Source organism: Miscanthus floridulus, chromosome 6 (genome assembly GCF_019320115.1).
Source record: "Miscanthus floridulus cultivar M001 chromosome 6, ASM1932011v1, whole genome shotgun sequence".
Classification (NCBI taxonomy): Eukaryota; Viridiplantae; Streptophyta; class Magnoliopsida; order Poales; family Poaceae; genus Miscanthus; species Miscanthus floridulus.
Genome location: NC_089585.1, coordinates 71,078,968 through 71,150,785, shown reverse-complemented (window position 1 = coordinate 71,150,785; position 71,818 = coordinate 71,078,968). Strand labels below are relative to the sequence as shown.

At 45.3% G+C, this 71,818-nt stretch overlaps 4 protein-coding genes and 1 pseudogene across 5 annotated transcripts; 3 read left to right on the top strand and 2 right to left on the bottom strand.

Annotated features, from left to right (window-relative positions):
• Positions 1-3,364: 3,364 nt before the first annotated feature.
• LOC136456118 (phenylalanine--tRNA ligase, chloroplastic/mitochondrial-like) lies at positions 3,365-13,890 on the top strand. Its single transcript, XM_066455903.1, has 10 exons — positions 3,365-3,826; positions 4,329-4,522; positions 4,823-5,029; positions 5,102-5,219; positions 5,311-5,387; positions 5,496-5,675; positions 12,382-12,426; positions 12,536-12,640; positions 13,156-13,269; positions 13,356-13,890. The coding sequence occupies exons 1-10, from the start codon at positions 3,574-3,576 to the stop codon at positions 13,404-13,406; spliced, it is 1,344 nt and encodes a 447-aa protein (XP_066312000.1). The 5' UTR covers positions 3,365-3,573; the 3' UTR covers positions 13,407-13,890.
• Positions 5,688-11,766, bottom strand: LOC136457282 (uncharacterized). The gene is made up of 2 exons (XM_066457342.1): positions 11,634-11,766; positions 5,688-10,772 (listed from the first exon to the last, which is right to left on the bottom strand). Exons 1-2 carry the CDS (start codon positions 11,764-11,766, stop codon positions 10,018-10,020), a joined length of 888 nt encoding a protein of 295 aa, XP_066313439.1. The 3' UTR covers positions 5,688-10,017.
• Positions 13,891-33,224: 19,334 nt separating the features above from the next.
• LOC136460677 (uncharacterized) lies at positions 33,225-36,216 on the top strand (annotated as a pseudogene).
• Positions 36,217-41,998: 5,782 nt separating this feature from the next.
• LOC136456117 (phenylalanine--tRNA ligase, chloroplastic/mitochondrial-like) lies at positions 41,999-52,417 on the top strand. 2 transcript variants are annotated; one of them, XM_066455902.1, is made up of 10 exons: positions 41,999-42,351; positions 42,854-43,047; positions 43,348-43,554; positions 43,627-43,744; positions 43,836-43,912; positions 44,021-44,200; positions 50,915-50,959; positions 51,069-51,173; positions 51,689-51,802; positions 51,887-52,417. In XM_066455902.1, exons 1-10 carry the CDS (start codon positions 42,099-42,101, stop codon positions 51,935-51,937), a joined length of 1,344 nt encoding a protein of 447 aa, XP_066311999.1. In that variant the 5' UTR covers positions 41,999-42,098; the 3' UTR covers positions 51,938-52,417. The 2 variants fall into 2 exon arrangements, with proteins under 2 accessions (XP_066311999.1, XP_066311998.1); XM_066455901.1 differs by having other exon boundaries at positions 42,000-42,351; positions 42,851-43,047; positions 51,887-52,416.
• Positions 48,551-49,867, bottom strand: LOC136457281 (uncharacterized). The gene is made up of 2 exons (XM_066457341.1): positions 49,783-49,867; positions 48,551-49,305 (listed from the first exon to the last, which is right to left on the bottom strand). Exons 1-2 carry the CDS (start codon positions 49,865-49,867, stop codon positions 48,551-48,553), a joined length of 840 nt encoding a protein of 279 aa, XP_066313438.1.
• Positions 52,418-71,818: the final 19,401 nt, after the last annotated feature.

The following is a 71,818-nucleotide window of genomic DNA, read 5'->3' as shown; positions in this document are numbered from 1 at the left end:
TAAATAAGTTTCCCAGCTTCTGGAGTACAATTGCACGCTGAGTCTTGACTTATGTTTGTTCTGCACAACATGCTGAGTTTTGACTCGCGTTGATTTCAGTCGCAGATGTTGACCGAAGAATGGGTTCGGCATCTCCAGAAGCAAATTTTGCAGGTCATTTTAGCTTTTGTCCTTCTTGCTAGTTGAATGCCTCCTAATAAAACTGTCCTGATAGTTCGATTTGAATGCTAAACATTAAAGCATATCTTGAAGCTGAACTACAAAAAAACATTGCTACCATTACATGATCTGAAGATGGCTTCTTGTGATCATTTTGTTGTACTTTTTCTTTCTTATTAATTTTTGTTGGCTGAGACTTGTCGTGCCAAATGAATTTGTTTTTGGATCTACTAATTACCTACCTTGTGCTCCTAAGTAGCCAATTTAGCTGAGCAGGCAAAAACTGTTGCCTACTTTTACACAGGTGATTGATTTTTTCTAAAGCAATTGATACTTCTTTCTGATGACCACCTGAGCAGGCAAAAACTGTTGCCTTGCTCGCATGGTACCAACTTGGGCAGTTGGGCCTGTGGCGCCCCTATTTATTCTGAGGTTTTATTTGTTGCTAGTGCATGTCTACTGGCCTACTGACCTTAGCTCGATATTTGGTAAATATGTCTAGTAGCACTGTTTAGATACTTTTCACATTTCCCTCTTTATATCATAGTAACATCTTTGATACATCATCTTGACTGATATATATAATACTCAAATCAAGGTTCCACTGAGGAGGGAGAAAGCCAAGTCTCTTTGTCAAATGGTTGTGGCTCTGAAGGTATCAGAAAACTGTTAATTTGCTCGTTGAAATTTTGAAGTACCTGTTTTGTTTAACACTACTCATTCTAATATATTAGTCCATAGGAGACTTGTTCAACACAAGAGGGCCCAACATAGTACATAGTCTTCCTCACATCATCAATATCATTCAATCAGATATTGAACAGCTCATACTACCATTGAAGGTTCATTTTCCAACTTCCTGAACTTTATTCTATTTCCCCTTTCTTCATAGATCCTGATGTTATGTTACTTTGTCCTTAAGCAGAATAAACTGCAAACTGAAATTGCCAAGGTAGATCAAGTGAGCAAAACATGTTTTCTTAGCTTGTTGAGACGTGGTACGTGACACTATTCATGTATTCTTTTTCCCAAGAAAATGATCATTTTTGTTATGCTAGGATTCATATAATTGAAACATAGCATAAGGCACAATTGTTTCTCTTTTGTGCACTCCTGTCCGTTGAAAGATGTTGTTTGCTAGATGTACTAGTGCCTAGTGTGGATCTATCAATTGTTTTGGTTTGGACATTGGGTCTATTTCTTCCTACTATCTATTGTCGCCTGTTGAGATGTAGTAGCCTGTGGTTTTTGGTTTGGACATTGGGTGACGATGCTTGTTGTGACTTTGTAGCCAGATGGATGTTGCCGGGAGCAGGAAGGCTGTTGTGATCCATGTCTCGTATCGCCTGCACAAGGCCTTCAGGAAGATCCACGTCAGGTTCGCCTGTTTTCCCTGGCAGTGCAAATATTGCGAAGCTCAGCCATGCGATATCCTTCAAAGCCGACCTGCACTTGCTGCATCTCCAGGCTTATTTCAATGTTTGAATTATTAGTTCCGGATAAAATGAGAAAAAAACTTATGACCCTCTTTGTCAATTTATTACATGTTAGTACTACACATACTACCTCTATTTTTTATTTTGTTAGCACTTGAGTGCTTGCTTGGCCTTTTTGTGATATAGATATATGTTTTATTGTCATAATATGAGTCTGTTTGTTATTATTGTGATTCTTGTACTATAGAAGATGTTTAGAAATTTTTGGCTAAACAATCTCGTTTTGGCCACAATATTACAGTCAAGTTTGTCAGGATATTTGATCATGTATTTTACTTGTCACGGGATGATTTGGGGAGCACGTTGGTAATTTGATTTTTTTTTGCGAAAAAAATACTGTAGGGGTGGTTCTAGACTGAACCGCCCCTACAAATAGGTATTATAGAGGCGGCTGGTACTGTAACCGTCTCTACAAATTGATTTTGTAGGGGCGGCTATAGTACCAGCCGCCCCTACAAATCGATTTATAGGGGCGACTGATAACACCAGCCGCCCCTGCAAATCGATTTGTAAAGACGGTCTAGGAACCACCCCTACAAATACATGATTTTGTAGAGACGGTATGGTAGGAGTGACTGGCTGAGCCGCCTCTACAAACCATCGCCAGCCGCCCCTACAAATGCTTTTTGTAGTAGTGAATCATGAACTAAGATATTGAGCATTTTGTGTTGCGATGATCTCAACAAGGGTGATGTGGCCGAGTCCTAAGGGGGCAACCCACGTACGTGACCTGACTGGGGTCGCAAAACTAAACCCTAGTTGTGACTTCCGTTACATAGTGCTTATAAAAAAAGGTTCCCTAACCATCTCAACAGATGATGCGAATGAGAAAGGTTAGCCAGAACAAACCTTAAGCATCCGATCTAACCAAAAGCGCAGGAGTGAAGGGAAGGCCGTCGCCCCATGTCTTCTTCTCCGATCTCATTGATGAGGTCATCGCCATCACTAGCAGATTGACCAAGGAGGGAGTCGCCGCTGCCAAGAGGACGCCGACGACAACCGTATAACTACGGGATATACCTTCCCTGACACTCTGCGTCAGGTCCTGCTCCAAGTAGACACAGGTCCCGCACCTAAAGCATAATGACTTCCTCCTCTACTAATGAAGGTAAACTCAGGATCTACTAATCTAAGTCTAAGATTATGTATCCTAATCCTATTTAAGTTTTAACCCTAAGTAATTTCTAGCAGTTAGTTATCAAAATCGATATAAATAAATATACTCTTAAGTTATATGCATGTACTGGTGCAATCCCCATTGAAGGGCGCAACATGGGAAGTCAAGATAGAACTCTCATCATAATCATCTATGGACAAACTAATCCCGGTGTGACATGCCGGCAACAAACTCTTGGATGACTTGTATGAAAGATCAAAATTACAATGTAGGAGGAAGTTGTCACTAACTTTGTTTCTTCCATAATATTTGCTAGTAGTATTAAAGAGGCGAAATTTCTCTAACCCATTGTTTTTTCACCTTCTCCTAACTACCTGAAGAACGTTTTTTCACCTTCTCCTAACTACCTGAAGAATTTGTTTCGTCTCACCTTTTTTTTTTTTTACTTTCCAAACTGCATTTACGTCCTCCGTATGTGAACCAACATTTACTTTCCAAACTGCATTTACTTTCCAAACTGCATTTATCCATCCCTCCCCAAGGGCCAAGGCTATACAGCCGTTCGAAGAAGCCTGCAGGGGAGGGGCAGGGGCAGTCGAAGGGGCAGCACAGAGCCGCACAGGCATAGCGGAAGCCCGCGCGCGAGGGCGGCATGAGCTCCGACGCGGCGCAACTGGGCCAGGTGACCGTCGTCGGTTTCGAGCTCTACTCCACGGCCTCCTCCGTTTTCCCCCACAAACCAATCGCTGGTTCGCTTTCACTCTTCCTCTGCAGCCCACAAGAATCCGCCGCGCCGCAGACATGCGCCCGCTTATCCGAACCGCTCGCTGCTGGCTCCTCCGCGCGCGTGTTCGTGCCATGGCTACACTTCCCATGGCGCCCCCCGCCACCGCCATCTCCTTCACCACCCGCCCCCTCTACACCCCTTCGTCGCGTTCTCACCGCCGCCTCCTCGCCCGCTTCTTCTCCGTCGCGCCGGCGTCGGCCGGGGCGAGAGGGCTCCGAGCGGCGGCCTCCGCCGTTGAGGTGGGCGGCGTCAAGATCGCGCGCGAGGGTGAGTAGGGACCCTCGGGGCCCCAAGCTGTGATGATGTAAAGGCGGGATCTAGAATGGCCGGGCTTTTGAGCAGGGTTTTCTTTGGTTGGATTGCTTCCACTTTTCCTGGGATAGTATTTTGATGAGAGTTCAAATGCGCTATGCTTAGGATACTACTAGTAGGGTTTTGGGAGGTTCCATTCATTCATGATGCATTGGAGATATCATAATGACTAATATGTTGATGTGCTATGAACTGGTACTTGGTAGTTCAAATTCCTGAATCACTGGTTGCATAATTGCATTCTTCATTCGATCCTTGGCAGTGGAATTGCTCTGACAGTCATTGCATTGCATTTTAGTGGTGCACTTTGAGACCAAAATGTTTCTACAGTGGGATGTGTGTTTATACTCCAGTCGAATTAATGCAAATTGACTTGAAATGTACCATGCTTTTTGTGCAATTAGTATGTTCTGATTTTTACTGTCATGAATTGGTCCATTTTGGATGTCCTCGGTAGATGTTGTGAAGGAGGATGACCCGACAAACAACGTGCCAGACACTATCTTCTCGAAGATCGGCCTGCAGCTGCACAGGAGGGATAACCATCCCCTTGGGATTCTGAAGAACACAATTTATAATTACTTTGACAAGAACTTCACTGGACAGTTTGACAAGTTTGATGACCTTTGCCCCCTTGTTTCTGTCAAGCAGGTATGTGGTACAAATTGCATGTAGTAATATTAAATCGAAATATGCTATTCTGCTTCTTCTAATAATCAACTGCAGTAGTAGTATACCCTTAACAAGGTACCAATAGCTAGTCAGGACACAATGCTATGCAAATTTTGGTATAAGCTCAATACTTTGATTGCTCATTCCTTCCCTCTCGTGGCTTCTTCCCTGATATTAGTGAATGTGCTGTGTGTTTGTTCTTTGGATTCGTACCTTCAGGGAAAATGGTATGTGGTAGTTTTTGGCCTCTGGCTGACCTATAAATGTTCTTTGCTGCAGAATTTTGATGATGTCTTGGTCCCTTCTGACCATGTAAGCCGGAGTTACAATGACACATATTATGTTGATGGTCAAACAGTCTTAAGGTGTCATACCAGTGCTCATCAAGCTGAGCTGCTAAGGGATGGACATACACACTTTCTTGTAACTGGAGATGTTTACCGTAGGGATTCCATTGATTCAACTCACTATCCTGTCTTACATCAGGTAACTTTATTTTCCATATTCACTTAAATGTTTCTCGATGAGGTTTGTTTTGATAACCTTTGACACATGCAGATGGAAGGGTTCCATGTCTTCTCTCCTGATGAATGGTCAGGTTCTGGCATGGATGGGACAGCATATGCAGCTGCAGAACTCAAGAAAATACTGGAAGGCTTGGCAAGACATCTATTTGGTAAATCACTTGTAGCTTGTTCCTTGTCAATTCGGGGGATGATGAAATAGATCCTTGTTTCAGTTAAACTATAGAAAAATGTCATCTGCAGGTGCTGTAGAGATGCGATGGGTTGACACTTACTTCCCATTTACCAACCCATCCTTTGAGCTCGAAATATATTTTCAGGTATATTGGATGTCTTCAACTATTTTTGATAGTAACAAGCCCAAGTAAAACATGTTGCACAAGTCACATTGGCATGAATGAGTCTGAATAAATTTCTCGTCTTCTAAGGATGACTGGTTGGAGGTTTTGGGGTGTGGAGTCACTGAGCAGGAAATTTTGAAAAGAAATGGCAGGAGAGACCATGTGGCATGGGCCTTTGGATTGGGCTTGGAGCGCCTTGCAATGGTCCTTTTCGACATTCCAGATATTCGACTCTTCTGGTCGAATGATAAACGGTTCACGTCCCAGGTACTGCTACTACAAGTTGGCTATCTAACTACTTGGGTAGGTCAATTTGTGTTAGCTTTATAGTGACCCATTTACCATGTTCGAGAAGGCTACAACATCTGCTCAATCATATTTACTTTTCTGCAAAACTCACTCCTTTTTTTATCTCAAATATTTTGAGGGTTATAATTTTTTGAAATTTAATGATTGAGAGCTTAAATTGCCAAGTTAAATGAAATATCCCTAACATTAATTTTCAGTGCTAGTAACAACTGTTGTTGGTTAATGTTTAGGAATCATTTGTTCCCTGAGGTAGTTAAAAATATTACAACTGATAAACTTGGTTTTGGCGGCACTCAAAGATTGACAATACTAACTTCATTTAATTGTTTAGTTCATACTAATGGACATGCACGTGCGGCACGCACGTGTCATTGAAAAAAAAATCGTACACAACGGAGGAATAATAATAATGGAAACTTTAACACATCACTTCCTATATATATTGTATTAAAAATGTAACTATTCATACAACAATACGTGATGATACAGTACAACCTTAATTGAATTAATAATTAAATTTGTATTAACTTTTCAGAATCCCAAATCCAATTACTAAAAGAACATAGAACAACACTGAAGACAAGAACCTACATACACTTTAAAGAAGAATTTAGTCCTGGATATTGGAGATTATGAGAACCGACAATTATCATACAAGCTCCAACTGGATCATTACCTTCAATGATAATGTGATTTGACTCAAGAAAGGGAAAGTATCATATAATAAGTACCGAACTGATCAGTGAAGTTTGTACTTAGTTATGAATTGCAAGAAAATTGTACCTCATCAATGGTCCAAGCAACAACAACAACAACAAAGCCTTTAAGTCCCAAACAAGTTCGGGTAGGCTAGAGTTGAAACCCAGCAGAAACAATCAAGGTTCAGGCACGTGAATAGCTGTCTTCCAAGCACTCCTATCTAAGGTTAAGTCTTTGGGTATATTCCATCCTTTCAAGTCTCCTTTTATTGCCTCTACCCAAGTCAACTTCGGTCTTCCTCTGCCTCTCTTTACGTTACTATCCTGGCTTATGATTCCACTACGCACCGGTGCCTCTAGAGGTCTCCGCTGTACATGTCCAAACCATTTCAACCGGTGTTGGACAAGCTTGTCTTCAATTGGTGCTACCCCTAATCTATCACGTATATCATCGTTCCGAACTCGATCCCTTCTTGTATGACCGCAAATCCAACGCAACATACGCATTTCCGTGACACTTATCTGTTGAACATGTTATCTTTTCGTAGGTCAACATTCTGCACCATACAACATAGCAGGTCTAATCGCCGTCCTATAAAATTTGCCTTTTAGCTTCTGTGGTACCCTTTTGTCACATAGGACACCAGATGCTTGCCGCCACTTCATCCACCCTGCTTTGATTCTATAGCTAACATCTTCATCAATATCCCCGTCTCTCTGTAACATTGATCCTAAATATCGAAAAGTATCCTTCCTAAGCACTACTTGACCTTCCAAACTAATATCTTTCTCGTCCCGAATAGTAGTGCCGAAGTCACATATTATATACTCAGTTTTAGTTCTACTGAGTCTAAAACCTTTGGACTCCAAAGTCTCCCGCCATAACTCCAGTTTCTGATTCACTCCTGTTCGGCTTTCATCAACTAGCACTACATCGTCTGCGAAAAGCATACACCAAGGGATGTCCCCTTGTATGTCCCTTGTAACCTCATCCATCACTAAGGCAAACAAATAAGGGCTTAAAGCTGACCCTTGATGTAGTCCTATCCTAATCGGGAAGTCATCCGTGTCTCCATCAATTGTTCGAACTCTAGTCACAACATTGTTATACATGTCCTTAATGAGCCCAACGTACTTCGTTGGGACTTTATGTTTATCTAAAGCCCACCACATAACATTCCTTGGTTATCATAAGCCTTCTCCAAGTCAATGAAAACCATGTGTAGGTCCTTCTTCTTCTCCATATACCGCTCCATAACTTGTCTTATTAAGAAAATGGCTTTCATGGTTGACCTTCTGGGCATGAAACCAAATTGGTTCATAGAGACCCGCGTTATTGCTCTCAAGCGATGCTCAATAACTCTTTCCCATAGCTTCATAGTATGGCTCATCAACTTAATTCCCCGGTAATTAGTACAACTTTGAATATCCCCTTTATTCTTGTAGATCGGTACCAATATACTTCTCCACTCATCAGGCATCTTGTTCGATCGAAAAATATGGTTGAACAGCTTGGTTAGCCATATTATAGCTATGTCCCAGAGGCATCTCCACACCTCGATTGGGATACCATCCGGTCCCATCGCCTTACCTCCTTTCATCCTTTTCAACGCCTCTCTAACCTCAGATTCTTGGATTCTCCGCACAAAGCGCCTATTGGTGTTATCAAAAGAGTCATCCAACTGAAAGGTTGTGTCTGTATTCTCACCATTGAACAATTTGTCAAAATACTCTTGCCATCGATGTCAGATCTCATCCTCCTTCATCAAGAGATGCTCACTCTCATCCTTAATGCACTTAGCTTGGTTGAAGTCTCTTGTCTTTCTCTCATAAATCCTAGCCATCCTATAAATGTCCTTCTCTCTTTCCTTCGTACTCAAACGTTGGTAAAGATCCTCGTACGCTCTACCCTTTCCACACTTACAGCTTGCTTTGCAGTCTTCTTTGCCACCGTGTACTTCTCTATGTTGTCCACAATCCTGTCATGGTACAAGTGTCTATAGCACTCTTTCTTCTCCTTAATAGCCCTTTGGACTTCCTTGTTCCACCACCAGGTATCTTTAGCCTCGCCTCCACTTCCTTTGGTTACTCCACACACCTCTGAGGCCACCTTCCGAATGTTGGTTGTCATCTTCTCCCATATGTTGCTTATGTCCTCTTCTTCCTTCCAAGAGCCCTCTTTGATAAATCTTTCCTTAATACCTCTGACGTCTCGCCTTTCAGTTTCCACCACTTTGTTCTTTCAATCTTAGCTTGTTTATCCCTACGGGCACGCACCTGAAAACGAAAGTCTGCCACCAAAAGCTTATGTTGAGAAACAACACACTCCCCTGGTATCACCTTGCAACCCAAGCATGCTCATTTGTCCTTTCTTCTTGTGAGGACAAAGTTAATCTGGCTAGAGTGTTGTCCGCTACTGAAGGTCACTGGATGAGATTCTCTCTTTCTAAAGAAAGTGTTGGCTATCATCAGGTCAAAAGCTACCACGAAGTCCAGAACGTCCTCCCCCTCCTGATTCCTACTACCATATCCAAAACCTCCATGAACTGCTTCGAAACCTGCACTTGTAGTACCTACATGCCCATTAAGATCTCCTCCTATAAAAAACTTCTCACTACTGGGTACAGCTCTAATCAGGCCATCTAAGTCTTCCCAAAACTGTCTCTTAGCACTCTCATCGAGGCCTACTTGGGGGGCATACGCACTAATTACGTTCAAGACCATATCACCAATGACAAGCTTGACTAAGATAATCCTATCTCCGTGCCTTCTCACTCCCACCACACTATTCTTGAGGCTCTTATCAATCAAAACTCCTACTCCATTTCTATTCGCAACTGTCCCTGTGTACCAAAGCTTGAAACCTGTATTATCCACCTCCTTCGCCTTCTGACCCTTCCATTTAGTCTCTTGAACGCATAATATATTTACACGCCTCCTAGTCGCGGTATCAACTAATTCTCTTAACTTACCTGTAAGCGACCCTACATTCCAACTGCCTAAACGGATCCTAGTTGGTTCGACTAGCTTCCTTACCCTTCGCACCCGTCGAATCAGATGTGAAGACCCTTGCTCTTTTTTCACTACACCCGGGCGCCGATGTAGCGCGCCACTAAGGATGCGACGACCCAATCCTTGATCACTTGACACCGTGCCCAGATCGCGGCACGGCGCGTCACGGGGGTGACGACCCGGCCCTTGCTCATTTAACACCATACCCGGGTTCCGATATGGCGCGTCGCTAAGAGGGTTACGCCCCAACGATTTTCTTTCGGGTTTCATCTCCATTAGAATGGCTAGATTTAACGTTGGCTCGCCACGCCTATCACAACCCTCCTCCTTTACCAGGGCTTGGGACCTGCTACGTTGAGACAACATAGGCGGAGTTTCGATGGTCCAAGCATCAATGAATATTGTATCATACAGATCTTAATTCTGATTATATTTGTTTCATCAGAACGATGAATAGATTACAGACTATCAAAAGAATCAAACTAAAACACAGAATTTAGATATGTAGGTAATAAGCACAGGGTTAGCTGCATACCTACAGCAGAAATTGAGAAAAACAGTGTGGTCGTGCAGTTGTAATAATAAGTTAATCAACCAATTGACAGCTCATACCTATTTTCAAAGGTGCTGTCCAAACTATTCGTTCCCAGTTCACAGCTCTTTTCAATAGCGCCTTCCAAATTCACACCAAATGGTTCTGATCTCTTTGCATTGTTGACTAAAACTAAGTTAGTCATGGGTGCCTTGTTCTGATCTTGCTTCTTCCTCTGTTCCTCTGGTTTAAGACCTGAAGTACAGTTCTCAGAAAGGAATGTCATCAAACCAGAATTATCAGCAGCAGTTGGTGCTGGAGAATCCTGTGAAGTAGCTTTTTTACAACGATTATGCCTTTTCCTGCCTCTTTTTTTCCTTCTCTTTTTTCCCTCCTGTAAACTGCCGGAGTTGAGAGAAGATACATTTTCATTTTCCCTATATTTTTGGTATACTTCCTCCAAGTTCCCTGGCAAATCGGCACTCTTCATCTTGTGATTATTCATATCAGTTCCTTGTGCAGTGCAACTATCAATCGGGAATCTTACATCGGATCTCTCAAATATCTTGCTCCTTGAGGGTTCATTTTCTCTGATAGAATGCTCACGGCTGGCAAGAGAAGAGCAGGCAGCACCATCAGCCGCAGAATCTTTTAGCGCCTTATTTCCAGCCTGAAAATTCCTCTTTCTTGTTTTAGCTGAGTTCATTATCTTCACAGTTGTAATTTGCAGCACATTATCGCTTAGATGTGCTGCCATTGCTTCCAAATTGCAACTTGCTTGCGGAGCAGAACCTTCTTGAGTTGAAATGGCATCTGCCAGACAATTCGCAGTGTCATGACAATCTCCTTAACCATAAGTGTATAATTTTTTCAGTGCAAGCTAAGTTGAACTTCCCACACCAAAATTAAACTTAAAGAAATATAACGAAGGAAATGATATGTTTGTCTATCTTTTTTATTTTTCTGAAAAATGTTTGAAAGGTGGAACTTGTACCCTTTCAAAATACTGGCTAGATATCTAGAACTCATCAAAGTGATCACCTATTCAGTGTGCAGAAACAATTTCCAAACATTTTGGAGCAGAAAAAACAACCAAGCATCAATACCACAGGCACACAAGTTTGCATCTTAAAGACTACCAACAGACGAGTATACAGTAGTAAAACTTGCCTTAAGTGCAGATTTTATTTTCTGACAGAGCGCCCTAAAACGTATTTCGCTCGGATTCTGTCATCAAGTCGCAATGGAATTACTACAGGTAATTAAAACTATTGCCGCGGCATGACAAACGAGTCGTGATGTTATTTTTCCCAGCAATACACAACAAAATCTTTGGATGCGGATGGCGGATGGCGCAACCATGAAACCTATCCATGGCGGATGGCGCAGAGCGGCACGTGAAGCAAAGTCAGTAGTGGCAGACCTGAAACGTGGGATGCAGCCGGTGCTTCGTCCGCTGGCCCAGCCACGCCGGCGCTCCGATCATGCCGTCTCTGAGACCTCCTCCGGTTCCTGCCCCTCGTTGCCGGCGTGACAGCGCTGTCCGTAGTCACCAGGGCTGTGGCCGCTGCGCTATCCAGCTCAACGGCCAGCAAGTCTGCACCGACGCCCGTTGCCGTGGCCACAGTGGGGGCTGCCTGGTGCCGCTGGTCTGCCAGCTGCCGCTGACGCTACCTCCGTCGGCGGTCCCGCTGCTTGGACGCCGCGCGCCTCGCCAGCGGCGGGTCCATCTCCGCGGGGATCTTTTCTTGGTTGCAGCGGTGTCCCCGGACGGCGCCGCCACCGCCTGGTGCTGGATCGTCGCCATCGGTCGGATCCTGCCCTCGCTCTCTCACGCGCGGCCGTGTTGGGTTGCTCATCGGAGATGGCGTCGGTGGGTGGGTGGGTGCGTGGATCTGGAGCGGGGCGAGTGGGGATTGGTGGGAGGATTTGTATGCGGGCGGGAGCGGAGGGGGGAGAGAGCCGCAGAGGACGTTGAAACCGTCGCTGAGAGGGAGTTTTCGATGTGTGTGGGTACAGCGGGCGGGTAGGAAAATTAGCGGTGAAAAAAAAACGTGAGGGGGCACAGCGCGCAATGTGAAACACGCATGTTTCATACGTTCCTGTAGTCCTCTTGTGGGTCCACATGTCAATTAATTGTAAGCCTTAGATACAGAATCTAAGGGATAAAATCTAAGTGGGTAGGATGTTTTTTTTGGTGAGGATTAATTTTCAATTCCTTCGCTCCTTTATAGTATAAATTTTTAATCTTATTGGCTTATTGCATTAATATGTATGTACCACAGGATTTAATCTGTGTAACTGCACAAAAGTCATGTCATATGTTGATCTAACATAGTATTAACAAGAGATGCCATGTTCATCTTCGTTTGTAGTACTCTCATCAACATTAGTTTCTAAGGCATTCATTCATGTTACCCAGTTCTCACAAGGCAAGCTTGGTGTCAAGTTCAAGCCATTTTCAAAGGTATAATCTCTACGTTTCTGTTTCTTATTTAATCTGCACTTTATTTTTTGAGAAAATAATCTTCATCTTGGTGTCAATTATGCTGACTGACAGTTTATTGTTTGTTTAGTTTCCTCCTTGTTACAAGGATATGAGTTTCTGGATCAATGATGCATTTACAGAGAACAACTTATGTGAGGTTGTCAGAGGAATTGCTGGTGATCTTGTTGAGGAGGTATGACAACAGCGCATTCGATGCATATTGGCTTAGCTTAGTCATTTCAAGTTTATATGATCCTTCAGCTTTCCTGTTGTCATTTCGTATAATAACTGAATTCAAACAATAGCATAAGTGATAAGGATTAAATGGATCATTTTAGACTGACGGCTATGAATAATAAGAAAGCCTCATATTAGGTGAAAGTATAACTACTGAAATAGACAAGCTTATTGCCAGTGTCCTGTACTCCTGTTGGTAATGATTCATCTTTTCTTGGGTTATTTATAGTTTGATTAAATGATTAGCCTGACTCCTTCCAGTGCCCACATACATGCATGCATATAGGGTAACTCTTTTTCAGGCATGGTAAGGAGTTTTGATCTCATTACCTTCAAACACCAGTATCCATTTGGTTAATATGAGGAACCTAATTTGTTATCTGTGCATCCAATCTACAATTTGTAGTTTGGTCATATAATGGAATTTTAATGCTCTTAAAATTATTTTGAAACTAACTTTTTTGTTTGCAGGTAAAACTTATTGATAATTTCACCAACAAGAAAGGCATGACAAGTCATTGCTATAGAATAGCCTATAGGTCAATGGAACGTTCGCTCACGGATGAGGAGATTAACAATCTTCAGGTACTTGCAACAAATCTCATGGAGTGTTTTTTTTTTTTTGTTCCATCTTAATTCAGAATCTGATCATCTGTGCAATTCAAATGCAGTTGAATGTCAGGGAAGCTGTGAAAGATAAATTGAAAGTAGAGTTGAGATAGAAGCAGCTAATTTTGCAGTTATACCATGAACTAAATTTTTCCTGTCTTTATATGTAAATCTATTTAAAAAGATTTTTTTTTGTATCTATCGATAAAATGTGCCATTTGTTTCTGTATAGATCACGTTTTCCATTCTGTTTAGGGGAGAGAGAAGTTTCCGTTTCCAATTAGTAATCATATCTTGTAATTCCTAAAGATGATGAGCTGTATGCTGCTCACTAAGGCAGCGTTCGGTTATGGGGAAACAGTGCCACGGAACCGTTCCTACCAGGAATGGTAGTCAAATTTATATAACCGTGAATGAGTGGAACGATTCCTGGCCAGGAATCTCCCTAACCGAACGGGCCCTAATAATTTTTTTTTCTGGTAGTGTAGAATAAGATTGACTCTATGTTTGCAGTAGTCAGAGTTGTGCCATTGTTCGCACTGTCCATGTACATATTTCATCAAATCATCCGAGCATTATAGTGTACTATGTGGTGTTTGTGTTTTGGTACAATCAGATGATATTTTTTTTGAGGGGAATACAATCAGATGATATGATCCTCTAAGGCTAGGCTGATGTCCTAATTCTGTTCTCAATACTCCCAAGAACCAGAAAAGGTACATCTGAGAATTGAGCTAGCCTCAGGGGTTTGGGTTGTTCATACCACTAAAATTCTGAACCCATTTGATATTCTATGAAGCAAGATATTTTGATGCTCCTTGCACAGGTTTACATGATGTCCATATCTCGGTACTGTGTGCTCCAAATGATTTCATATTAGATCAGTTTCAGGTTATCGTGCAATCCTCGATATGGAGAAAAGGATACTGAATGTCTGTATGCTCATAGAACACAGTAAGGAAAAAACATGTCCCAGTGCGAATCCACACTGAACGTTCATGTTACTATCAGTGACAATGTCACACGGTAACGGTACGCAGTGATCTCATGATCTGAATGCAAAATGTTGGTCTCTGAAGAATAATGCAAGAATATTACGATCTAAATGCACACAAGGTAACATATATCGAGAACTGCTTGTAGACGCCACACCAGATGAGTATAGAAAAAACTCTCCGTTCATATGCTATGTTTGTGAGAAGTTTTTTCTTTTGAGAGAGGTGGCAAGTATAAATCACAACGATCACACCATTTCAAAATTTAGACTGAGGTTATGACAAATCTGTAGGAGCTTAGGCTTCCCGATCCTTCCGAGTGGGTGCTATGTTCTCCCTTCTCATCATGAATGATGAATGAAAAACGCTGTGAAAACTCAGCTAGAGTATGCCGCCCAACTGTTGGACACCTAAACATTATGCAACTTGGGGCCTGTTTGATCCATTATCTGATAGTAGTTATCTAGCTAATAGCACATAGCTAATATTAGCTGGATAATAACTCACCATCAACCTATTAGATGAAAGGGTGTTTGGATATAGCTAATGATGAATGCATGCGTGTGCCCATGCGGTGAGCTCTCCTGAGGCCGTCCGTGCGTGCGGTACTCCGCCTTCTCCCCCATGGGCGCCCGTGCCGTCGCCACGCACCTTGCACGGTGCTGCTGCCGGCACGGCGCTTCTTCGCACGCTTGTCAGCGCCCTCCGGCAAAGACCCAGCACGGAAGCAAGCAGCGAGGCTGCAATCCATCTCCATCTCCATCTCCATCTCCATCTCTGTGTCCATCCATGATCCATGATGGCAGCAACTGGCCGGGCAGATATGAAGCCGACCAGAAACGACGCGAACTGGGGGCTGCTGTGCCGCGCGCTCCTCCGGTCACAGGCGGCCTGCCGGCCTTCACGCCCGTCTTCGCGGCGCTCGCGGCCGTCGCCAATGCCAGGTTCCCCTGCGTCGTCTGCCTCCTCCTCGCGCGCCTCGCGCTCCGCGCCAGGCGCGTCCACGCGGCGGGGGACGCGCGCGTGATGGCCGCCGCGGCCACGTTCGTCGCGCACCTCGCTCCCATCGCCGTCGCCCGGACCGGTGAGGGCTGCGCCACCACGCAGGCCGCGCTCGTCAGCCTACTCGGGTCCGCGCGGCGGCTCTGCGCGCCCCGGCAGCGTGCACGGCCTCACCGCGGCGCGTGGATGTGCAGGCCCTCTAGCGGCAGGTCTCCGCGGAGCGCCGGAGCGACGCGGCCCGCCGGTACCTCGCCGTGGCCTGGGACGCGCCGACTGAGGAGCAGCTGGACCGCCTCCTCGGAGACCGCAGCGAGGCTGCAGGGCGCGGCGCGTCGGAGGCGGGTTTGCCTGGTCGGCGGAATCGCGGCGCTGCTGCTCGCCGGCGATGACGAAGAACGCGCCGGGCGAGGAGCCACCGTCCGCCATGCTGGACCTGGAGCCCGTCGATGCCGTTCTGGAAGAGCAGGGTGAGGAAGCCGTGGTCAGAGTGCGAGGGCAGCCCCAGCCGCCCCTCGCTCCCGTCGCCGTCGCCCGGACCGGCCGCGGCGTAGGGACGGGTAGCTGTTAGCAACGGTGATCTGGAAGCAGGACTCGAGGCCCATGGCCTCGGAGACGCGGCCTCCGGCGAGGACCATGCTCTCGGAGATCGCCGTCGCCAGCGACAGCAACAGGGCTCGCGTCCTCGCGTACTCCGTCGCTAACTCCCTTAGCTTCGCTGGCTTCGCGGGGCAGTGGAGCTCTGGATGCGCCGCGGCGGTGCAGCCGGAGGAGGCGAGCGCAGGCGGAGGGGCGCGGCGGCGCTGGCGGAGAAGACGAAGACGAACGCGCCGCGGGCTGCGAGGCTAAAAGGTTGCCAGGTTGGGGAGGTGGGTCCCACTGTTAGCTGTTAGTAGCTGCTTTTATTCGGCTTGTGGGATAGTTACTATGTAAGCATTTAGCTAACAATTACCTAACATACTGTCTATAGCTGTTTGGATTCAAAACAGATAATTGTTAAGCAGATAGTTACTATCCATATGAAACCAAATAGGGCATTGAGTGGTGCTAGATAGTAGTCATTTCTGCGAGTTCACGCAGTTTCTTGCGCATGACGAAGGTGATCGTCGTCTGAGGGCCTAATATCACAAATGTGGCAAATCCACTAAGTTGGTGTTTAGATACAGGGATATAGACGGTGGGATAGGGAAAGAGAAATGGATGAAGAATTAGGATTAAATAAGACGTAAAGAATGGAGGGCTAAGATATAATGTTCTCTATCCCAATCCCTATCCTTATCCCTATCCAAACGAGTGGTAAAAATATACGAGCTTATTAGGAGGCGAAGCTGTAAAATGTAAAATTAATGCAAGTTGAGTAAGTCAAGATTTGTATTAGCTGACAGTAGAGTCGACTTCGTTCCATTGAACTTCAAACGACTACGGCGAATTTGCTTTTGCAGTGTATCAAGGTTCATCGATAAATTAATCGGATGGCTATATTGGTGTTAAGGCCCTATCTTGACACTTAATTAGATCACCATATCGATAAGGAGCTAGATCGCTCGATGTAGGGCCTAGCCGACTTTGACGTCAGCAGACGCTCAGGGAATGTCCGCACCTGGACATTGTGCCTCCATCGATGAGCGTGATACGTAAGACACGTCGCCGAAGGAGTCTTGCCGCGAGCGTGATACGCAAGACACGCCGCGCGAGATCTCTTAAGACCCGAAACTCCACACGCCTAGGAGGGACCCGGTCGGGGCGTGCGGCGGCTATGGGCTGCTCTAGCCGGCCTAATCAATCTAGAGCGTCGTGGTCGTTGATCCTCCAGTCATGCAACACCGACGAAGAACGAGGAGAAGAGATAGATAGGAAAAGAGGGTAAAGAGATGTATTAGATGTGTTTTTTGACGATTGTGGGTTGGATCCTTCAATCAACCGTGATCCTCTCATATATATAGAGGGGGTGGTCTTATCTCAATAGGAAACAATTCTGAATCAAAATCTTCAAGTTTCCTATTAAAAATCCCATCCAAATCCCGATCAAAATGAGTCCTAGTCGGTTTGGAATAAGCAAACCGACATAGCCGGTTCCCAAGCCGGCTAGGCCGGTTTTCATGGGGCTTGGGCAGCCACAGGTGCAGGCAAACTGGGCTGGCTGGTTCGAACTGGTCGGTTGTGCTGCAGTCCGGTGCAGAAAATCATCTAAAAATTGTAATTAAATCATCCGGACTCTAAATGGGGCGAACCATATATGTTTTTCGATCAGCTCGACGAGGGGAACGCAATGGTGCAATCCAATCTTATATTTGAGTAACTTTTCCAAACCGGCCTGGCCAGTTCCAGCAGGGTCGGCATCTCCGAAATGTTGTTTCTTTGCCTGGGCTCCAAATGGGTTGATCCAAATATGTTTTATGGCTATAGAACCATGATGGCAGGGTCCATTATACACTTTGGCCACTTTTGGTTATCAACATATGCCGCCTGTTTTCAGGTGAGGTTTATGCGAACCTGAAAATATAAAATTTGCCAAATAGCAACGATGTCCAACTCATCGCATCTAAGGGCGATGTAGACATTGGCCATGTCATTCTAAGGGTGACATGAGTGTATCAACCGTCACTTGAGCATTATTTTGACTTCTCTGTATAGATGACCATCATGCAATGCCTTTTGCAAAAGTAACTTGCAGCAACCAACACAAAGTGACAATCCTTTTGATGAATAACTCCCATAGCAACCTCGTTGAATATTTATCGATTTTGATGTTTGAATCACGTAGATATGCAATAATGGGAGTCCTTCAATCACTTGAATCGGCTTTAGCATCAATAGGGAGCAAATCAAGCCGATTCGGGGAAAAACTCAGGCAAACCGGCCAGGCCAGTTTCTGGAACCAGCCGGGCCAGTTCATCAGCCAGCACACCCAGTAGAACCGGCCTAGCTGGTTTGGCAGCACCTAGAACAATGATGTGATGCGCCGGTTCCCTTTTAATGTGAAAATGTTGTCCACCGATGTCATGACCGGATGCCTGTTGAGCCAACTGCTTAATTTGCGATCCCCATGTCTCAAAATATGCCGAATTTAAAATCCGGCAAATTGCCTGATAACGTCAAGGCATGTGTCAAAATATGCAATAGGTGATCCTTCAAAATATTAAACACACCAGCAACTTGCTGTACCATCAGTAGAGAACCACCAAAGGCTCTAACATGTTTTACCTTCATGGATTGCAATATTACCAACCCGAATAAGAAAACTTCACATTCAGCTCGAATTTTGGTGCAAATGTAATTTAATCGGCTTGATGTTTCAAACAACACCATTGTGGGAAATAATGATTATGCCAACACCTTGGCCTTCTTTGCAAGCCGATTAATCATATTGTCACATCCATGAGGTAAATTCAGAATGCATATATCATGCCCCCTAGGCCTTAAAGCCACCAAAGTAAATTCCGTGGAGGGTCTTCTCATAGCACGATGGCTTGTAGGGTCGAGATGGCAGACTAGAGGGGGTGAATAGTCCTTTCTAAAAATAAATGCACCGGCTAACTAAAATAAATGCGGAATTAAAACTATCGGTCTAGCCAAGACTACACCCCTCTATCTAAGTTCACAAGCACCTTATAAAGATCCTAATTAGGCAACAAGGTGCCACGCTAGTGTAGGGTGAGATGGCAGGCGAGAGGGGGGGGGGGGTGAATAGTCCTTTCTAAATTTAATCACGCCGGCTAACCGAAACAAATACGGAATTAAAACAATCAGTCTAGCCAAGACTACACCCCTCTATCGAAGTTCATAAGCACCTTATAAAGATCCTAATTAGGCAACAAACACCTAACCAATTCTAGAAGCAAAGTCATACAAACCTATGCCACTAGTACTTCAAGCAACGAGGGAGCTCCTACACATGCTAGTAAGCAAAAGCATAAAGCCACCTAAGCTCACTAGCAATGCTCAATAATAAGGCTACACAAGCCAAATTATAGAGCACAAATTTCTTAGCTACACAAACTAAGCAATGTGACTAACAAGGTTACTCAAACTAAATTAGTCATGCAAGGGAGCTACTTCTATGCTACACAAGCAAGAAGGTAACCAGCAAGCTACACAAGCTAACTAATTACAAGAGCAACTACACAAGCACAATATAAATGAAGTAAATACAAGCTTGCGTAACGAGGATGCAAACCAACAGGAATACAAGGATGACACGATGATTTTTATCCCGAGGTTCACGTGCTTGCCAACACGCTAGTCCCCGTTAAGACAAGCTCCTAGGTTGCCATCAGTCCTCTTGCTAGTGGTGACCCGCAAGTCACACTCTCCCACGTGAAGTGCTTACCACAAGCTCTAGCACTTGACCCGGCTAGACCACTTGTCGCCCTTCGCGTCTCGCTCTACTAGAGTTGCTCTTCGTGGCTCCCGTGGGGTGAGCACAATCCCCCTCACAATCACTTCTCCAGAGCACCATACAATCTTCTTTGCGTGCTTCAACGGAGACCACCACCAAGCCATCTAGGAGGTGGCAACCTCCAAGAGTAACAAGCACCACCTTCTTACAACTCGATCACCTAGTGCCACTCAATGGAACCTCATGATGCAATCGCACTAGAATCGCTCACGCACTCGATCGGATGAACACTATCAAGCTCAAGTGAGTTTGTGGGCTCCCAAGCACACCTACATAAGCCACCAAGGCTCAAGGGTGCTCCACACTCGGCCAAAGGCCAACCAACACTTCTATTTATAGCCCCACGAGCTAAAATAGCCGTTACCCCTTCACCGGGCAGATTTCAGGACGACCGGACGCGCAGGTCATGTGCACCGGATGTGTCTGGTTGCTGCGTCCGGTCACTGCTTGACCACCATGTGTCCCATTCAAACGAAGTATCCATTGCCGCCCAATGGCCCTCTCTGACATGCCCTAAAGCGACGCATTAGACGCACTACAGTGAAGTGATCGGACGTAAGAGGGGCAACGTCCGGTCAAGTCCAGAGAGCTCCTAGAGCCACTCAACTGTGACCGAACACGTCCGGTCCTCTCTAGACCAGCACCCATGCCCCATGTCACCATGACCTAACGTTAAACAGTGATTGCTCAGCGTCCGGTCACTGCTACAAGCCAAAGTTCGGTCACCTTGGCAACTCTACCCGCACTTGGCTAGAATTCCAAACGCGTCCGGTATCGATATCGGATGCATCTGGTCACATCAGGAACACTACCACCTGAGTCAGATACTGGTCGCGTCCGAAATTCATGTCAGACGCATCCGGTCACCCCGTGACCAGTGCATTCAATTCCTTTTCTTCACCAACTTCTTCTCCTTTGCAAATGTGCCAACACCACCAAGTGTACAACACCTTGTGCACGTGTGTTAGCTTTTCACAAACATTTTCAAGGAGTTAACCACTCAACGTGCCGCGCCACTCGATCATAGCAATGATGCAAAGTTAGATCACTCGAGTGGCATTGAATGACTGATATGCAAACAAGTTTGCCCTCTTAATTATATGGCCATCTATCCTAAACCCGGTCAAGCACTTCTCTACACAACCTATGACCGATGAAATAAAATGCCCTAGGTTGCACCTTTGCCTTGTGCATTCCATTCCAACTCCTCCATTGTTGATGCAATACATGCACCAACCAATCACCAAATGATATAATCCACTTCATATCATCACGTGACCATATTGGTTCATCGATCTTGACCTCACTTGCTTTTCACCGTTGCCTCGATCCATCGGCGCCAAGTCATCACTCAACTTGCCCTTCACACTTGCAACTGGTCCGTCGAGCAAAGTCATGTCTTGATCTTCTCCACCTTGATCACATGACTCAATGTCATGTCTCATGTGCAATGCGCTCCTTCATCACATGTGTGAGCCTTGCAACATATCCAAGCCATCTTCACCATCATGTCATATGTTGCTCACACACATGTACTTGTGGACTAATCACATGTGTATCTCACATAAACAAATATTAGTCCACCTAGGTTGTCACTCAATTACCAAAACCAAACAAGGACCTTTCAATCTCCCCCTTTTTGGTAATTAATGACAACTCTACAAAGATATGGAAATAAGCTCTTTTGGATTCATGTTGCTTGCCCAAGCAATTTTACCATGTGTAAATGATTTTGGACAAGTACCACAAACCCGAATTGGTAGTATTAGCTCCCCCTCCATACGTGCTAGAGTATTTGGTTTGAAGCTCACACATATGCATAGATTGGAATTGTGGGAGAGTAATTACTGCCAAATGATGCTAAGGTGTATAGAGTAAACCTTTGAAGCGTGATACTAATTGGAGTTGCACCTTTAAGTTCATCCTTAGCACCATGGTTAGCTAGATATCACTTGGAAATAAAAGCACTAGATACCTCATGAGATCAACATTAAAAGCAAGGTACTAGCATTACTTGAAAAGCATACCAAGTGTCTAGCTATCATACTATGCATGTTAGTTTTCATTTCATCAATCAAATTCTACACCTAGCATACACCACACAAGCATGCATATTGAATTTAAAAGCTTATGCAATGCATGCAAGCACATGAATATGCACATATCAAATGCAATCAATCAAAGTTCATGAGCTTGCTCCCCCTACTTGTGTGCTTCTCTTGTCCAAGAATTTTGATCCTTTCACATCCTTCAATGTTGCTCCCCCTCTTTGTTTGTCCATGTGAGTACTAACCCCATAAAAGATTTCTATATTTTCCTTTCATCTTTTCATCTCACTGTCTCCCTGCAATTATTGCTATATTAGAAGATCATTCAAACAAAGGAACATGTTGCCTGAACCAGTATAAACCCTGTGTCATTGAGTGCTAGGACACCTCCGATCACAACGTACGGCAAAACTACAATATTTACTTGTTGGTCACTTTCTGCACTGACAGTTGGCGTTGTCCGTGGGGAAGACGTATGTTCAACACTTTTTGGTCATCAGATGGCCCACTTTTCCACCACCTTTGACGTGGCAGACGTAGGCGATATGACTCGCTTTGGCTCACTAGAGTTTCCCGCACTCCCACCTATTGGGATGTGGGTTCCACCTGTCTCCAAGCCGTCCCAGGCCTTCATCTTTGTAAGCCTGGACTTCATCGCCAACCGGCTCGGCGTACTACACCTCCGCAAGGAGGCACTTGTTCCGACGCGCCCGTCGGAGGGGCGTCCTCCATCAACTCTGGGACACGCGATGATTTCAACAACAAGGCATCTACGCTTCATTCCGAGCAAACTCTCTGCTCAAACCCTGCTATGAGTAATGTGCATGCTGTTATTTACTTGCTATTTTCTATCTTCCACCTATTACCTAGAGGGACCTTGTTGTCCCTATCGTGACCGCCATATGACCGGTTCCCCTACGGCCTCACGTCTCTCGAAGGATGCCAGTGCCACCCCCCTCACATCCGAATTCATGGGGATGGCAAGCTATGCACCCACCTATTTCCTCGACCTTATGGATGACGAGTTGAGAGTGACGACTCCAGCATTGGTGATGTGGCGCCTAGCCACCGTCTGTCTTGGGAGTACCCTATGGCAGACACTCTAGGACAGGCCACTACTCGTAATGGAGTCCTTACAGACTCATGCCCCTCTGGACCTCCATGTGGAGACCCCTGAGCTCACATGGAGCACGGCGAGGAACTATGACAATAGTGGTTGCACCAGCCATCGACTGTGCCAGTGCGCTCGGCGCATCACACTATGCCCTGTGCGCATAAACCGGCAAAGCGGCGCCTGGGGTCATGCCCGTTGGGTCCGGCACAACACCATGAACAGGGGGAACAATCCCCCATAGTTCACTCAGGCCAATTGGAACATCGTCGTTGCGGCAATGCTTCTACACGGCCCTTCCTAAGCTAAATGACCCTCAAGAACAAGCGATCCACAAAAACCTCCGGGCACTAGTGGAGACCATCGTCATTCAACTAGTTGAGAGCTTCGTATCGCAACACCGAATCATGGCCACTCTCCCCACCAGGGGAATGGGGACGTAGCAGATGAGTTGCTCCACCTGCTCACCACTACAACCACCGAGCACGGCACAAGAGGTCGCACCTAGGGATGAAAATGGTATGGAAATATTCCAAACCGACCGCTTTCATTTTTCTATATTATGATACTGTTTTCCTATATTATGATATCATTTCCGAATTTTGCTAAACATAAAAATTTGTCATTTTCAATTGGTTTTCACAACCATTTTTTGTACTCTTTAATTGCTAAAATGTAGAAATATCCCGAACCAACTGTTCTCATTTTCTATATTGTAATACCGTTTCTGACCGTTTTCATCCCTAGTCGCACATGCGCCCTGTCTTGACTTGATAACTGCTCTGCACCGATCGCCTATATATAGGTGGCTCTGGCCAAACCGAGATGCATGCAGCAGCAACCAAAGTCCTAGCCCTAATGGCCCGGGACCACAGACCTTTGTCCAACGCCTCTAGCGAGCGCTGCTCCCACCGCACTCCAACAGAGGCCGAGGCAAAGGCAAGGCCAAGCACCAAGATCCGGATGAGGGCCCCTCCACATAGAAGGTGAAAAAGAATAGAAAAGATCACCGCTGATTGACCAACTCTGTGTTGGTCACCATGGCTAATCACATGGGCAAGCAGCCCCAGCAAGACCCTCTAGGCCACTTCTAGAGCTCATGGAGAGCCCATGCACCAACCACGCCTACCCCGTCAAACACCTCTACAAGGACTGCAAGCTCCTCAAGCGCCTTCTGCGACAGGCCGGTGGGCCAAAGGAAGAAAAAGGCGTAGAAGCAGTCGCCAAGAAAGGGGCATAGCAGACAAGGATCTGGATGACTGAAGGTTGAAGTGATCCGACCAGACATCTACCGACTGAAGGAGGACAACGACGACATTCTCACCAAATGCTTTGAACAACTATGTCATTTTTCTTCCCCTAAAATTCACTCTTACCATTGTTTACTTAGTGTTTGCTCCTATAAGAGCACCCTGGCCCAAACACTTTTTGGCCCGGGTCGCTCGGGGGCTCCACGAGGGTACACTACTACCTCTCTTTTATGTTTACTATCATATGGAGTAACTCCTTCCTACCTGAACAAAAGGGTAGTTCGTTCCTTTAATTTGCCTTATGTAGCTTTGCTTTAAACATTCCAACCGATCGCACCCCGCCTTTACCTATGGTTACGAGCAGTTGAGCCTTGCGAGCCATGCCCTGGGCTCCTGAGGTTGTAGCCTACGGGACGAACGGGCAAGTACGAAAAAGAAAGAATAAAAAACAAAATTATGCTAAGGGAAAACTAAGGAACGAAAGGGACAAGCTTCCCCGAACGGAGTGACTCCATCACAAGAAATGAAACTGATTATAGTCATTGAGTACACAAGAACGTTTACACGGGGGCTCCCCCATGAACTTAAACTTTTTACATCTACTAAACTGCTTATACTTTACAAGCTATTGGGGTAGCTCAGTGGCATCTGCTATTGGTATGACCGGTGAAGGCGCGGGCTGCTCACTCCCCGGTGGGACCACTTTTAGCTCGACTGAAGGTGGGACGACGTTCACTTTCAACCCAGGCTCTGTGCCATCCGTAGGCTAGGTGACATCCTCCCGACACATGCTTTCGACCATGTCTTCACGGTGGACATCCATCACCCACTGCGCAGAGACTTGCTCTGCCACCAACCTTGTGTGCGGCAGCAAGCTCTCCCTGAGCGATTGGATATCCTCTATGCTCAAGCCATCAGCATACTCGCTGTAGATAGTGGCAAAGTCTAGGTTCGGGTGGTATGTCACCACTGAAGTCAACACCCCCGACACTCTGTAAAATAGCCCGCTTGTGATAAGGGCCCGGACCTCATCTGGGACCTTCGCCAGCTGGACCGTAGCCACGCTAGTACTTGGTGCCGCCCCGAAGACCTCCGAGATGACTAGCTAGGCAACATTGCAGATCTAGTCAAGTTCCCCCTCAAGAGCACATCACTCTTCAAGGGACTTGGCCATCTCCTCTGCATTTTGGCCAAAAGTCGCTTTGACCATCTCTAGGTCCCACTCCAATGACTTCACCTTTCCGCCCAGCTCTAGAAGAAGGATGGCAAGCTCAGAAACAGGCTGAAGGAAGAAACCAACATGATGAAAAATAGAAAGGGTATGTACCGGGGTGGAAGTTCTCATGGGTGGAGAATTCCTCCACCTACCGACCCACTTGCTCAGGTAGCCGGGCGCTCACCTCCTCCGTCCCCATCACCTGGCCCTGAAGCGCGAGCACTTCTCGGTCTGCCTCTGACCGAGCCTTCTGCTCTGACTCTAGGGCCTTTCATGCCAACTCTAGGGCATTCTGCTCCAACACCAAGGCACTCTGCTCTGACTCATGGGTCTCCAAAGATTTTTGGAGCGCCGCCTTGGTGTTCGCCAGGGATTTCTACAACCCTGCCTCGATCTCCACCTGGTGGGCCTTTGCCACCTCAAGCCCCTGCTCGGCGGCGGTCACCCGCTCCGCTGCAAGCTACTCCTCCGCCCGCACCATGGTCACCTCGATCGCTCAGTCCTAAGACTCACGGTGGGTGGACTCTAGCCAACACTCAAGCTCAGCCACCCAGGCATGCTCCATCCGGAGGAAGCAGGACTTGCGGGACAACATCTCCTTCAGACCCTATGAAGATGAAAAGCAAGCATGCTGAGGCAACCAACAAGAGACTCAGAGGTCAAGGACAAATATGGGAAAACTCACCTCCGTGGCGAGCTGTAGGTCGACCTTGACTAACTGCTGGGCGGACTTAACCCGCTCCTAGGCGTCCTTGAGCTTCACCGATAGGTTGGTGAGTTCGGACTCCATGGCAAGTCCTTTCCCCCAAGGATGTCCCAGAGCTAACAGTCCTAGGAATCCTGAAGGATGAACCACACCTATGTCGGGTCCTCGGGGTAGGGCCACTCTAGGTCACCCTACGGCAGCCCACCAAAGGGCCCAGCCTCCGACTGAACCATCACCAGCTCCCACGATGACATTGGCAGCTCCACCATGTCATTCGCCTCATCGTCGGACAGGATCTCCACCACCTCAGTTGTGCAAGCCACCGCCGGGTGTTCCGACTCCATCTCAGTCGCATCTCCCCCCGACGCCTTTAGCTTTGACCACGAGGGTGAGCCATGCAGCCCTCCACCCGGTGAGGCAGGGAGCTCAATCTCCCTCTCCTCTTCCGCCATAGCTGATGGAGGAGGGGCCACGAGAGTTACCTCTGATGTGACCTCTGCCGTCACCACTAGGATCGCCGCCAATGCCGCCGTCACCACCCTGTTCCCTCCGCCACTCGCCGCAACGCACTGCAGGGTGGGCCTCTAAACCTCCCTCATAGGAGTTGGGGCAATGCTCAACCTCGTCATCACCCGACCATTGACAAAAAAGTATGGGTAAGTCATACTCCAAAAAGACTCAACAGCAAAAGATCGAAAAGAAACAAAGAAAAACATACTGGGAGGTAAGCGGCATGACTCTAATGTTGAGACCCGATGTCGATGGGCCTGTAGGGCAAGGACCGCTCCTAGGCTGCACCCGCGCCCCCTCACTTCAGGCAGGGGTAGAGTCGTCCCAACCGGCTCCTGCCCGGCCTACGGGTCACCACGATTGAAAGGTCCTAATATGGCTAGGGGGGTGTGAATAGCCTTTTTAAAATCTACAAATCAACTAGAGCAATTTGATTAGTATAACAAATAGCGAAATGCAAACTTGCTCTAGCTCTACAAGGGTTGCAAGCCACCTATCCAATAATTCTAGTTGTTATGATCACTAGGCACACAATCCACTAGGTCACTACTCACTAAGAGCTCTCACAAATGCTACACTAAAGAGCTCCACTAGATGAACTTAATCCACAAGGCAAGCTCTCAATTATAGCTACACTAAAGAGCTTGATATAGCTAGTTTGCGGGAATGTAAATGAGTAAGTGAGGTGATTATACCGCCGTGTAGAGGAGTGAACCAATCACGATGAATACTTTATCAATCACCGAGAGAATACCAAAGGGCAAGAGACAACCAATTTTCTCCTGAGGTTCATGTGCTTGCCAACATGCTACGTCCCCGTTGCATCGACCAACACTTGGTGGTTCAGTGGCTAAGAGGTGTTGCACGAACCTTGTCCACACAATTGGACACCGCAAGAACCTACCCACAAGTGAGATAACTCAATGACACGAGCAATCCACTAGAGTTACCTTTCGACGCTCCACCGGGGAAGGTACAAATCCCCTCACAATCACCGGAGATGGCCACGAACAATCACCAACTCATGCCAATCCTCCTCTGCTACTCCAAGCCGTCTAGATGGTGGCAACCACCAAGAGCAACAAGTGAATCCTGCAGCAAAAACACGAACACCAAGTGCCTCTAGATGCAATCACTCAAGCAATGCACTTGGATTCTTTCTCAATCTCACAAAGATGATGAATCAATGATGGAGATGAGTGGGAGGGCTTTGGCTAAGCTCACAAGGTTGCTATGTCATTGCAAATGGCCAAGAGGGTGAGCTTGAGCTAGCCATGGGACTTAAATAGAAGTACCCATGAAATAGAGCTGTTGGGCTGCTCACTGCACTGAACATGGGGCGACCGGACGCTCCAATCATATCAACCAGTCATAGGACCCCAATGTCTAGTCATGCGATGCATGCCACGTGTCCCCTCCCTTCAAATACTGAGCACCCAATCCCAATAGTTAAGTGATGACCGGACGCGCTACTGCGAAGTGACCGGACGCTGGACCTCAGCGTCCGGTCGTTTCTAGTAAGCATCCAAAAGTGAGAAAGCATGACCAGACATGTCCGGTCATGCTCGACCGGACACACCCAGCGTCCGGTCACTCAACATCATCATATGTCAGACTGACCGGACTTAGGCCCAGAGCGTCCGGTTAGTTTTCATGCTAGTGTCCGGTTAGTTTTCACGCTAGCGTCCGGTCATGAGACCAAAACAGCGCGCCCTTTGCTGCCACTGACCGGACACGCCGATCCAACCAAGACCAGCGTCCGATCACTTATAGTGACCTCTGTCTTTTCTATATAGGGCACCGGTGGCACCGTCGGACTGTCCGCACTCTATGGGCGGACACTCCGCCGGTGAAGTTTCTAACCCTTGCTCAAATGTGCCAACCACCAAGTGTATCACCTTGTGCACATGTGTTAGCATATTTTCGCAAACATTTTCAAGGGTGTTAGCACTCCACTAGATCCTAAATGCATATGCAATGAGTTAGAGCATCTAGTGGCACTTTGATAACCGCATTTCAATATGAGTTTCATCCCTCTTAATAGTATGGCTATCGATCCTAAATGTGATCACACTCTCTAAGTGTCTCGATCACTAAAACAAAATGGCTCCTACTATTTATACCTTTGCCTTGAGCCTTTTGTTTTTCTCTTTCTTCTTTTCCAAGTTCAAGCATTTGATCATCACCATGCCATCACTGTCACCATGATCTTTACCATTGCTCCATTACTTGGAGTGGTGCTACCTATCTCATAATCACTTTGATAAACTAGGTTAGCACTTAGGGTTTCATCAATTAACCAAAACCAAACTAGAGCTTTTAGTGACCCTCGGCTAGGGACGCCCCGACTAGAGCAGCAGATAGGGCATCCTCCGGCTATGAGTCACGTGCTGCCACCAGTCCTGGCGATGCATGAGTGCAAGCCCGCTCCTTGGACTACTCGGCTTGCTTAGCCATGTCCGTGGCAGGCGGAAACAAGATCGGCGACGCCACCGAGGGGCGTGGTGACCGCGTCCGCTTCGCCTCCCATTCACCAATGGCATTCGCACTCACCGCATGATTCCTTGGCATGGGAACCACCGTGTGCCTCTCCACCTCCTGCTCATCACCAGCGGACATCGCCGTAGGGTCGCGATGCTCCATCGAGGTCACAATGACCTCCCAACTTTCCTCCTCCTCAGAGAAAACCATATCATCCACATATGTGGGATCCCCTGACTCGAGCTCGGACTCGATGTCACTCTTATTTTCCCCGACCTTCATGCGTCGGGTAATCTCCTTCTCCTTCTTATACTTCCATTGAGCCACCTTGACATTCTTCTTCTTCCTGGCATCCGCCGCCTCCTTCTAGGCGGCCTGCCACACCCCCTTCGGTCCCTTCAGAAGGTGCAGCTAGGACCTATAAGCATCAAGCCCCTATGCAACAGGCGACTCAAGATAAAAAAGCAGGAAAGCAAAGGGGGAAAAGAACATGAAGTAAAGAAAGAGGAGCATACCAGTTTGGACACCATCGAGGCATTGAGAGATATGGGCTTTCCCTCGACCTTCTCTTTGGGCTTCAGCTGTAGCACCCGGTCGAGGCGACTCCAAACCTCATCATCCAGTAGCTCCTCCTGCGACGCACGATCAGGGTCCGACGGGCCACCGTACCTCCACATCGGCCGTGACCTCTCCGCCAACGGAGCAACCTAGCAGCAGTAGAGGGTGTGGAACACCCGCACCCCATCAAGGCCACGCCGCATGAGCTTTCGAAGCTCCTCCTTGATGATCTCCACTTTCTTCTTCTCCCGACAGGAACAGCCCCACGACCAACTATCCTGCTTCTTCGGCCTTCCGTCGTTAAACGCCAAGAATGGCACCTCTGCCAAATTCCTAATATAACACCACTCCCCATGCCACCCTCGGCTAGAGTCGCATGGGATGTACACGGGATACGAGCCTCCTACGCTCTATTTCCTCTGTAGGGCGAAACCCCCCACCGGCGTGACCTCGGGTGGATTCCCCACCGGCAAAGCTTGCCTAGAGAACAACCACTGAAAGAAATCCACGTGTGGCTCTATCCTGAGGAAGGCCTCGCAGACGGTGACAAAGTCGGTGATGTGCAGCACCCCCATCGGATTGAGGTGCTACAACTCCAGACCCCACTCATTGAGGAGTCTACGTAGGAACCAGTGCGTAGGGTATCCCAACCCACGCTCATGGAAGGCGAGAAAGGAAACCACCTCACCGGGCCGAGGTTACGGAAACTCCTCCCTCACAGAGCCCTCTAGTGCACCACCTCCTTCAGATGCAGAAACCCCTTCATGACAAAGGCCTTCAACACTGACTCCCTCATAGTGGATGACCTCCAGTCCAACATCTCGCTCTGGGTTTGTGAAAGGATTTGTGAGTTTTTCCTCTCCCTCGCTCTCTCCCTTTTCTTTCCTAGGAACCGCCACTGCTCTTAAAGACGCTCTCGGCAAGAAGGAAAATGAGAGGAGACAGCGGATGGGGAACATGCGGAGGAACAGGGCCAAAACCTTCTCCCTTCTCCTACTTAAGGAAAAGGGCGCAACAGTTGGGGAAGGCATGCCGATTGGGAAAGTCAAAACGACAGAGCAAAAAACCCTCTCTCTTTCCCATTTAATGTAGATGAGACACACCCTGATCGATGAGACACGCCCTGACCGATGGAACGGCGCCTGATCAGATGGGACATGGCCCGGGTATGGCCCACCACTACCGCACGTCAACCACTACCGCACGCCGGGCATGAGAACCAAAGCGCCACCACACACAGGCAGCTCTCCGCCTCCCTAGGCGGGACTTGGAAAAACCCAAATGAGGGGATCTCCGCCAGGAGAAACCATCGGGCTTCCTAAGTCGATCGAACGGCTCAAGAAAACACCGAGAGACAGGTAAGGAGCGAAGGGACGCCCCATATAGGCCACGCCAACTCTATCATGAATGACGAGCATGGGTCCCGATCGAACATTTTTGATTGGAGCTCTTCAAACCCCATCACTCGAGTCATCAAGGTAAACTGCCAACCCCCGCTATTTCTTTATAATCATTTCATACATCTATACACGCATTCATTCCATACGCCTGTGCACCCAGGATGATTCGGGACCTGAACCGCCCAAGGGCTCAGGAACTAAGCCATCGCACGTGCAGCGAAATGTATCACAACGCTCTGTGTTGCATCACGAGCTACAATTGCCTCATTTGACATGAGCAACGAATGACCGGGGTTCAAAGGCCGGCCCACAAAGGGCTCAAGGCCGCCCCACATCAAACGGAGCCAGGGGAGAAAACGCAGATGAGCCCCGTGCGGCCCTCGCCCCGTCTGCCCCAAAGCAGATAGGGTCATCTCAACCTTCTCGTTCGATCTTAAGCCTCTTGCCAAGCCCACAGAATCTCCATCGAGGGGAGGCCGTCAGGCCTCCCGGGTCGGTCTTTGGAACGACCCAGGCATCTACTGGGTTGCAGGTAAAGAAGCAGTGGAATGTCACAAGAGGGCTATGTTGACCCCGTCACGAATGATGGACCCGGATTTCACTCGATCATACCCGTTAGCGAACTCACCGAGCGCGTCACTTGAGCCTAAGCGATCAGGACAAGGGACAAAACTCATCCCCTCTGGTTGTGAGGAACCGAGGATGGGGTAACACACACAACTCAAACCGACCCCTACCAAAGCCCAACAGGGCTCGGGGGCTCAAGACACCAAACACCCGGGTCTGCGACCCTGAACTCGCCCCATCCAACGGCTACGTTTCGACTGCACACCAAACGCTTAGGTCTGCAACCCCGAACTTGCCCCATCCATCGACTACGCTTCAACTGCACACCAAATGCCTGGGTCGACGACCCTAAACTCGCCCCATCAGGATCCACGAACTCCCGCCCGCCCGATCCCTAAAACTAACTAAACTGACTGCCTCGGCTGCGCAGGCTGCGCCAAGGCTAGGATCCACGACTCTGACTCACCCGATCCCACGGCGCGCACCGACGCTAGGACCCGCGAGTTCTGTCTCGTCCGATCCCTAAAAACTAACCACCTCGGCTACGCAACGACGCCTTGGTTGACAACTCTATCTTGACTAAAAAACACGCACACATGCCCGCCAACAAACACCCCCTGACGATTCTGCCCGAATCGCCCAGGGGCTCGGGGGCTACACCCGTGGGTGCGCTCGCGTGCACCCGCTGACGAAACAAAAACCTCCCCTGCTGACAACACGAAAAAACCCCCAGACGATTCTGCCCGAATCGCCCGGGGGCTCGGGGGCTACACTAGCGGGTGCGTGACAAAAATCCCCTAAACGATTCTGCCCGAATCACCCGGGGGCTCGGGGGCTTCTATCGGGTTCGTAATCCCAGGGTCCCTCATAGACCGGCTTTCTAACAAAGGCTCAGCCCAGGCAGACAAACGGTAACTCATGGGCCGTCCCAAGTATCTGAACAACAAGCTAGCAGGGCGATCCAATCACCGACTGGAAGGTCTGACCAAGGAGGAGCGGCGCCTGTTTTCTGACTCCAGCCCACCTTTCCGACCGGAGCGCTCACTTCGATCTCCAACCCGCCTCCGGACGGCCTCTCCAACCGGAAGGCCTGGCCAAAGCACTACTTCCGACTCCAACCCCATGTCTCCGACCCGGGTACGCCAAAACTCTGCTCACTGCTCTTCTCCGACTGGCGCAATCAGAGCCGACTAGGACCAACCGATCGGGAACGCCCGCTCGATAAGGACTAAGAAACGGGCGGAGAAAGTAAGGCAGGGCGCACAAGTCAACCCACGATACCAGGGACCGTACCCTGTACACCTACAGAAACAGTACTCTGCAACCTCCCTGGCACAATAGAACACAAACAGTGTTGTAGGCGTCGATATTTTTCCTACAGTATTGTGGGCGCCATTAACTCCTATATGGTAAGGCTCCCCCCACATGCCTCTGGGCATCGACAGTGTTGTGGGCGCCGACATTTACCGTATCGAGTGAACATGGTGAAACTTCTCATATGCCTCTGGGCATGTACCGACATCTGCCATATCCGAACAAAACAACGCAGCCTCCCACGTGCATCCGACATTCAATAGTGTTGTGGGCGTCTACCATCATCCTGTACCCGTCGGCGTGGGCAACAAGGCTTAGAAGCATGCGTATTCTTTCCCTCTCACTTATAAAGCCATCTCCTTCATCTATAAAAGAGGATGCGCTCTCTCCCAACATTTGATTCCAGATTCATTCCGAGCTGGACGGGCGGCGGCGGCGAGGAGGACTACGACCACGACCCCGAAATCGGAGACATTATGGGGGACTATTTCGACAATCCCAAGAAGGCCCAAACCCACGTGGGTGCCCCTGTCTTCTCTGTTCTGACTAATGAATGGCTTTCCTCGTCTTATTCTCGGTTGAATAATTTGGTGCTTGTTTCACGCCCTGTGCTCTCGTGCAGATGGAGGATAGGATAAGAAAGAAGCGCCACAAGATCGTGCACCGGCTCTGCAAACCCGATGAAAGTTGTCTTCAACAAGTAATGTGCTTCTCTGATGCTGCCATATATGTGTACAAAATCCAGGTAGATAGATAGGACTAGTTTATACTGTGCACTTCGAACTGATGATTCTACAAATTTTTCATTTACAGAACTGGCCTCCTAAATGGAACTTTCAGTGTTAAATTCTTTTACAATATTTTAGATAATGGAATAGAAGTATCCCAGCGTCCACTTCAAGTGATTCTTTAGCAGTTCCTTATTACAATAGCTGCACTTGCAGCAAAAGCAAGCTCATAGCTCATCAGAACAGAAGATCAAAATAGCGACCACACCCAACACCTTTATGGTCTATGTGTAAACCTCCATCCTTTACCAGAAAAAACCTATATTGTGGTGTATATTATTAATCGTGATCTTGTGAAAACACTTTTCAGCACGAGACCAACATCCTATGCGATGTTGGATCAACTATTAGTGAAAACTCACAGAGTTTGGATCATGGTCAACAAAGAAGTAAAACTATTGACAACCATTTGGAGATCTTTCTTAATTGCTTAATGGAGTTTTGGTTGTTTCCTGTTCTAGATTTGACTTCTCCAATTCATATATATGGTTCGAGTTCTACAATGCTCTGTTCCCAAAAGATGTTACATTAATTTTTTATGTGAGTTCTTTCTCTTTATTTTCCCCCAACAGGAAGCATTTACCACACTTATAAAGAAGCATGTATCAAATCTATACACATGTTTGCTCAGGATGTTGCATCTTCCCTTTTATTGTGCTTGCAGTCTCTGCGATCATGGCATATAGTAGGCCGTCTTGGTGGTTGCAATTCTATGAATATGCAGGTATAATGGTCGGACACATTTACACTTTTTGAATGTCATTTTGGACAATCTTTTTTATTTTCTTTTTCATGTCCTTCAAATATAGTAAGGAAACAAAGTGGATGAGTTGATACTAGTCAGGGTAACATAATCCTTCTCCTGACCTCCATTCTTTTCTTCAAAATGTTGGTAACTTATCAAACTTCTATGCTTTGCACTAAATGACTTCAAAAGTACTTGTTTATTTTGCAGTTATCGCAGTTGCTTTTAGATTGTAAAAGGCCGACTTATGATGCTCTTGAAGGAGCTAACGTCACTCCGACGTCCTTTTACAATATTGGTGATCTTGAGATTCAAGATAATCTAGCACGAGTATGGTGTGTAATATTTCTCTTCTAAGCCGGCTTTACAAAATGTAGACTGTAACCTTTTTATGTTGTCATGTGAATATTGAACTAAAGTGTTATCCATTTCCCACTCCTCTAATTCTTGATTACTATCATCTGTTGTCGCATCATTCTGGATTACATACACTAACTGTTTGTGTTAACAAGCTTATGAAAAATACCATAAATACGAAAAGACCATTCACAACATAAGTTCCATCGATGTGGGTTTAATCACGATAAACTATTTTTAGGCGACTCATGAATTTTGTGGTGCAGTAAGCCTGCTAGACCACTTTGACTGAAAAAATACTGACTCCCTTTTAATACTAGACACTGCAATTCTATGGTTTTCTAGAAAGCTGTAGCTCTCCCCGTGAAACTGTACCTTTTTGCACCATGTACTGAAACACTGTGATACCTTTCAAACAAATATTTATTCCAGAGAAAATATGCAAATGCATACATTTTCAATTTGTAATCACATTGATTTAGCCCATGACCCTTTATTTTCATATTATTAACTTGCACAGGGTAGATATTGGTATTCATGAGCCATTGCTTCTGGACATCCTGCTTAATGCCTTAACAACAATAAGCTCAGAGTAAGAGCCAGACTTTTGATTTTTGAATTGTCAATATTTTGGTAATTTATTTACTGTGTATATAATGTTATTTCTGCTCATCAGGATCTGGTCTCTAACATATGGTGCACATGCATATTTATATCTTGTTCTGGTTTTCTGTTTGGTGCCCCTAAAAATTAAAAGTGTGCGATGTGGCACAGCTTGATTCCACTGCAACCTGTCCCACAGGAGTGCAGTATGTTTTGTGAACTGCCATGTTTGTGAGCCCTGTAGTCCACATTATACACTTCTCTTGTTTTTATAGGAGGACAAACAAACTGAACCTTTTATTTTATCTGAAGGGAAGTAGTAACTACTGATTTGGAATGCAATTCTTGCTAGAAAGATGTTCCTGTAGTAGGGCAAGATTGGGCTGTGGGGACGGGGTTTGGCACACCATTAGGGAGGACAGCATATTTTTTATGGCCTCATCATAACTCAATATACCATTGTTACTCATGAAAAATAATATTCCAGCTGCCTCTTAATGCCTCATTTTTTTTCAGATTAATTGTGTGTGTGTGTGTGGGTGGTGGGGGGTGGGGGGATGGTGGTGGTGGTGGTGGGTTCTTCCAAGCTCACACTGCTTAGTGCTTACTGTATTTGGTCATGTTATGAACAATTTGTTATCATATTCCTGTGTGGAACAATGCAATCTCATCCGTTTTCTGTTTGATTTTCTACAGTCATGTTGGTATTAAGCAAGTACAGTTTGGAGGGTTAGAGTTTTTGAACTGGAGTGAGAACTTGAAAACAGAAGAAGTTGGATATAGTGTGTGCAAAATCTAAAATAGCACAATCCCGATATTTGCAGAAGCAGCTACCATTTTAGCTAAAACGCAAATACAGCATCTGGTTCGAACATAGGGTTTCAACCACCTTGATCGTGCAAATGAGAAGAAAAATGGTGACAACACGATGAAAAGTTGACGTCCAAACATATTAACCTCTGCTTGAAAAGAGGTTGCCGTCTTTACAGGACTCTGCTAGCTACACATCATTGGTAATCCTTTTGGATACATGTAATATACCTAGGTCCTCTAATGTCCAACGTGTGCATTGTTACTCCACAATCTGACACTAGCAGGTCAGGAGAAAACTTATAAAATTATGTTTTCTTAGTGCTAGTGATCATCACGAACCATGATTGAACAATTGCTGAATGTACCTTTTTGCGAGGAATTTCTGTTCTTGCTTAATGTTAGTGGCATGTTTCATCCTACCCCATTTTTAAACGAATGTATATTTTGAACTAACTAGCCTGTACTAAACATCATATCTATATCTATACCTCTTTCTTCTTCGTTCGTGTTACCGTATGTTAATGAGCTTGCTATAATCTCTCACGTCACGGCATAGACGGGTAGCGAGTTTTGTCACGGTTTTTTTTTCAACTACAGTAGTTTCCGTCACGTAAACACCTACCTTTTGGATCTTAAGTAGAAGAGCCACCGCGTCACGGCACAGACGGGTAGTCGTTTTTGTTTACACGTTTTTTCTTTTAGCTACGATAATTTCCATCACGCATGACACCCACGGGACCCCACCTTTCCGATCTTAAGTACAATAGCCAAAGGGTTTGGGATTCGCGATTCTTCTTTTTTGTTCGACTTCGATTCACAATTCTTCAAAGTCACGGACGATGCCATCATTTTTTCCCCTTTTTTTTGGAGTTTCACCTTTTTTTACCTCTGGAGCCATGGCCGACGGTTTCCCATTCTTCAAAGTAATTGTGTTTTTTCCATTTAAAAAAAACAAGAGTGCAAAATAAATGTGAAAAAGAAAGTAAAAAAGACAACAAAATAGGCCTTCGAACCATTAGTGCTTCCTTAAAAAAAAGAAGAGTATGCACCTCATATCACTATTGCATTTCTCATTTCACACAAAACCAGAAATTATGTTTGCACTTGCTTCATATGATGGATCAAATCACTACGTGAAAAACGGTTTGTAGCAACGGGTCAAATTTTTTTAGGGGCGGCTGGTGATGGAGCCGCCCCTACAGTGTGTGCTCGAGATCCACGAGACCAGCCGCCCCTATAAATGGAACAGTAGGGGCGGCTGGTGATACGAGCCGCCCCTACAATTGGGTAGGATTTGTAAGGGCGGCTCACTCACCAGCCATCCCCGGTGTTGCGATTTGTAGGGGCGGCTTAATCACTAGTCGTCCATACAAATGTTGCCGCCGAAACCCACAGGCTCTAAACTTGGGCTTGGGCCTCACTTTAGTAAGTAGGCCACTGAAACCCGTAGGCCTGTTAAGCCTGTGAATGATCTAAGCCCTTGATTTGAATTGAACGGCCGAAGTTCGTCCTGCCAGGAACAAAACTAGCTCTACCCGTCGGACTTCCCAAACCCTAACTTTCATTCTCACTCGCTCTCTGTCTCTCTCACCCGACGCCGCACTCTCTCTCACTCGCCCTCCTCTCTCTCTCTCCCTCACTCGCCCACCTCTCTCTCTCTCCCTCTGATGCCTACCTCTCTCTCCCTCTCTCGGTGCCACGGTGGCGGCGCTCGGGGCAGTGGTGCTTGCCCACCTTCCCTCCGTGGCGACGGCGCATAGGACGGCCCCAACTAGCGGCGGTGCATGGGACGGACCCAACCGGTGGCGGCGGCGTGCGGGGTAGCCCACGGGGAGGCCACCACCCCTAGCGGCAGCGCGCGTGACAGCCCGTACCGGTGGCGGCGGCATGCGTGGCGCCCCCCCGGCAGCGGATCTAGGGCGGGCGCGCTCCCTGACGACGAATCTAAGGCGGGCCTGTCATCCGGCGACGGATCTAGGGTGGTGATGTCCCCTGTCGGTGGATCGAGGGCGGGTGTGCTCCCCGACGGCAGATCCAGGGAGAGCCCATCCTCCAAGCGGTAGATCTTGGGTGGTGGCGTCCCCTCTCTTAAGTTTCATGCATTGCTCCATCCTTAACATGTGTTTGTAGATATTTTAATTGAAAGTGTTACGCCCTAAGATTATGAGTCTCTTGGTATTATCTGACTCTGCTTCTATTGCACATGTCTGAGAAATTTACTAGGCTTGTCACTTTGACACGGCTAAGTCTTTGGTTCTATCTAATGTTTAGCACTCCACTTTCCTATAAATATTGTTTGGTATGTGCAAGGATATTGAAGCCATAAATGATTCACTGTTTTGTTGGTCTGTTTCATTCCAGTCAGCTGTTCATCCATCGGTAAATAAGTTTCCCAGCTTCTGGAGTACAATTGCACGCTGAGTCTTGACTTATGTTTGTTCTGCACAACATGCTGAGTTTTGACTCACATTGATTTCAGCCGCAGATGTTGACCGAAGAATGGGTTCGGCATCTCCAGAAGCAAATTTTGCAGGTCATTTTAGCTTTTGTCCTTCTTGCTAGTTGAATGCCTCCTAATAAAACTGTCTTGATAGTTTGATTTGAATGCTAAACATTAAAGCATATCTTGAAGCTGAACTACAAAAAACATTGCTACCATTCCATGATCTGAAGATGGCTTCTTGTGATCATTTTGTTGTACTTTTTCTTTCTTATTAATTTTTGTTGGCTGAGACTTGTCGTGCCAAATGAATTTGTTTTTGGATCTGCTAATTACCTACCTTGTGCTCCTAAGTAGCCAATTTAGCTGAGCAGGCAAAAACTGTTGCCTACTTTTACACAGGTGATTGATTTTTTTCTAAAGCAATTGATACTTCTTTCTGATGACCACCTGAGCAGGCAAAAACTGTTGCCTTGCTCGCATGGTACCAACTTGGGCAGTTGGGCCTGTGGCGCCCCTATTTATTCTGAGGTTTTATTTGTTGCTAGTGCATGTCTACTGGCCTACTGACCTTAGCTCGATATTTGGTAAATATGTCTAGTAGCACTGTTTAGATACTTTTCACATTTCCCTCTTTATATCATAGTAACATCTTTGATACATCATCTTGACTGATATATATAATACTCAAATCAAGGTTCCACTGAGGAGGGAGAAAGCCAAGTCTCTTTGTCAAATGGTTGTGGCTCTAAAGGTATCAGAAAACTGTTAATTTGCTCGTTGAAATTTTGAAGTACCTGTTTTGTTTAACACTACTCATTCTAATATATTAGTCCATAGGAGACTTATTCAACACAAGAGGGCCCAGCATAGTACATAGTCTTCCTCACATCATCAATATCATTCAATCAGATATTGAACAGCTCATACTACCATTGAAGGTTCATTTTCCAACTTCCTGAACTTTTCTATTTCCCCTTTCTTCATAGATCCTGATGTTATGTTACTTTGTCCTTAAGCAGAATAAACTACAAACTGAAATTGCCAAGGTAGATCAAGTGAGCAAAACATGTTTTCTTAGCTTGTTGAGACGTGGTACGTGACACTATTCATGTATTCTTTTTCCCAAGAAAATGATCATTTTTGTTATGCTATGATTCATATAATTGAAACATAGCATAAGGCACAATTGTTTCTCTTTTGTGCACTCCTGTCCGTTGAAAGATGTTGTTTGCTAGATGTACTAGTGCCTAGTGTGGATCTATCAATTGTTTTGGTTTGGACATTGGGTCTATTTCTTCCTACTATCTATTGTCGCCTGTTGAGATGTAGTAGCCTGTGGTTTTTGGTTTGGACATTGGGTGACGATGCTTGTTGTGACTTTGCAGCTAGATGGATGTTGCCGGGAGCAGGAAGGCTGTTGTGATCCATGTCTCGTACCGCCTGCGCAAGGCCTTCAGGAAGATCCACGTTAGGTTCGCCTGTTTTCCCTGGCAGTGCAAATATTGCGAAGCTCAGCCATGCGATATCCTTCAAAGCCGACCTGCACTTGCTGCATCTCCGGGCTTATTTCAATGTTTGAATTATTAGTTCCGGATGAAATGAGAAAAAAACTTATGACCCTCTTTGTCAATTTATTACATGTTAGTACTACACATACTACCTCTATTTTTTATTTTGTTAGCACTTGAGTGCTTGCTTGGCATTTTTGTGATATAGATATATGTTTTATTGTCATAATATGAGTCTGTTTGTTATTATTGTGATTCTTGTACTATAGAAGATGTTTAGAAATTTTTGGCTAAACAATCTCGTTTTGGCCACAATATTACAGTCAAGTTTGTCAGGATATTTGATCATGTATTTTACTTGTCACAGGATGATTTGGGGAGCACGTTGGTAATTTGATTTTTTTTGCGAAAAAATATACTGTAGGGGTGGTTCTAGACTGAACCGCCCTTACAAATAGGTATTATAGAGGTGGTTGGTACTGTAGCTGTCTCTACAAATTGATTTTGTAGGGGCGGCTACAGTACCAGCCGTCCCTATAAATCGATTTATAGGGGCGACTGATAACACCAGCCGCCCCTGCAAATCGATTTGTAAAGGCGGTCTAGGAACCACCCCTACAAATGCATGATTTTGTAGAGACGGTATGGTAGGAGCGACTGGCTGAGCCGCCTCTACAAACCATCGCCAGCCGCCCCTACAAATGCTTTTTGTAGTAGTGAATCATGAACTAAGATATTGAGCATTTTGTGTTGCGATGATCTCAACAAGGGTGATGTGGCCGAGTCCTAAGGGGGCAACCCACGTACGTGACCTGACTGGGGTCGCAAAACTAAACCCTAGTTGTGATTTCCGTTACATAGTGCTTATAAAAAAAGGTTCCCTAACCATCTCAACAGATGATGCGAATGAGAAAGGTTAGCCAGAACAAACCTTAAGCATCCGATCTAACCAAAAGCGCAGGAGTGAAGGGAAGGCCATTGCCCCATGTCTTCTTCTCCGATCTCATTGATGAGGTCATCGCCATCACTAGCAGATTGACCAAGGAGGGAGTCGCCGCTGCCAAGAGGACGCCGACGACAACCGTATAACTACGGGATATACCTTCCCTGACACTCTGCGTCAGGTCCTGCTCCAAGTAGACACAGGTCCCGCACCTAAAGCATAATGACTTCCTCCTCTACCAATGAAGGTAAACTCAAAGAATCTACTAATCTAAGTCTAAGATTATGTATCCTAATCCTATTTAAGTTTTAACCCTAAGTAATTTCTAACAGTTAGTTATCGAAGTCGATATAAATAAATATACTCTTAAGTTATATGCATGTACCGGTGCAATCCCCATTGAAGGGCGCAACATGGAAAGTCAAGATAGAACTCTCATCATAATCATCTATGGACAAACTAATCCCGGTGTGACATGTCGGCAACAAACTCTTGGATGACTTGTATGAAAGATCAAAATTACAATGTAGGAGGAAGTTGTCAATAACTTTGTTTCTTCCATAATATTTGCTAGTAGTATTAAAGAGGCGAAATTTCTCTAACCCATTGTTTTTTCACCTTCTCCTAACTACTTGAAGAATTTGTTTCGTCTCACCTTTTTTTTTTTACTTTCCAAACTGCATTTACGTCCTCCGTATGTGAACCAGCATTTACTTTCCAAACTGCATTTACTTTCCAAACTGCATTTAGACTCATTACCCATACGCAGGGCCTTATCCATCCCTCCCCAAGGGCCAAGGCTATACAGCCGTTCGAAGAAGCCTGCAGGGGAGGGGCAGGGGCAGTCGAAGGGGCAGCACAGTGCCGCACAGGCATAGCGGAAGCCCGCGCGCGAGGGCGGCATGAGCTCCGACGCGGCGCAACTGGGCCAGGTGACCGTCGTCAGTTTCGAGCTCTACTCCACGGCCTCCTCCGTTTTCCCCCACAAACCAATCGCTGGTTCGCTTTCACTCTTCCTCTGCAGCCCACAAGAATCCGCCGCGCCGCAGACATGCGCCCGCTTATCCGAACCGCTCGCTGCTGGCTCCTCCGCGCGCGTGTTCGTGCCATGGCCACGCTTCCCACGGCACCCCCCGCCACCGCCATCTCCTTCACCACCCGCCCCCTCTACACCCCTTCGTCGCGTTCTCACCGCCGCCTCCTCGCCCGCTTCTTCTCCGTCGCGCCGGCGTCGGCCGGGGCGAGAGGGCTCCGAGCGGCGGCCTCCGCCGTTGAGGTGGGCGGCGTCAAGATCGCGCGCGAGGGTGAGTAGGGACCCTCGGGGCCCCAAGCTGTGATGATGTAAAGGCGGGATCTAGAATGGCCGGGCTTTTGAGCAGGGTTTTCTTTGGTTGGATTGCTTCCACTTTTCCTGGGATAGTATTTTGATGAGAGTTCAAATGCGCTATGCTTAGGATACTACTAGTAGGGTTTTGGGAGGTTCCATTCATTCATGATGCATTGGAGATATCATAATGACTAATATGTTGATGTGCTATGAACTGGTACTTGGTAGTTCAAATTCCTGAATCACTGGTTGCATAATTGCATTCTTCATTCGATCCTTGGCAGTGGAATTGCTCTGACAGTCATTGCATTGCATTTTAGTGGTGCACTTTGAGACCAAAATGTTTCTACAGTGGCATGTGTGTTTATACTCCAGTCGAATTAATGCAAATTGACTTGAAATGTACCATGCTTTTTGTGCAATTAGTATGTTCTGATTTTTACTGTCATGAATTGGTCCATTTTGGATGTCCTCAGTAGATGTTGTGAAGGAGGATGACCTGACAAACAACGTGCCAGACACTATCTTCTCGAAGATCGGCCTGCAGCTGCACAGGAGGGATAACCATCCCCTTGGGATTCTGAAGAACACAATTTATAATTACTTTGACAAGAACTTCACTGGACAGTTTGACAAGTTTGATGACCTTTGCCCCCTTGTTTCTGTCAAGCAGGTATGTGGTACAAATTGCATGTAGTAATATTAAATCGAAATATGCTATTCTGCTTCTTCTAATAATCAACTGCAGTAGTAGAATACCCTTAACAAGGTACCAATAGCTAGCCAGGACACAATGCTATGCAAATTTTGGTATAAGCTCAATACTTTGATTGCTCATTCCTTCCCTCTCGTGGCTTCTTCCCTGATATTAGTGAATGTGCTGTGTGTTTGTTCTTTGGATTCGTACCTTCAGGGAAAATGGTATGTGGTAGTTTTTGGCCTCTGGCTGACCTATAAATGTTCTTTGCTGCAGAATTTTGATGATGTCTTGGTCCCTTCTGACCATGTAAGCCGGAGTTACAATGACACATATTATGTTGATGGTCAAACAGTCTTAAGGTGTCATACCAGTGCTCATCAAGCTGAGCTGCTAAGGGATGGACATACACACTTTCTTGTAACTGGAGATGTTTACCGTAGGGATTCCATTGATTCAACTCACTATCCTGTCTTCCATCAGGTAACTTTATTTTCCATATTCACTTAAATGTTTCTCGATGAGGTTTGTTTTGATAACCTTTGATGCATGCAGATGGAAGGGTTCCGTGTCTTCTCTCCTGATGAATGGTCAGGTTCTGGCATGGATGGGACAGCATATGCAGCTGCAGAACTCAAGAAAATACTGGAAGGCTTGGCAAGACATCTATTTGGTAAATCACTTGTAGCTTGTTCCTTGTCAATTCGGGGGATGATGAAATAGATCCTTGTTTCAGTTAAACTATAGAAAAATGTCATCTGCAGGTGCTGTAGACATGCGATGGGTTGACACTTACTTCCCATTTACCAACCCATCCTTTGAGCTCGAAATATATTTTCAGGTATATTGGATGTCTTCAACTATTTTTGATAGTAACAAGCCCAAGTAAAACATGTTGCACAAGTCACATTGGCATGAATGAGTCTGAATAAATTTCTCGTCTTCTAAGGATGACTGGTTGGAGGTTTTGGGGTGTGGAGTCACTGAGCAGGAAATTTTGAAAAGAAATGGCAGGAGAGACCATGTGGCATGGGCCTTTGGATTGGGCTTGGAGCGCCTTGCAATGGTCCTTTTTGACATTCCAGATATTCGACTCTTCTGGTCGAATGATAAACGGTTCACGTCCCAGGTACTGCTACTACAAGTTGGCTATCTAACTACTTGGGTAGGTCAATTTGTGTTAGCTTTATAGTGACCCATTTACCATGTTCGAGAAGGCTACAACATCTGCTCAATCATATTTACTTTTCTGCAAAACTCACTCCTTTTTTTATCTCAAATATTTTGAGGGTTATAATTTTTTGAAATTTAAGGATTGAGAGCTTAAATTGCCAAGTTAAATGAAATATCCCTAACATTAATTTTCAGTGCTAGTAACAACTGTTGTTGGTTAATGTTTAGGAATCATTTGTTCCCTGAGGTAGTTAAAAATATTACAACTGATAAACTTGGTTTTGGCGGCACTCAAAGATTGACAATACTAACTTCATTTAATTGTTTAGTTCATACTAATGGACATGCACGTGCGGCACGCACGTGTCATTGAAAAAAAAAATCGTACACAACGGAGGAATAATAATAATGGGAACTTTAACACATCACTTCCTATATATATTGTATTAAAAATGTAACTATTCATACAACAATACGTGATGATACAGTACAACCTTAATTGAATTAATAATTAAATTTGTATTAACTTTTCAGAATCCCAAATCCAATTACTAAAAGAACATAGAACAACACTGAAGACAAGAACCTACATACACTTTAAAGAAGAATTTAGTCCTGGATATTGGAGATTATGAGAACCGACAATTATCATACAAGCTCCAACTGGATCATTACCTTCAATGATAATGTGATTTGACTCAAGAAAGGGAAAGTATCATATAATAAGTACCGAACTGATCAGTGAAGTTTGTACTTAGTTATGAATTGCAAGAAAATTGTACCTCATCAATGGTCCAAGCAACAACAACAACAACAAAGCCTTTAAGTCCCAAACAAGTTGGGGTAGGCTAGAGTTGAAACCCAGCAGAAACAATCAAGGTTCAGGCACGTGAATAGCTGTCTTCCAAGCACTCCTATCTAAGGTTAAGTCTTTGGGTATATTCCATCCTTTCAAGTCTCCTTTTATTGCCTCTACCCAAGACAACTTCGGTCTTCCTCTGCCTCTCTTCACGTTACTATCCTGGCTTATGATTCCACTACGCACCGGTGCCTCTAGAGGTCTCCGTTGTACATGTCCAAACTATTTCAACCGGTGTTGGACAAGCTTGTCTTCAATTGGTGCTACCCCTAATCTATCACGTATATCATCGTTCCGAACTCGATTCCTTCTTGTATGACTGCAAATCTAACGCAACATACGCATTTCCGCGACACTTATCTGTTGAACATGTCGTCTTTTCGTAGGTCAACATTCTGTACTATACAACATAGCAGGTCTAATCGCCGTCCTATAAAACTTGCCTTTTAGCTTCTGTGGTACCCTTTTGTCACATAGGACACCAGATGCTTGCCGCCACTTCATCCACCCTGCTTTGATTCTATGGCTAATATCTTCATCAATATCCCCGTCTCTCTGTAACATTGATCCTAAATATCGAAAAGTATCCTTCCTAAGCACTACTTGACCTTCCAAACTAATATCTTTCTCCTCCCGAATAGTAGTGCCGAAGTCACATATTATATACTCAGTTTTAGTTCTACTGAGTCTAAAACCTTTGGACTTCAAAGTCTCCCGCCATAACTCCAGTTTTTGATTCACTCCTGTTCGGCTTTCATCAACTAGCACTACATCGTCTGCGAAAAGCATACACCAAGGGATGTCCCCTTGTATGTCCCTTGTAACCTCATCCATCACTAAGGCAAACAAATAAGGGCTCAAAGCTGACCCTTGATGTAGTCCTATCCTAATCGGGAAGTCATCCGTGTCTCCATCAATTGTTCGAACTCTAGTCACAACATTGTTGTACATGTCCTTAATGAGCCCGACGTACTTCGTTGGGACTTTATGTTTGTCCAAAGCCCACCACATAACATTCCTTGGTATTTTATCATAAGCCTTCTCCAAGTCAATAAAAACCATGTGTAGGTCCTTCTTCTTCTCCCTATACCGCTCCATAACTTGTCTTACTAAGAAAATGGCTTCCATGGTTGACCTTCCGGGCATGAAACCAAATTAGTTCATAGAGACCCGCGTTATTGCTCTCAAGCGATGCTCGATAACTCTCTCCCATAACTTCATAGTATGGCTCATCAACTTAATTCCCCGGTAATTAGTACAACTTTGAATATCCCCTTTATTCTTGTAGATCGGTACCAATATACTTCTCCTCCACTCATCAGGCATCTTGTTCGATCGAAAAATATGGTTGAATAGCTTGGTTAGCCATATTATAGCTATGTCCCAGAGGCATCTCCACACCTCGATTGGGATACCATCCGGTTCCATCGCCTTACCTCCTTTCATCCTTTTCAATGCTTCTCTAACCTCAGATTCTTGGATTCTCCGCACAAAGCACCTATTGGTGTCATCAAAAGAGTCATCCAACTGAAAGGTTGTGTCTGTATTCTCACCATTGAACAATTTATCAAAATACTCTTGCCATCGATGTCGGATCTCATCCTCCTTCACCAAGAGATGCTCACTCTCATCCTTAATGCACTTAGCTTGGTTGAAGTCCCTTGTCTTTCTCTCATAAACCCTAGCCATCCTATAAATGTCCTTCTCTCTTTCCTTCGTACTCAAACGTTGGTAAAGATCCTCGTACGCTCTACCCTTTGCCACACTTACAGCTTGCTTTGCAGTCTTCTTTGCCACCTTGTACTTCTCTATGTTGTCCACAATCCTGTCATGGTAAGTGTCTATAGCACTCTTTCTTCTCCTTAATAGCCCTTTGGACTTCCTCGTTCCACCACTAGGTATCTTTAGCCTTGCCTCCACTTCCTTTGGTTACTCTACACACCTCTGAGGCCACTTTCCGAATGTTGGTTGTCATCTTCTCCCATATGTTGTTTATGTCCTCTTCTTCCTTCCAAGAGCCCTCTTTGATAACTCTTTCCTTGAATACCTCTGACGTCTCCCCTTTCAGTTTCCACCACTTTGTTCTTTCAATCTTAGCTTGTTTATCCCTACGGGCACGCACCTGAAAATGAAAGTCTGCCACCAAAAGCTTATGTTGAGAAACAACACACTCCCCTGGTATCACCTTGCAACCCAAGCATGCTCGTTTGTCCTTTCTTCTTGTGAGGACAAAGTCAATCTGGCTAGAGTGTTGTCCGCTACTGAAGGTCACTAGATGAGATTCTCTCTTTCTAAAGAAAGTGTTGGCTATCATCAGGTCAAAAGCTACCACGAAGTCCAGAACGTCCTCCCCCTCCTGATTCCTACTACCATACCCAAAACCTCCATGAACTGCTTCGAAACCTGCGCTTGTAGTACCTACATGCCCATTAAGATCTCCTCCTATAGAAAGCTTCTCACTACTGGGTACAGCTCTAATTAGGCCATCTAAGTCTTCCCAGAACTGTCTCTTAGCACTCTCATCGAGGCCTACTTGGGGGGCATACGCACTAATTACGTTCAAGACCATATCACCAATAACAAGCTTGACTAAGATAATCCTATCTCCGTGCCTTCTCACTCCCACCACACTATTCTTGAGGCTCTTATCAATCAAAACTCCTACTCCATTTCTATTCGCAACTGTCCCTGTGTACCAAAGCTTGAAACCTGTATTGTCCACCTCCTTCGCCTTCTGACCCTTCCATTTAGTCTCTTGAACGCATAATATATTTACACGCCTCCTAGTCGCGGTATCAACTAATTCTCTTAACTTACCTGTAAGCGACCCTACATTCCAACTGCCTAAACGGATCCTAGTTGGTTCGACTAGCTTCCTTACCCTTCGCACCCGTCGAATCAGATGTGAAGACCCTTGCTCTTTTTTCACTACACCCGGGCGCCGATGTAGCGCGCCACTAAGGATGCGACGACCCAATCCTTGATCACTTGACACCGTGCCCAGATCGCGGCACGGCGCGTCACGGGGGTGACGACCCGGCCCTTGCTCATTTAACACCATACCCGGGTTCCGATATGGCGCGTCGCTAAGAGGGTTACGCCCCAACGATTTTCTTTCGGGTTTCATCTCCATTAGAATGGCTAGATTTAACGTTGGCTCACCACGCCTATCACAACCCTCCTCCTTTACCAGGGCTTGGGACCTGCTACGTTGAGACAACATAGGCGGAGTTTCGATGGTCCAAGCATCAATGAATATTGTATCATACAGATCTTAATTCTGATTATATTTGTTTCATTAGAACGATGAATAGATTACAGACTATCAAAAGAATCAAACTAAAACACAGAATTTAGATATGTAGGTAATAAGCACAGGGTTAGCTGCATACCTACAGCAGAAATTGAGAAAAACAGTGTGGTCGTGCAGTTGTAATAATAAGCTAATCAACCAATTGACAGCTCATACCTATTTTCAAAGGTGCTGTCCAAACTATTCGTTCCCAGTTCACAGCTCTTTTCAATAGCGCCTTCCAAATTCACACCAAATGGTTCTGATCTCTTTGCATTGTTGACTAAAACTAAGTTAGTCATGGGTGCCTTGTTCTGATCTTGCTTCTTCCTCTGTTCCTCTGGTTTAAGACCTGAAGTACAGTTCTCAGAAAGGAATGTCATCAAACCAGAATTATCAGCAGCAGTTGGTGCTGGAGAATCCTGTGAAGTAGCTTTTTTACAACGATTATGCCTTTTCCTGCCTCTTTTTTTCCTTCTCTTTTTTCCCTCCTGTAAACTGCCGGAGTTGAGAGAAGATACATTTTCATTTTCCCTATATTTTTGGTATACTTCCTCCAAGTTCCCTGGCAAATCGGCACTCTTCATCTTGTGATTATTCATATCAGTTCCTTGTGCAGTGCAGCTATCAATCGGGAATCTTACATCGGATCTCTCAAATATCTTGCTCCTTGAGGGTTCATTTTCTCTGATAGAATGCTCACGGCTGGCAAGAGAAGAGCAGGCAGCACCATCAGCCGCAGAATCTTTTAGCGCCTTATTTCCAGCCTGAAAATTCCTCTTTCTTGTTTTAGCTGAGTTCATTATCTTCACAGTTGTAATTTGCAGCACATTATCGCTTAGATGTGCTGCCATTGCTTCCAAATTGCAACTTGCTTGCGGAGCAGAACCTTCTTGAGTTGAAATGGCATCTGCCAGACAATTCGCAGTGTCATGACAATCTTCTTAACCATAAGTGTATAATTTTTTCAGTGCAAGCTAAGTTGAACTTCCCACACCAAAATTAAACTTAAAGAAATATAACGAAGGAAATGATATGTTTGTCTATCTTTTTTATTTTTCTGAAAAATGTTTGAAAGGTGGAACTTATACCCTTTCAAAATACTGGCTAGATATCTAGAACTAATCAAAGTGATCACCTATTCAGTGTGCAGAAACAATTTCCAAACATTTTGGAGCAGAAAAAACAACCAAGCATCAATACCACAGGCACACAAGTTTGCATCTTAAAGACTACCAACAGACGAGTATACAGTAGTAAAACTCGCCTTAAGTGCAGATTTTATTTTCTGACAGAGCGCCCTAAAACGTATTTCGCTCGGATTCTGTCATCAAGTCGCAATGGAATTACTACAGGTAATTAAAACTATTGCCGCGGCATGACAAACGAGTCGTGATGTTATTTTTCCCAGCAATACACAACAAAATCTTTGGATGCGGATGGCGGATGGCGCAACCATGAAACCTATCCATGGCGGATGGCGCAGAGCGGCACGCGAAGCAAAGTCAGTAGTGGCAGACCTGAAACGTGGGATGCAGCCGGTGCTTCGTCCGCTGGCCCAGCCACGCCGGCGCTCCGATCATGCCGTCTCTGAGACCTCCTCCGGTTCCTGCCCCTCGTTGCCGGCGTGACAGCGCTGTCCGTAGTCACCAGGGCTGTGGCCGCTGCGCTATCCAGCTCAACGGCCAGCAAGTCTGCACCGACGCCCGTTGCCGTGGCTACAGTGGGGGCTGCCTGGTGCCGCTGGTCTGCCAGCTGCCGCTGACGCTACCTCCGTCGGCGGTCCCGCTGCTTGGACGCCGCGCGCCTCGCCAGCGGCGGGTCCATCTCCGCGGGGATCTTTTCTTGGTTGCAGCGGTGTCCCTGGACGGCGCCGCCGCCGCCTGGTGCTGGATCGTCGCCATCGGCCGGATCCTGCCCTCGCTCTCTCACGCGCGGCCGTGTTGGGTTGCTCATCGGAGATGGCGTCGGTGGGTGGGTGGGTGCGTGGATCTGGAGCGGGGCGAGTGGGGATTGGTGGGAGGATTTGTATGCGGGCGGGAGCGGAGGGGGGAGAGAGCCGCAGAGGACGTTGAAACCGTCGCTGAGAGGGAGTTTTCGATGTGCGTGGGTACAGCGGGCGGGTAGGAAAATTAGCGGTGAAAAAAAAACGTGAGGGGGCACAGCGCGCAATGTGAAACACGCATGTTTCATACGTTCCTGTAGTCCTCTTGTGGGTCCACATGTCAATTAATTGTAAGCCTTAGATACAGAATCTAAGGGATAAAATCTAAGTGGGTAGGATGTTTTTTTTGGTGAGGATTAATTTTCAATTCCTTCGCTCCTTTATAGTATAAATTTTTAATCTTATTGGCTTATTGCATTAATATGTATGTACCACAGGATTTAATCTGTGTAACTGCACAAAAGTCATGTCATATGTTGATCTAACATAGTATTAACAAGAGATGCCATGTTCATCTTCGTTTGTAGTACTCTCATCAACATTAGTTTCTAAGGCATTCATTCATGTTACCCAGTTCTCACAAGGCAAGCTTGGTGTCAAGTTCAAGCCATTTTCAAAGGTATAATCTCTACGTTTCTGTTTCTTATTTAATCTGCACTTTATTTTTTGAGAAAATAATCTTCATATTGGTGTCAATTATGCTGACTGACAGTTTATTGTTTGTTTAGTTTCCTCCTTGTTACAAGGATATGAGTTTCTGGATCAATGATGCATTTACAGAGAACAACTTATGTGAGGTTGTCAGAGGAATTGCTGGTGATCTTGTTGAGGAGGTATGACAACAGCGCATTCGATGCATATTGGCTTTGCTTAGTCATTTCAAGTTTATATGATCCTTCAGCTTTCCTGTTGTCATTTCGTATAATAACTGAATTCAAACAATAGCATAAGTGATAAGGATTAAATGGATCATTTTAGACTGACGGCTATGAATAATAAGAAAGCCTCGTATTCGGTGAAAGTATAACTACTGAAATAGACAAGCTTATTGCCAGTGTCCTGTACTCCTGTTGGTAATGATTCATCTTTTCTTGGGTTATTTATAGTTTGATTAAATGATTAGCCTGACTCCTTCCAGTGCCCACATACATGCATGCATATAGGGTAACTCTTTTTCAGGCATGATAAGGAGTTTTGATCTCATTACCTTCAAACACCAGTATCCATTTGGTTAATATGAGGAACCTAATTTGTTATCTGTGCATCCAATCTACAATTTGTAGTTTGGTCATATAATGGAATTTTAAAGCTCTTAAAATTATTTTGAAACTAACTTTTTTGTTTGCAGGTAAAACTTATTGATAATTTCACCAACAAGAAAGGCATGACAAGTCATTGCTATAGAATAGCCTATAGGTCAATGGAACGTTCGCTCACGGATGAGGAGATTAACAATCTTCAGGTACTTGCAACAAATCTCATGGAGTGTTTTTTTTTTTGTTCCATCTTAATTCAGAATCTGATCATCTGTGCAATTCAAATGCAGTTGAATGTCAGGGAAGCTGTGAAAGATAAATTGAAAGTAGAGTTGAGATAGAAGCAGCTAATTTTGCAGTTATACCATGAACTAAATTTTTCCTGTCTTTATATGTAAATCTATTTAAAAAGATTTTTTTTTTTTGTATCTATCGATAAAATGTGCCATTTGTTTCTGTATAGATCACGTTTTCCATTCTGTTTAGGGGAGAGAGAAGTTTCCGTTTCCAATTAGTAATCATATCTTGTAATTCCTAAAGATGATGAGCTGTATGCTGCTCACTAAGGCAGCGTTCGGTTATGGGGAAACAGTGCCACGGAACCGTTCCTACCAGGAATGGTAGTCAAATTTATATAACCGTGAATGAGTGGAACGATTCCTGGCCAGGAATCTCCCTAACCGAACGGGCCCTAATAATTTTTTTTCCTGGTAGTGTAGAATAAGATTGACTCTATGTTTGCAGTAGTCAGAGTTGTGCCATTGTTCGCACTGTCCATGTACATATTTCATCAAATCATCCGAGCATTATAGTGTACTATGTGGTGTTTGTGTTTTGGTACAATCAGATGATATTTTTTTTGAGGGGAATACAATCAGATGATATGATCCTCTAAGGTTAGGCTGATGTCTTAATTCTGTTCTCAATACTCCCAAGAACCAGAAAAGCTACATCTGAGAATTGAGCTAGCCTCAGGGGTTTGGGTTGTTCATGCCACTAAAATTCTGAACCCATTTGATATTCTACGAAGCAAGATATTTTGATGCTCCTTGCACAGGTTTACATGATGTCCATATCTCGGTACTGTGTGCTCCAAATGATTTCATATTAGATCAGTTTCAGGTTATCGTGCAATCCTCGATATGGAGAAAAGGATACTGAATGTCTGTATGCTCATAGAACACAGTAAGGAAAAAACATGTCCCAGTGCGAATCCACACTGAACGTTCATGTTACTATCAGTGACAATGTCACACGGTAACGGTACGCAGTGATCTCATGATCTGAATGCAAAATGTTGGTCTCTGAAGAATAATGCAAGAATATTACGATCTAAATGCACACAAGGTCACATATATCGAGAACTGCTTGTAGACGCCACACCAGATGAGTATAGAAAAAACTCTCCGTTCATACGTAAACGATCGTAAATTTTCAGCCGGGAACAGTGTTTTTCTCTCACACCAAACCAGCTAGCAGTAAATAATCCATGATATGATACGGCCTCCCGAACAGGCTGTATGTTTGTGAGAAGTTTTTTCTTTTGAGAGAGGTGGCAAGTATAAATCATAACGATCACACCATTTCAAAATTTAGACTGAGGTATGACAAATCTGTAGGAGCTTAGGCTTCCCGATCCTTCCGAGTGGGTGCTATGTTCTCCCTTCTCATCATGAATGATGAATGAAAAACGCTGTGAAAACTCAGCTAGAGTATGCCGCCCAACTGTTGGACACCTAAACATTATGCAACTTGGGGCCTGTTTGATCCATTATCTGATAGTAGTTATCTAGCTAATAGCACATAGCTAATATTAGCTGGATAATAACTCACCATCAACCTATTAGCTGAAAGGGTGTTTGGATATAGCTAATGATGAATGCATGCATGTGCCCATGCGGTGAGCTCTCCTGAGGCCGTCCGTGCGTGCGGTACTCCGCCTTCTCCCCCATGGGCGCCCGTGCCGTCGCCACGCACCTTGCACGGTGCTGCTGCCGGCACGGCGCTTCTTCGCACGCTTGTCAGCGCCCTCCGGCAAAGACCCAGCACGGAAGCAAGCAGCGAGGCTGCAATCCATCTCCATCTCCATCTCCATCTCCATCTCTGTGTCCATCCATGATCCATGATGGCAGCAACTGGCCGGGCAGATATGAAGCCGACCAGAAACGACGCGAACTGGGGGCTGCTGTGCCGCGCGCTCCTCTGGTCACAGGCGGCCTGCCGGCCTTCACGCCCGTCTTCGCGGCGCTCGCGGCCGTCGCCAATGCCAGGCTCCCCTGCGTCGTCTGCCTCCTCCTCGCGCGCCTCGCGCTCCGCGCCAGGCGCGTCCACGCGGCGGGGGACGCGCGCGTGATGGCCGCCGCGGCCACGTTCGTCGCGCACCTCGCTCCCATCGCCGTCGCCCGGACCGGTGAGGGCTGCGCCACCACGCAGGCCGCGCTCGTCAGCCTACTCGGGTCCGCGCGGCGGCTCTGCGCGCCCCGGCCGCGTGCACGGCCTCACCGCGGCGCGTGGATGTGCAGGCCCTCTAGCGGCAGGTCTCCACGGAGCGCCGGAGCGACGCGGCCCGCCGGTACTTCGCCGTGGCCTGGGGCGCGCCGACTGAGGAGCAGCTGGACCGCCTCCTCGGAGACCGCAGCGAGGCTGCAGGGCGCGGCGCGTCGGAGGCGGGTTTGCCTGGTCGGCGGAATCGCGGCGCTGCTGCTCGCCGGCGATGACGAAGAACGAGACGGGCGAGGAGCCACCGTCCGCCTTGCTGGACCTGGAGCCCGTCGATGCCGTTCTGGAAGAGCAGGGTGAGGAAGCCGTGGTCAGAGTGCGAGGGCAGCCCCAGCCGCCCCTCGCTCCCGTCGCCGTCGCCCGGACCGGCCGCGGCGTAGGGCGGGTAGCTGTTAGCAACGGTGATCTGGAAGCAGGACTCGAGGCCCATGGCCTCGGAGACGCGGCCTCCGGCGAGGACCATGCTCTCGGAGATCGCCGTCGCCAGCGACAGCAACAGGGCTCGCGTCCTCGCGTACTCCGTCGCTAACTCCCTTAGCTTCGCTGGCTTCGCGGGGCAGTGGAGCTCTGGATGCGCCGCGGCGGTGCAGCCGGAGGAGGCGAGCGCAGGCGGAGGGGCGCGGCGGCGCTGGCGGAGAAGACGAAGACGCACGCGCCGCGGGCTGCGAGGCTAAAAGGTTGCCAGGTTGGGGAGGTGGGTCCCACTGTTAGCTGTTAGTAGCTGCTTTTATTCGGCTTGTGGGATAGTTACTATGTAAGCATGTAGCTAACAATTACCTAACATACTGTCTATAGCTGTTTGGATTCAAAACAGATAATTATTAAGCAGATAGTTACTATCCATATGAAACCAAATAGGGCATTGAGTGGTGCTAGATAGTAGTCATTTCTGCAAGTTCACGCAGTTTCTTGCGCATGACGAAGGTGATCGTCGTCTGAGGGCCTAATATCACAAATGTGGCAAATCCACTGAGTTGGTGTTTGGATACAGGGATATAGATGGTGGGATAGGGAAAGAGAAATGGATGAAGGACTAGGATTAAATAAGACGTAAAGAATGGATGGCTAAGATACAATGTTCTCTATCCCAATCTCTATCCTTATCCCTATCCAAACGAGCGGTAAAAATATACGAGCTTGTTAGGAGGCGAAGCTGTAAAATGTAAAATTAATGCAAGTTGAGTAAGCCAAGATTTGTATTAGCTGACAGTAGAGTCGACTTCGTTCCATTGAACTTCAAACGACTACGGCGAATTTGCTTTTACAGTGTATCAAGGTTCATTGATAAATTAATCGGATGGCTATATTGGTGTTAAGGCCCTATCTTAACACTTAATTAGATCACCATACCGATAAGGAGCTAGATCGCTCGATGTAGGGCCTAGCCGACTTTGACGTCGGCAGACGCCCAAGGAATGTCCGCACCTGGACATTGTGCCTCCATCGATGAGCGTGATACACAAGACACGTCACCGAAGGAGTCTCGCCGCGAGCGTGATACGCAAGACACGTTGCGCGAGATCTCTTAAGACCCGAAACTCCACACGCCTAGGAGGGGCCCGGTCGGGGCGTGCGGCGGCTATGGGCTGCTCTAGCCGGCCTAATCAATCTAGAGCGTCGTGGTCGTCGATCCTCCAGTCATGCAACACCGACGAAGAACGAGAAGAGATAGATAGGAAAAGAGGGTAAAGAGAGGTATTAGATGTGTTTTTTGACAATTGTGGGTTGGATCCTTCAATCAGCCGTGATCCTCTCATATATATAGAGGGGGTGGTCTTATCCCAATAGGAAACAATTCTGAATCAAAATCTTCAAGTTTCCTATTAAAAATCCCATCCAAATCCCGATCAAAACGAGTCCTAGTCAGTTTGAAACAAGCAAACTGGCATAGCCGGTTCCCAAGCCGGCTAGGCCGGTTTTCACGGGGCCTGGGCAGCCACAGGTGCAGGCAAACCGGGCTGGCTGGTTCGAACTGGTCGGTTCTGCTGCAGTCCGGTGCAGAAAATCATCTAAAAATTGTAATTAAATCATCCGGACTCTAAATGGGGCGAACCATATATGTTTTTTGATCAGCTCGACGAGGGGAACGCAATGGTGCAATCCAATCTTATATTTGAGTAACTTTTCCAAACTGGCCTGGCCAGTTCCAGCAGGGTCGGCATCTCCGAAATGTTGTTTCTTTGTCCGGGCTCCAAATGGGTTGATCCAAATATGTTTTATGGCTATAGAACCATGATGGCAGGGTCCATTATACACTTTGGCCACTTTTGGTTATCAACATATGCCGCCTGTTTTCAGGTGAGGTTTATGCGAACCTGAAAATATAAAATTTGCCAAATAGCAACGATGTCCAACTCATCGGCTATCCAGCATCTAAGGGCGATGTAGACATTGGCCATGTCATTCTAAGGGTGACATGAGTGTATCAGCCGTCACTTGAGCATTATTTTGACTTCTCTGTATAGATGACCATCATGCAATGCCTTTTGCAAAAGTAACTTGCAGCAACCAACACGAAGTGACAATCCTTTTGATGAATAACTCCCATAGCAACCTCGTTAAATATTTATCGATTTTGATGTTTGAATCACGTAGATATGCAATAATGGGAGTCCTTCAATCACTTGAATCGGCTTTAGCATCAATAGGGAGCAAATCAAGCCGATTCGGGGAAAAACTCAGGCAAACCGGCCAGGCCAGTTTCTGGAACCAGCCGGTCCAGTTCATCAGCCAGCACGCCCAGTAGAACCGGCCTGGCTGGTTTGGCAGCACCTAGAACAATGATGTGATGCGCCGGTTCCCTTTTAATGTGAAAATGTTGTCCACCGATGTCATGACCGGATGCCTGTTGAGCCAACTGCTTAATTTGCGATCCCCATGCCTCAAAATATGCCGAATTTAAAATCCAGCAAATTGCCTGATAACGTCAAGGCATGTGTCAAAATATGCAATAGGTGATCCTTCAAAACATTAAACACACCAGCAACTTGATGTACCATCAGTAGAGAACCACCAAAGGCTCTAACATGTTTTACCTTCATGGATTGCAATATTACCAACCCGAATAAGAAAACTTCACATTCAGCTCGAATTTTGGTGCAAATGTAATTTAATCGGCTTGATGTTTCAAACAACACCATTGTGGGAAATAATGATTATGCCAACACCTTGGCCTTCTTTGCAAGCCGATTAATCATATTGTCACATCCATGAGGTAAATTTAGAATGCATATATCATGCCCCCTAGGCCTTAAAGCCACCAAAGTAAATTCCGTGGAGGGTCTTCTCATAGCACGATGGCTTGTAGGGTCGAGATGGCGGACTAGAGGGGGGTGAATAGTCCTTTCTAAAAATGAATGCGCCAGCTAACTAAAACAAATGCGGAATTAAAACTATCGGTCTAGCCAAGACTACACCCCTCTATCTAAGTTCACAAGCACCTTATAAAGATCCTAATTAGGCAATAAGGTGCCGCGCTAGTGTAGGGTGAGATGGCGGGCTAGAGGGGGGGATGAATAGTCCTTTCTAAATTTAATCACGCCGGCTAACCGAAACAAATATGAAATTAAAACAATCGGTCTAGCCAAGACTACACCCCTCTATTGAAGTTCACAAGCACCTTATAAAGATCCTAATTAGGCAACAAACACCTAACCAATTCTAAAAGCAAAGTTATACAAACCTATGCCACTAGTACTTTAAGCAATGAGGGAGCTCCTACACATGCTAGTAAGCAAAAGCATAAAGCCACCTAAGCTCACTAGCAATGCTCAATAACAAGGCTACACAAGCCAAATTATAGAGCGCAAATTTCTTAGCTACACAAACTAAGCAATGTGACTAACAAGGTTACTCAAACTGAATTAGTCATGCAAGGGAGCTACTTCTATGCTACACAAGCAAGAAGGTAACTAGCAAGCTACACAAGCTAATTAATTACAAGAGCAACTACACAAGCACAATATAAATAAAGTAAATACAAGCTTGCGTAACGAGGATGCAAACCAACAGGAATACAAGGATGACACGATGATTTTTATCCCAAGGTTCACGTGCTTGCCAACACGCTAGTCCCCGTTGAGACAAGCTCCTAGGTTGCCATCAGTCCTCTTGCTAGTGGTGACCCGCAAGTCACACTCAAGTCACACTCTCCCATGTGAAGTGCTTACCACAAGCTCTAGCATTTGACCTGGCTAGACCACTTGTCGCTCTTCGCGTCTCGCTCTACTAGAGTTGCTCTTCGTGGCTCCCACGGGGTGAGCACAATCCCCCTCACAATCACTTCTCCAGAGCACCGTACAATCTTCTTTGCGTGCTTCAATGGAGACCACCACCAAGCCATCTAGGAGGTGGCAACCTCCAAGAGTAACAAGCACCACCTTCTTGCAACTCGATCACCTAGTGCCACTCGATGGAACCTCACGATGCAATCGCACTAGAATCGCTCACGCACTCGATCGGATGAACACTATCAAGCTCAAGTGAGTTTGTGGGCTCCCAAGCACACCTACATAAGCCACCAAGGCTCAAGGGTGCTCCACACTCGGCCAAAGGCCGACCAACACTTCTATTTATAGCCCCACGAGCTAAAATAGCTGTTACCCCTTCATTGGGCAGATTTCAGGATGACCGGACATGCAGGTCATGTGCACCGGATGTGTCTGGTCGCTGCGTCCAGTCACTGCTTGACCACCATGTGTCCCATTCAAACGAAGTATCCATTGCCGCACAATGGCCCTCTCTAACACGCCCTGAAGCGACGCATTAGACGCACTACAGCGAAGTGATCGGACGCAAGAGGGGCAACGTCCGGTCAAGTCCAGAGAGCTCCTAGAGCCGCTCAACTATGACCGAACGCATCTGGTCCTCTCTGGACCGGCACCCATGCCCCATGTCACCATGACCTGACGTTAAATAGTGATTGCTCAGCGTCCGATCACTGCTACAAGACAGAGTCTGGTCACCTTGGCAACTCTGCCCGCACCTGGCTAGAATTCCAAACACGTCCGGTATCGATATCGGACGCATCTGGTCACATCAGGAACACTACCACCTGAGTCAGATACTGGACGCGTCTGGTATTCATGTCAGACGCATCCAGTCACCCCGTGACCAACGCATTCAATTCCTTTTCTTCACCAACTTCTTCTCCTTTGTAAATATGCCAACACCACCAAGTGTACAATACCTTGTGCACGTGTGTTAACTTTTCACAAACATTTTCAAGGAGTTAACCACTCAACATGCCGCGCCACTCGATCATAGCAATGATGCAAAGTTAGATCACTCGAGTGGCACTGAATGACTGATATGCAAAGAAGTTTGCCCTCTTAATTGTATGGCCATCTATCCTAAACCTGGTCAAGCACTTCTCTACACAACCTATGACCGATGAAATAAAATGCCCTAGGTTGCACCTTTGCCTTGCGCATTCCATTCCAACTCCTTCATTGTTGATGCAATACATGCACCAACCAATCACCAAATGATATGATCCACTTCATATCATCACGTGACCATATTGGTTCATCGATCTTGACCTCACTTGCTTTTCACCATTGCCTCAGTCCATCAGTGCCAAGTCATCACTCAACTTGCCCTTCACACTTGCAACCAGTCCATCGAGCCAAGTCATGTCTTGATCTTCTCCACCTTGATCACATGACTCAATGTCATGTCTCATGTGCAATGAGCTCCTTCATCACATGTGTGAGCCTTGCAACATATCTAAGACATCTTCACCATCATGGCATATGTTGCTCACACACATGTACTTGTGGACTAATCACCTGTGTATCTCATATAAACACATATTAGTCCACCTAGGTTGTCACTCAATTACCAAAACCAAACAAGGACCTTTCAATCTCTTCCTTTTTGGTAATTGATGACAACTCTTCAAAGATATAGAAATTAAGCTCTTTTGGATTCATATTGCTTGCCCAAGCAATTTTACCATGTGTAAATGATTTTGGACAAGTACCACAAACCCGAATTGGTAGTATTAGCTCCCCCTCCATACGTGCTAGAGTATTTGGTTTGAAGCTCACACATATGCATAGATTGGAATTGTGGGAGAGTAATTAATACCAAATGATGCTAAGGTGTATAGAATAAACCTTTGAAGCGTGATACCAATTGGAGTTGCACCTTTAAGTTCATCCTTAGCATCATGGTTAGCTAGATATCACTTGGAAATAAAAGCACTAGGTACCTTATGAGATCAACATTAAAAGCAAGTTACTAGCATTACTTGAAAAGCATACCAAGTGTCTAGCTATCATCCTATGCATACTAGTTTTTATTTCATCAATCAAATTCTACAACTAGCATACACCACATAAGCATGCATATTGAATTTAAAAGCTTATACAATGCAAACAAGCATATGAATATGCACATATCAAATGCAATCAATCAAAGTTCATGAGCTTGCTCCCCCTACTTGTGTGCTTCTCTTGTCCAAGAATTTTGATCCTTTCACATCCTTCAATGTTGCTCCCCCTCTTTGTTTATGTCCATGTTGAAAGGTCCTTGTGTGGTTTTGGTAATTGAGTGACAACCTAGGTGGACTAATTATGTTTATATGAGATACACAGGTAATTAGTCCACAAGTACATGTGTATGAGCAACATATGCCGTGAAGGTGAAAATGGCTTGGAGATGTTGCAAAGCTCACACATGTGATGATGAAGGAGCTCATTGCAAATGAGACATGACATTGAGTCATGTGATCAAGGTGGAGAAGATCAAGACATGACTTGGCTTGATGGACTGGTTGCAAGCGTGAAGGGCAAGTTGGAGGCTTTGGAGCAATGGACCGCGTGGTGGTGAAGCTTGAGCAAGACTTGGCGCCGATGGACAAAAGCAACGGTGAAAAGCAAGTGAGGTCAAGATCGATGAACCAACAAGATCATGTGATGATATGAAGTGGATCATATCATTGTTGATTGTGTTGGTGCATGTGTTGCATCGACATTGGAGGAGATAGAATGGAATGCGTAAGGCAAAGGTATAACCTAGGGCATTTCATTTCACCGGTCATAGGTGTGTAGAGAAGTTGATGACCGGGTTTAGGATAGATGGCCGTACTATCAAGAGGGGCAAACTTATTTGCATATCGATCATCTAGTGCCACTCGAGTGATCTAACTTTGCATCATCGCTAGGATTGAGTGGCGTGGCAAGTTGAGTGGCTAATCCTTTGGAAAATGATTGTGAAAATGCTAACACACATACACATGGTGGTGTACACTTGGTGGTGTTGGCACATTTACAAAGGAGATGAAGTTGAAGTTGATGTGGATCAACTTGGCGATGTAACGGAGGCGAGAAGGGTTCGAAACTCCACTGGCGGAGTGTCCGCCCGTAGAGTGCGGATAGTCCAATGGTGCCACCGGCACCCTATTTAGAGAAGATAGGGTCTCACGGAGTGGACCGGACACTGGTCACATGGTGACCAGATGCTGGGGTCCTGCGTTCGGTCAGTGGCGGCCGAGAGCGTGCAGGCATCGGTCTTTGACCGGATGCTGGCTCTGGAAGTGACCGGATGCCGATAGGGTGCATCCGGTCAGGCTAACGTATGGTGATGTAGGCAACACAGAAGAGTTGGAGAAGGACCAGACGCTAACGCTGTGTCCGATCATGACCGACCGGACACGTCCGGTCGTGACTGGTACCTTACTGGAAACGACCGGACGCTGGGGTTACTGCGTTCGGTTAGTTTCAGCAGCTGCGTCCGGTCATCACTTGACCGTTGAGATCAGGTGACTAAGGTTGAATGGAGGCGACATGTGGCAAGCATCCATTGACTGGACGCTGAGGTCCTGTGTCCGGTCGATACGACCGGAGCATCCGGTCGTCCTGAATTTTGCCCAATGAAGGGGTAATGGCTAGTTTAACCCGTGGGGCTATAAATAGAAGGAGTCTCGGCCTTGGGCTAGGAGCTAAGCACACTAGAGCCTTGGTGGCTTGTGTAGTAGTGCTTGGGAGCCCTCCATCTCATATATGCTTGATAGTGATCATCCGATTGTGTGAGAGAACGATTCTAGTGCGATTGCATCATGAGGTTGCATCGAGTGGCACTAGGTGATCGAGTTGCAAGCCAGTGATGCTTGTTACTCTTGGAGGTTGCCACCTCCTAGATGGCTTGGTGGTGGTCTCCGTCGAAGCCTGCAAGAAGCTTGTGCGGTGCTCCGAAGAAGAGCTTTATGAGGGGCATTGTGCTCGCCCCGCGGGAGCCATGAAGAGCAACTCTAGTAAAGCGTGTCATTGAGCTACCCTCACTTTTGGGGTAGTTTCTTGCGATGCCCAACATGCGGGCTTGGCGGCCACCGAACCACCAAGTGAGCGGTCGACACAATAGGGACTAGCGTGTTGGCAAACATGTGAACCTCGGGAGAAAAATCACCGTGTCAACCTTGTTCTTTCCATTGGTTTGCATCCTCATTACACAAGCTTGTAATTACTTTTATATACATTATGCTTGTGTAGTTGCTCTTGTAATTAGTTAGCTTGTATAGCTTACTAGTTACCTTCTTGCTAGTGTAGCATAGAAGTAGCTCCCTTGCGTGGCTAATTTGGTTTGTGTAACCTTGTTAATCACATTGCTTAGTTTGTGTAGCTAAGTAATTGCGCTCCCTAATTTGGCATTGGTTGCCTTGTTATTGAGCATTGCTAGTAAGCTTAGATAGCTTTGTGCTTTTGCTTACTAGTTTGTATAGGAGCTCCCTTGTTCCTTAAAGTACTAGTGGCATAGGTTTGTATGACCTTGCTTCTAGAATTAGTTAGGTGAGCACTAGCTAGCCCGACACCTTTGTTGCTTAATTAGTATCTTTGGAAGGTGCTAGAGAACATAGATAGAGGGGCGTAGTCTTGGCTAGACTAATAGTTTTAATTCTGCACTTGTTTCGGTTAGCCAACGCGATTAAGTTTTAGAAAAGACTATTCATCCCCTCTAGTCTGCCATCTCGACCCTACACATGTCCAAACTCTACTTCTTTGTCTCAATCTTTCCCAAAGCTTTCATATCTTTGTACAATCTCTCCCCCTTTGGCATCAATTTCCATAAAATGTGTGCTTCTCATTGATGCAAAGTCTTGCTTTTGGGTAGATGGTTGAGGCTTGTATCTTGCATTTTTTATGGACATCAATTGATTATTGGAATGACACCACTTGTATAGCTTCTTGAGATACCACACATAGAATCTTTGATATTGATACCAATTGGTGGGACACCTACCCCTAAGTCATTTCATGGGTCATCCATTTGATAAACTTGAGCTCTTTCTAGTGAGGGATGCATTCTTCATTTGATGATCTCTTAAAGTTGAGGATCACTTGTGGAACCACCTTCTTGTATGGTTGATATCATGTGTAGAGATGTGATACCACACATATGATTGATTTGTCAATAAAAACTATTTCTTGAACATTTGCTATTATCATGACTACCATGTGTAGGATACCACTTGTATGTTGATCTAGACACTACTTGTGAATTCTTGATGGATTACTTGAGTCTAGATGCCACTTGAAACAATTCAAACTAGATATCCATTTGCATTGTTGTCCTGTGCTTGTACTCTTGGCATTATCATGAGCTTCTAATTTTGACTTGACTAAATTGATTTGCCTAAGCTTCCAAGTCCTATTTGAACCAATGACAAGCTTCTTTACACCTCTTGTAAGGGTTATCTTGCCAATGTTGCACTTGTCACTTGTTAGCAATCCAAATTAGATCAAGTACTTGCCTTCACTAGCTCATGAACAAATTCATATACTAACCACTAGATCAATTAATCATTCAAGCAATAGTGGTAGACTATGAATTTAAAACTTTCATTTGTTATGCATGATCCTATGAAGTATGAACTATATGCACTAACTGCATACTAGTAAGGAATGAGATGATCATGCACATTACAATGATACCTTTACTATCTTAGAGTACAGGATAGTCACTAGTTTCCAATTAAGTTCCGCAATAGCAATATGAAGTCCTATTTATAGCTTGGTGAAGACCAATCATCATAGATAGAGTCCATTCTTTACCCATATGAAATGAGAACCACTAATGATCAAGTGCACTTTCTTGTTGTGGTTGGCTTGCTTCATCTTTTGATTAATGCTTGCATGAGAGAACTATTTGGAATACTACTTGAATTGCCATGACTAGCTCTCTTTTGGGTGTTGCTTGCTTTTCTTGATCAACCCTTTTGATTGCTTTAGCTAAACATCTCAAATGTCCCTTGGGTCACCACTTCCATGTTAGAATTCCAAGTACCACACTTGGTTTACCTACACATAGGCGGCAAGCCCCTACACTAGGGAGAAGTGACCTCTCACCAAAGAACCATCCTTGATACTCACTTGAAATGACTTAATTGATTGATCCAAGTGATGAACTTAACTTAATGAGTAACCTTGATTCCTTCTTTTAGTCCTTTTCTTTCTACTTGTTTAAGTCCTTTTTTTCTAGCAAATAATTTTCAATAGTCACTAGAACTTAAACTTTAGCTTTATCTTGAGTTTGATCTTGATCTTCCAATTTGAGTACCAAATGTGTGCAAAGTACACTCCACAATCAAATGACCTTGTATTCTTTGCTTGTTATGCTTCTAGATCATCTCAAAAACAAATTTAGGTACCTCAAACACTTATAAACATATTCCCAACTTGAGGGTCTTTCAATCAAAGTGACTCCAAATAAATCCAATAATTATCACTTTTTTAGCAGATTCTGTACTCTTAAAAGAAAAATGCATATCTCCCAAAGTACAGATCCAAATACCAAGAAATTTGGTAGAGATGTGCTTCACTAAGTTATCTAGTAGCTATAAAAATTTGAGCTTCATTTGACTTCTAGATTGCTACCAGATTTCAATTCTTCGACCACTACTACATGCTGAAAACTGCTGCACTATAGCTAACAAGATCCACTCCAAAACCAAAGTATCTCTTATCCAATTCTCATGAAATTTGTACAGCATCTTATAACATAAGTCTAGAGCATGTACACCAATTTTTATGCCAATCCAATAAATTTGGATCACTCAGATTTTTAATATAGGACAGATTTTAATCACTTAAGCTATACTTTATCAAATGTGAATCAAACTTGAAATCAACTTGTTTGAATACTTTCACAAGACATAAATCCATTCAATCCACTTACTAAATGTCATCTTATGAACTTATCCAACACAAATCAATCCAAACTTGATTACTAAGCTATTTATCCATTCAAACATCTCATTGCAAGCAACATTGCATATTTATCCAATTCAATCGACTCATATGCACCCAAATGAAATAATCAACAAGAGATATACCTCGGTTAGCTCATGATCAATTAATTTGCAAGCTTCAACTCAAATTGTTGCAAGCCATCAAATATATATATCCAATAAATCATCCACAACTTGAATATGACACTTGTATGTTATAGCACTTTTGGACTTCACTAATTTTTGGCTTGGCATTGGGATAGGATTGCATTAAGCTTCAATACTTGGCTCAACATATGATGATCAATGTGAAATCAATTGAATCAAGCCTCCAATGCCGATGATACCTACAAACAATCATCCATTTTTTGATGGTACCCAAACAAGTTTGGGTCCTCTCAAGTTAGGAGCAACATACTTAGGCATAGCCTTAGTATGAGTAGCAGGATATTTTGCAATTGCAACCAATGAGGTACCATTGTCATCCTTTCTAAGCATATTATTATTAATAATTAAAATAGGCTTAGAAATGTTACCTAGGGGACATGAATTAGCCATGTGTCCCCTTTCCTGGCATGAGTAGCACTTTCTCTTTGCTTGAGCCTTTTCTTCCTTGCTCATGTTGTGCTTCTCATTGCCTTGCTTCTCCTTGTTTGCTTGAGCCTTCTTCTCAAGCTTGTTTGGGCAACTCGAAGCTAGGTGACCCAATATATCACAACTATAACACCTTATGTGAGCAATCTTCTTCATTTTCTCTTCTTTGTTCTTGCTCATTTGCTTTGCATCTTGATTCATCCTTGGACGCATTGCTCTTTCTCTTGCTTTTCACCCCTTCTAGTTTTCTTCTTATTTATCATCAAATCACCGCCATCTTCATGGTTGATCTTGATTTGAGATTGGGGCTTCTTTTCTTTCTCATCTTGTGGCTCTAGTTGAGGCTTCACTTGTTGCTTCACCAATTGCTTGGTTGGGCATATAGAGGTGAGATGACCCCATGTGCGACACTTGAAGCATTTTACATGCTTGAGCCTCGCTTCTTCTTTCATCTCCTTGAGCTTCTCTTTGTTTGGGAAAGTATTTGCAAGATGTCCCACTTCATGACACCGGTAGCACATGGTATGAGAGAGCTTTCTTTGTTGTAGCTTCTTCATCTTTCTTTCTCTCTTTCTTTCGTCCTTTGTCATCTTCTTCTTGAAGCCAAGTCCACACTTGTCACCATAGTTTCTTTGAGTCTTCAACATGTGCTCAAAAGTGACTTTTGAGTTGTAGCACCTCTCTAACTTGTTGCTCAAATTCTTCACTTTATTTTTGAGCTCATTGTTCTCCTTCAAAAGGTTAGTTTCATAAGACATAGAAGTAGAACAAGCATCTATATGTTAAGAGCATGGTATATCTAATAAATCATCACAAGAGGTGGATACATGCTTCTTGCCTACATCACAAGGGTTAGCAACAATATGTGATTGATCAATTGACCCATGTGACGAGCTCTCACTAATTTTAGTTTTTCCATTGGAAAGCTCCTTAGTGAGAAAAGCATGGTCTTGTACCAAGTTATAATGAGCAACACTAAGTTCCTCATGAGCCAATTTTAGCTCCTCATGTGAACAAGTAGTAACATAAAGTAGATGCTTTTGTTGTTCACATGTGTTCTTTAGAAAAGAGTTTTCATTTTTCAATTTTTTGGTTTTAGCCATCTCTTTTTCTAAAGCATTGATCATGCAACCATATCTATCTAGAAGCTCCTCATATGAATCAAGATCAATCACATTTGCATTAGATACCTTAGTGTCACCTTGTGACATGAAGCAATGTGATGTAGTTGGAGAGCTTGAAGAAACATCACTCTCATAGCCCGAACATGATCCATCATTATCACCATCAAGTGTGCATGGAGTAGCATCACCATTAGCATCACTTGTGGCATCATCATGAATCTTGTTAAGTGATCTTGTGGTATGATCATCATCATCATCACTTGACCATAAGGTTGAGCAATCTTCCACAATTATCGAATTGTGGCTATGCTCAATATCCTCATGTGCCTCCTTAGGCTCAACATCATCATCGAAGACCATCCCATACTTCTCATTGAGATAACTCCAAATCTCATGAGCGGTCTTCATGTCAATGATCTCACCAAATATGCTATCATCCAAAGATCTATACATGATGTCAATAGCTTGGGTGTCGAGATCTAGGCATTCTCTTGTGCTTGAGTTAGATTATTTTCATCCAACACATGAGAAAAGCCTATATCTACCATCCACTACATTTAAGGGCAAACAAACTTAAAATTGCATGTCATCCAATTTTTTCACCGTGCAAAGTGTGTGCCATAAAAAATGTGTGGACACTCAACATCTAGCCCGTAAGTCGCCATTCTCTTGGGTTGATGAAGACCACAAATGAGAGACTTGGCTCTGATACCATGTGTAGGGTGAGATGGTGGACTAGAGGGGGGGGGGTGAATAGTCCTTTCTAAATTTAATCGCACCGGCTAACCAAAACAAATACGAAATTAAAACAATCGGTCTAGCCAAGACTACACCCATCTATCAAAGTTCACAAGCACCTTATAAAAATCCTAATTAGGCAACAAAGGTGCCAGACAAGCTAGAGCTCACCTAACCAATTCTAGAAGCAAGGTCACATAAACCTATGCCACTAGTACTTCAAGCAACGAGGGAGCTCCTACACATGCTAGTAAGTAAAATCACAAAGCCACCTAAGCTCACTAGCAATGCTTAATAACAAGGCTACACAAGCCAAATTATAGAGCGCCAATTTCTTAGCTACACAAACTAAGCAATGTGACTAACAAGGTTACTCAAACTGAATTAGTCACACAAGGGAGCTACTTCTATGCTACACAAGCAAGAAGGTAACTAGCAAGCTACACAAGCTATCTAATTACAAGAGCAACTACACAAGCACAATGTAAATGAAGTAAATACAAGCTTGTGTAACGAGGATGCAAACCAGCAGGAATACAAGGATGACATGATGATTTTTATCCCGAGGTTCACGTGTTTGCCAACACGCTAGTCCCCATTGAGACAAGCTCCAAGGTTGCCGTCGGTCCTCTTGCTAGTGGTGACCCGCAAGTCACACTCTCCCATGTGGAGTGCTTACCACAAGTTCTAGCACTTGACTCGGTCGGACCACTTGTCGCCCTTCATGTCTCGCTCTACTAGAGTTGCTCTTCGCGGCTCCCGTAGGGTGAGCACAATCCCCCGCACAATCACTTCCTTGGAGCACCGCACAATCTTCTTTGTGTGCTTCAACGGAGACCACCACCAAGCCATCTAGGAGGTGGCAACCTCCAAGAGTAACAAGCACCACCGGCTTGCAACTCGATCACATAGTGCCACTCGATGTAACCTCATGATGCAATCGCACTAGAATCGCTCACTCACTCGATCGGATGAACAGTATCAAGCTCAAGTGAGTTGGAGGGCTCCCAAGCACACCTACACAAGCCACCAAGGCTCAAGGGTGCTCCACACTCGGCCAAAGGCCAACCAACACTTCTATTTATAGCCCCATGGGCTAAAATAGATGTTACCCCTTCACTGGGCAGTTTTTGGGACGATCGGACAGGTAGGTCATGTGCACCGGACGTGTTCGGTCACTGTGTCCGGTCACTGCTTGACCGCAACGTGTCCCATTCAAATGAAGTAGCCATTGCCGCCCAACAGCCCTCTCTGAATGCTCTGATGCGACGCATCAGACGCACTACAGCAAAGTGATCAGACGCATGAGGGGCAGCATCCGGTCGAGTCCAAAGAGCTCCCAGAGCTGCTCAAGTATGACCGGATGCGTCCGGTGTGGCCGACTGGACGCGCCCATGCATCCGGTCCTCTCTAGACCAGCACCCATGCCCCACATCACCATGACCTGATGCTAAACAGTGATTGCTCAGCGTCCGGTCACTGCTACGAGCTAGAGTCCGTTCACCTTGGCAACTCTGCCCACACCTGGCCAGAATACTAGGCATGTCCAGTATCGATATCGGACATGTCCGGTCACATTGGGAACACCGCCGCCTGAGTCAGATACCGAACGCGTCCGATATTCATGTCGGACGCGTCCGGTCACCCCGTGACCAGCGCATTCAACTCCTTTTCTTCACCAACTTCTTCTCCTTTGCAAATGTGCCAACACGACCAAGTGTACAACACCTTGTGCACATGTGTTAGCTTTTCACAAACATTTTCATGGAGTTAACCACTCAACTTGCCGCGTCACTCGATCCTAGCAATGATGCAAAGTTAGATCACTCAAGTGGCACTGGATGATCGATATGCAAACAAGTTTGCCCCTCTTGATAGTACGACCATATATCCTAAACTCAGTCAAGCACTTCTCTACACAACCTATGACCGGTGAAATGAAATGCCCTAGGTTACACCTTTGCCTTGCGCATTCCATTCCAACTCCTCCATTGTTGATGCAACACATGCACCAACCAATCACCAAATGATATGATCCACTTCATATCATCATGTGACCATATTGGTTCATCGATCTTGACCTCACTTGCTTTTCACCGTTGCCTCAGTCCATCGGCGCCAAGTCATCACTCAACTTGCCCTTCACACTTGCAACCGGTCCGTCGAGCAAAGTCATGTCTTGATCTTCTCCACCTTGATCACATGACTCAATGTCATGTCTCATATGCAATGAGCTCCTTCATCACATGTGTGAGCCTTGCAACTTATCCAAGCCATCTTCACCATCATGGCATATGTTGCTCACACACATGTACTTGTGGACTAATCACATGTGTATCTCACATAAACACATATTAGTCCACCTAGGTTGTCACTCAATTACCAAAACCAAACAAGGACCTTTCAATCTCCCCTTTTTTGGTAATTAATGGCAACTCTACAAAGATATGGAAATAAGCTCTTTTGGATTCATGTTGCTTGCCCAAGCAATTTTACCATGTGTAAATGATTTTGGATAAGTACCACAAACCCAAATTGGTAGTATTAGCTCCCCCTCCATACGTGCTAGAGTATTTGGTTTGAAGCTCACACATATGCATAGATTGGAATTGTGGGAGAGTAATTACTACCAAATGATGCTAAGGTGTATAGAGTAAACCTTTGAAGCATGATACTAATTGGAGTTGCACCTTTAAGTTCATCCTTAGCACCATGGTTAGCTAGATATCACTTGGAAATAAAAGCACTAGATACCTCATGAGATCAACATTAAAAGCAAGGTACTAGCATTACTTGAAAAGCATACCAAGTGTCTAGCTATCATACTATGCATGTTAGTTTTCATTTCATCAATCAAATTCTACACCTAGCATACACCACACAAGCATGCATATTGAATTTAAAAGCTTATGCAATGCATGCAAGCACATGAATATGCACATATCAAATGCAATCAATCAAAGTTCATGAGCTTGCTCCCCCTACTTGTGTGCTTCTCTTGTCCAAGAATTTTGATCCTTTCACATCCTTCAATGTTGCTCCCCCTCTTTGTTTGTCCATATCCAAACTCTACTTCTTTGTCTCAATCTTTCCCAAAGATTTCATATCTTTTTACAATCTCTCCCCCTTTGGCATCAATTTCCATAAAAGGTGTGCTTCTCATTGATGCAAAGGCTTGCTTTTGGGTAGATGGTTGAGGCTTGTATCTTGCATTTTTTATGGACATCACTTGATTATTGGAATGACACCACTTGTATAGCTTCTTGAGATACCACACATAGAATCTTTGACCTTGATACCAATTGGTGGAACACCTTCCCCTAAGTCATTTCATGGGTCATCCATTTGATAAACTTGAGCTCTTTCTAGTGAGGGATGCATTCTTCATTTGATGATCTCTTAAAGTTGAGGATCACTTGTGGAACCACCTTCTTGTATGGTTGATATCATGTGTAGAGATGTGATACCACACATATGATTGATTTGTCAATAAAAGTATTTCTTGAACATTTGCTATTATCATGACTACCATGTGTAGGATATCACTTGTAAGTTGATCTAGACACCACTGTTGGATTCTTGATGGAATACTTGAGTCTAGATGCCACTTGAAACAATTCAAACTAGATATCCATTTGCATTGTTGTCTTGTGCTTGTACTCTTATCATTACCATGAGCTTCTAATTTTGACTTGACTAAATTGATTTGCCTAAGCATCCAAGTCTGGTTTGAACCAATGACAAGCTTCTTCACACCTCTTGTAAGGGTTATCTTGCCAATGTTGCACTTGTCACTTGTTAGCAATCCAAATTAAATCAAGTACTTGGGTTCACTAGATCATTAACAAATTCATATACTAACCACTAGATCAATTAATCATTCAAGCATTAGTGGTAGGCTATGAATTTAAAACTTTAATTTGTTATGCATGATCCTATGAAGTATGAACTATATGCACTAATCGCATACTCAATAACAAGGCTACAATGGACCTAAGCTCACTAGCAATGCTCAATAATAAGGCTATACAAGCCAAATT

Coding starts and splice junctions, on each gene's coding strand:
- LOC136456118 (XM_066455903.1), top strand. CDS start 3,574: ATGCGCCCGCTTATCCGAACCGCTCGCTGCTGGCTCCTCCGCGCGCGT. Junction 12,427..12,535: donor AGTTCAAGCCATTTTCAAAG/GTATAATCTCTA, acceptor TTGTTTGTTTAG/TTTCCTCCTTGTTACAAGGA. Junction 12,641..13,155: donor CTGGTGATCTTGTTGAGGAG/GTATGACAACAG, acceptor TTTTGTTTGCAG/GTAAAACTTATTGATAATTT.
- LOC136457282 (XM_066457342.1), bottom strand. CDS start 11,766: ATGGCGACGATCCAGCACCAGGCGGTGGCGGCGCCGTCCGGGGACACC. Junction 10,773..11,633: donor CAGCGGGACCGCCGACGGAG/GTAGCGTCAGCG, acceptor ATTGTCTGGCAG/ATGCCATTTCAACTCAAGAA.
- LOC136456117 (XM_066455901.1), top strand. CDS start 42,099: ATGCGCCCGCTTATCCGAACCGCTCGCTGCTGGCTCCTCCGCGCGCGT. Junction 42,352..42,850: donor CGTCAAGATCGCGCGCGAGG/GTGAGTAGGGAC, acceptor GGATGTCCTCAG/TAGATGTTGTGAAGGAGGAT. Junction 50,960..51,068: donor AGTTCAAGCCATTTTCAAAG/GTATAATCTCTA, acceptor TTGTTTGTTTAG/TTTCCTCCTTGTTACAAGGA.
- LOC136457281 (XM_066457341.1), bottom strand. CDS start 49,867: ATGGATAGGTTTCATGGTTGCGCCATCCGCCATCCGCATCCAAAGATT. Junction 49,306..49,782: donor GAAAAATAACATCACGACTC/GTTTGTCATGCC, acceptor ATTGTCTGGCAG/ATGCCATTTCAACTCAAGAA.